This window comes from Salmo trutta, chromosome 34 (assembly GCF_901001165.1).
Source record: "Salmo trutta chromosome 34, fSalTru1.1, whole genome shotgun sequence".
Classification (NCBI taxonomy): Eukaryota; Metazoa; Chordata; class Actinopteri; order Salmoniformes; family Salmonidae; genus Salmo; species Salmo trutta.
This window is the reverse complement of record NC_042990.1, coordinates 19,275,210-19,347,298: the sequence shown is the minus strand read 5'-3', so window position 1 is coordinate 19,347,298 and position 72,089 is coordinate 19,275,210.

Sequence of the window (72,089 nt, the reverse complement as noted above, 5' to 3'; positions counted from 1 at the left end):
GGTAGGCCTTGAAATAAATCCACGGGTACACCTCCAATTGATTGAAATGATGTCAATTAGCCTATCAGAAGCTTTTAAAGCCATGACATCATTTTCTGGAATTTTCCAAGCTGTTTAAGGCAGAGTCAACTTAGTGTATGTAAACTTCTGACCCACTGGAATTGTGATACAGTGAATTATAAGTGAAAAAAATCTATCTGTAAACAATTGTTGGAAAATGTACTTGTGTCATGCACAAAGCAGATGCCCTAACCAACTTGCCAAAACTATAGTTTGTTAACAAGATATTTGTGGAGTGGTTGAAAAACAAGTTTTAATGACTCCAACCTAAGTGTATGTAAATTTCCGACTTCAACTGTATGTCTATGTCCTGGGAAATGTTCCAGTTACTTACAACCTCATGCTAATCGCATTAGCCTATGTTAGCTCAACCGTCCTGTGGAAGGGACACTGATTCCGAAGAAGTTGTCGTCTGAGACATTATATCTGATGATAGGATGACATAAATTGTATCTTTGAAAGTCTACACATTCTATTTATCAAATTCGTTGTGCAATTTAAATGTTTAAATATGAAACTATTTGTGAAAAGATTAAATGTAATTTTAACTTCTAAATGAGAGAATTGTTTTCATAAGTAAACTATGCTCATTCAGTGGCCACCCCCAAGTGAACAGACAGACATTGGTTGAGAACTATGAGGCACGCCCTTCTCTCCCCCAATACAAAAGCCCGTTGACGAGAGTCATCCTGAGTTCCCGACAATGTGAGGACTGCTGTCCAGACGTTTAAAAGGGCTAATTTCAACATGGAGGTGACAATCACCATGCTGGAAAGATGAATTTCGACTGGACCAGACAGAATTCAGTGCAAGCTGATTATGGCAAAATGGTATGAACTTTGAACTCTTATTCACTAATGAAGAAGTGGTACATCCTATAAGTCGAGTTATCAGCTGCAGATGTAAACGTACTTGGCCTAGGAAAGGACAGACAATCTCCTGAGAACAACAGGTGACTTCAATGTATCCGCTCTTCAACACTACGACCAGAAAGATTCTGCAAAGGACAAGGGCGATCTCTGCTGGGCAAATCAGTCTTCCATCTTCAACCCACCTATCGAAGTGCAGCTCAGTGTAAATATATATCTTGCATTTTACTTTTACGAATTGGCAGTTATTAGAATGCATAAGATTCTGTATTTACGGTAGCATAGCTTCTCATGGTCCAATAGAGACCCAACTTCCTTTGTCCCTCAGTCTTCCCACACTTTCATTCAAACCTAACCCCCTTTCTTTGTGTAAACCAGCCGTCATATCGGTTTCGTCTGCTAGGAACCTTTTCTTTAATGACATGATTAGTAATCGATGTATGATCCATTCTGTGTATATGTAATTCTGTGTGATTATTTAGGTATTTAGTACATAAATAATTAAGCCATTTTTTGTATTGCTGATTGAACTTGTTAGCTAGGGTTTGTGAAGATAACCAAGAATTTTACGACGTTCAGATAAGACAGAATAAAGTGACGATTAATAATTGACTGCTATTGATATAAAAGATCTTCAGATCTTTAAGAGTTTATTCGGAAGACAGCAGCTCTATAAACACTCTTCCGTGGTGCCCCAGGTTATTAGCGAGTTACTTGTTGCATGGTTTAATTCAATCACGTAATAAAATGTTCGGTAATAGATTTCATAAAATAGCCTGTCATATAATTTAATCAGTCAGAGACACGACACTATTCAGACGCCTGTTGAGGTGCGCAAGCAGTCTGGATGAAATGATTGAATAACATGTACAGTAAATGTTTACATGAGTAGGTGTGTCCACACTTTTGACTGGTACTGTATGTGTACATTTATTATACAATGCTCATTCAGAGAAAGATAGGATCTCATGATCAAAATACCAGTGTCTGATTAGAGCAAAACATTAAGTGAAACATTCATTTACATTCAAGTCATTCATCTTGAAATGTTTTATCGTTTTAGATTGGATGAGAAAATATTTGGGTCATATGCCAAGCTTGAAAGATCAATCAACATTGTTTGAATAAAACATACATTTTAAATTAAATCTTGACATTTTTTATCGTCTTCATTTGAATAAGTAATCTCAAAAATGTTTATCGTCTTTGTTTGACTGAGGAGATGTGTGCGTCATGTTCTGTAGCTCAAAAGATCAAGCAGCAGAGAAGCAATTTCAGGCAATGATTCACAGAGCCACATTCACTTTGGACTGGAACAAAAGATATATTTCACTTTGGTATTATTCTGACTACCTGTCATCACTTTACTGTTGCAGACATGTACAGCGAGAAATGAATTTAGAATTGATCACCAACGCTCTTTGTTTCTAGATTGATGTAACTGTAGGCCTAGGTGTTCTTCAGTGTTTGCTTGTATAGGGGCTCTATTCAATCCATGTCGCGGAAGTTCAGCGTTACAGCGTAATTGCTTTTAAATGTCAATGTTCCCGCGTATGCGGAGAATACATTCACAGTAAAAGCTGTATATATCGGCTCAATGGTAAATTACCTTAACATCTTTATTGCACAATCTGTAACAATTCAGCTATACAGATTGAATAAATGTTTGTCTTTATTTTGATCATCTCAGAGCCCAATCTATCATGAGAGACACCTTTATGTTGATGGTGGCACTTTTAGGAGACACATGGCAGTGGTTGGTGTTTGGCACATATAAGTGTTCCTTTGGTTCATATTGTTCCTGTGCCAATGGCTTACCCCCTTCAACCAATTCATAACAGTTGCTTTCTTCTTTGCTCATTTGCTAACAGGGGATGTGCCAATCGCTTTCCCCGTTTGCCCAGTTGGTAGAAAGTGACTATGCCAGTGGCTTCCCCCCTTCGACCAGTTGGTAACAGGCGACTGGCAAGTGACTCATTTGAAGTCTATTAAATCTCCCTCTGAAGCAGCCAAATGGGACGGTTTGAACCATACAGCTTCTTCAACAGGGCAAGAGCAGATGGAGCACATTATCTAGACCCCTGAGTCCTCACACTCTCCTGGATACAGCTACTAGAGGAGAACTGGATAGGTTTAGACAAAATAGGAAAGTATTCTTCTAACCATATGGTTGCCCTTGGCTTGGTTTGGTATCTTCCCTGCTTCAAAACAACAGGAGAAATGCTGCTTTTGACAACATAATAAAGTTTATCTCTTTCTTTCTTTTGTTGTCTTTGAATCTTTCTTTCTTCCTCCGTTTCCTCTTGGTTAGATGCTAGAAATAAACATGTTAATTCTTGAGGTCATTATTTCTACATTTCACAGCATGGTCCAGTGAAAATGCAGAACATGTTCAGTTTTACATCAGAAGATGTTATATAACACCAGGCTCAGGCTGACTGGCAGAAAACAGCAGCATCTACAGAAAGCTGTTATTCCACCTTTCCCCCGCTTGTAGGATCACAGTTGTTCCACTCCAGTGATGCTCAATAGAATCAGTCATACCTCAATTTCTGCCTTTCTTTCTTTTCTACCTTGCCATTGTAACATAACATTGTACCTTTTCTCCCTCCCTCACGTAACCTCCTCATTCTTCTGCCCGTTGTAGTGTAACATTGTATCTTTTCTGTTGAATCAGTGATACACCTCTCACCTCTCTTTCTCTTCTCTACTTGGCCGTCATTCTACTATGACTGTGGCTGACAAGCATGACATCCATTCTTTGATGTAAGGGACTCAACAGGATTTAATGACTGTTAGAGTTATGGTGGATGTGATATGAACAGCAGTGAAGACTGTAACAATCGTGTGTGTCTATATGTGTGACCACAGTAGTGATTGCTTTGCATGCTCATTAAGGAACATCCAACAAATGGTAGTAACTGTGGCAACCTCAGGATAATGGCAAGCTCTGTCAAACACACACACACACACACACACACACACACACACACACACACACACACACACACACACACACACACACACACACACACACACACACACTTCAGTGTGAAAGAATAACACATTTGTTGTGGCTTGATTCAGAGGGGTTTGGTTAAATGCGGAAGACACATTTCAGTTGAATGCATTCAGTTGCACAACTGACTAGGTATCCCCCTTTCCCTTTCCTTCATAACAGCTTTGCACTATACTGTATATCACCCTACAGATGCTCACAAATAACGGCTGGCTGTTGATAAGAGAAAGAGGTCAAGTAGGGAGGAATGGTTTTGACCTTAGATAATTGCAGTAAACAAGGGATGGCTTTTAGAATTACATAAAAAGGGAGTAGTTCTGCCAAACCAGGTTGAACAATTTTTGGGGGGAAGGGGGTGAAAGAAGCACGAAGTTCAGAGGAATGTGATGTATTTGTGGTTATGGATGGAGACAGTGTTATGAGGCAGGATGGGCTACAGTGTGTGTGTGTGTGTTTGCCTTCATCCATGTGTGCCGGTGTTTGTGTGTGTCCGTATGCCTGTGTGTGCTCTCATGTGTGTTTAAGTCATGAGAACTGACAGGACGTGAACAGAAGGGAGGCGAGAACTGAAAGAAAAAACAAACATATTGTTCCACCTCATCTCATTACTAGCCAAGTGTTCTTCTCCCTCCATGCTGCTCTCCTGATGCCTGGCAGAAGAAGGGGGAGAAGGAAGAAGGGAGAGAGAGAGAGAGAGGACGAGAGAGAGGGAAGGAGAGCTGGAGAGAGAGGGAGACAGTGAGGGAGTAAGAGAGGGACAGAGAGACACAGCGAGGGAGTAAGTGAGGGAGAGAGAGATGAAGGGAAGATGTAGGTTGTCTAACAGCAAAGAACCAAGAACAAAGCATGAATATCCAAGGTTAGCCTATAGCCTGGTCCGGAATCTGTTTGTGCTTTCTTGCCAACTCCTGTGGTCACTGGCATGACATTAAAAATCATAGGAGTTGGCAAAGCGGCACAAACTGGGACCAGGCTAACACAATGACGGGTTGCTGGACAGAATTATATAGTGTAGAAGTTCTCACATCATATGACATATCACTTTATTGGTGGAAAAAGGTCAAGATTATTCTGACTGTAATACCACTATTACTGTACACCCTTATGACTGTTTGTCCAGGCTTATGCTTCTACTCAAGCCATGGTCAGTTTCTTATCTTGCTGTTGATGACGACGAACATAGCTGCAATGATAGGGGAGTTATTTATATCCTTGGCCCATTCTGTATCACTCTGTCTGGCAGTCCAATCAGCAGCATTGACATCACCTTGTCTTTGAAGGCTATTGCCCACCTTCTATGGAAACTTGACATACCTTATATTGTCCAGAGGAATATCAAGTCAGAACTAGATAGAGGGAGATCGAATGTCAGCCGAAAAATATGAAAAACCACAAAGTGTAATGTGGAAATTGAAGAGATGACTCTCTGAGGTTCTGTCCATTTCAAAGATGGGATTGATCTTTTGAAAGGGATAGGTGTGTGCGTGTGGTGGGTGTGGGTTCATGTGTTAATCTGAAGTCTTTGAAGCTGACCCCATAACTACTCATAACCACAGACCCCATACCTATTCATAACCATCGACCCCATAACTACTCATAACCACAGACCCCATACCTATTCATAACCATCGACCCCATAACTACTCATAACCACAGACCCCATACCTATTCATAACCATCGACCCCATAACTACTCATAACCACAGACCCCATACCTATTCATAACCATCGACCCCATAACTACTCATAACCACAGACCCCATACCTATTCAGAACCATCGACCCCATAACTACTCATAACCACAGACTCCATACCTATTCATAACCATCGACCCCATAACTACTCATAACCACCAACCCCATACTTATTCATAACCACCGACCCCATAACTACTCATAACCACCGACCCCATAACTATTCATAACCACCAACCCCATAACTACTCATTCTATATAACCACAATAGATAGAAAAAAAAATTATAACAAAACTCAAATGGAAGGAGTTTGCATCTTGGCGCAGTCCAGGCAGTGCTGAAGGAGAACCTGGTTAACCCCTCATGTAACAAATATAAGAAATTCCCTTTTGTGTCCTAAATAGTATCCTATTCTATATTTAGAGCACTGCTTTTGACCAAAGCGCTAGTAGTATACTAAATATGTCACGGGTGTCGTAGGGTAGAGACCAAGACGCAGCAGGAAAATGTATACTCATCTTCTTTTATTAACGGACAAAGAAGGAAAACCAAAACAAACACGTATACAAAAACCACAACGACAAAGAACAGGCCGGTAAGGCACAAAGCTATACACAGCAACAATCTCCCACAAAATCCCATGAAAAACAAACTCCAACTTATAGGACCCTCAATCAGAGGCAACAATGACCAGCTGCCTCCAATTGAAGGTCCAACCCCAATTAACTAAACATAGAAATACAATAGACTAGATAGAACATAGAAAAATACTAACATAGAACATAGAATAACAAACCCCAAACCACATAAACCAAACACCCCTCTACCTAAATACATAGCCCAAACCACATGAAACAAACACCCCCTGCCACATCCTGACCAAACTATAATAACAAATAACCCCTATTACTGGTCAGGACGTGACAAAATAAGGAATAGTCTGCCATTTGGGACTAAGACAATGCTTTGGCTTTCATTTCTCAACAGGTCCAATCTGTCAGCAGCTCCACTGGGCAGTTTGAGGTACTCAACGTGTAATTGTGAGTAATGGAGGTGGCCTCAGGCAGAGTTAGAATGTGTGTGTGTATGTGTATGTATGTGTGACATTTCTGTCTGTCTCTCTGTCTTTCTTTTAAAAAATGTCCCGCCTGTCTGTCTGTCTGTCTGGCTGTCTGTCTGCCTGTCTGTTTGACGCACCTCAAGGCAACAGTGAGCTAATGTTTGTTTCTGTCACGCCTACTCCTGCTCCTGCTCCCCCTCCCTGGCACTCGAAGGCACCAGGCTCCCCAGCATTACGCATGCCTGCCACCATCAGTACACACACCTGCCTGTCCCCGTCACGCGCATCAGCGTATTATTGGACTCACCTGGACTCAATCACCGGTTTATTGCCTCCCCTATATCTGTCAGTTCCCCAGCTCCGTTCCCCGCTGCTACATTAATGTTAGTATGTCGTTGTTACCCGTGTGTTGACGCTGTTCCTGTCTTATTACCTGTCTGTTCCGCATTAAATGTTCAACTCCCTGTACCTCCCTGTTCAGCGTCGGTCCTTTCCGTTTCTTTCTTGAGGGAGGTTTTTCACCAACACTGTAGATGTCCATATACCACAATAGGTTGAGAGTAAGTATTGCATGCATTACAGATATAAAGTACAGAAATATAAACGTTTGGTATCATTTGACAGAAATCACAATTTCGACTGGACAGGGATGGATAGTCATATCACTACTAACCTGTTTGCGTTGATAGAAATCTACAGGGAACCATGTCTCATTCTCAAACACTTACTGATATTTTGTTATAGTAAATGTACAAACTTTCTAAACTTTACACTTCAACCCTCTGACAGAGCTGTTATTGGTGCTACAGTAATTTATTATTTCTTCGTCAATGTGTCTTTGGTTCTGGTAACGAAAGTCTCACCAGTTGTCTGTAAAAACAAAACAAAATGCCCATTCAAACCCCGATCGAGTCATCACCAAAGACTCGGCAGGCCTGGCAGCAGTCCGTTGGTCTCTATCTCTCTCTCTCTCTGTATCGCTGTATGGAGACCCTCCTTGAATTCAAACCCTGCAGGTGGCATGGATATAACCAAAGGGGAATCTCCTGGCTTGTCAAGCTGCTTTCTGGGCAGGACACTGTTTGTTACTACTGGCCACCTGTCTGTCTGCTTCAGTTCTGGCCCTGGAGGGTTTAACAGAAGGGTTAACACATAGAGGGGTTAACCAGGTTCAGTTAAAGATTAAAGGGGTGCCAAAACATAATGTAGCCATAGGCTGGTTTAGTTAAACAGAATAACGAAGGTATGCATTATAGCTATGTAATATGCATATGACAAACTACACCTAAGAGCCTTGTAGAAAAGTATACTTTTTGAGAAGCTTGTCCTGTTGTTGTGATGACATGAATCAATGTTTTGTCTGTGGAACAAGTTGCCGAGGCAGAGTCATCAATCAATAGTTCTTGTTTATTTCTGAAACTTTGCAAAGTGACGCAAGGCCATCATTATCAACCACATCATCATCTGATAGCCAACTCTTAGGCTTATATGACAACTTATGACAGCGAGAGAGAGAGAGAGAAGTCGCTACCACATTTCACTTCCCGCCTGGTTTCTGACTCACCCAGTCTAGACTGGTTCCTGATCAAATGTATGTATTATTTATTTATTAAACACACATATATTGATCTTCTAATTACCACATAGATGTCTTCACTATGTCTCAACAACACACACACACTCACACTAAATACGCAAATAAAACTGTTCCACCCGCATCATTACCTGGTTTAATTGGATGGGTTGACTCTATAAATATGTTATCTTTCAAATTAGAGAACAAAGAACTGGCATAATGATGAAATTAAATGTCACAAAGAAATGTAACAACAGCTCCTTGCAGACAGACTACACCATTTTTGACCTCCAGGGGGCCCCCCAGATAGCATGTGAACATGATTTAAGCAATGAAAAAAACAGAAATGTATTGAGTTAATAATGCCTCATACTAACATTGTCTCTTTTTTGCTTTCTTGAGTAAGGTAGCTCCAAAATGCAAAAAAAAAGATAAATGAAAAATGCAGGTGTTTCTGTCACACATTGATCTGTTTCACCTATCTTTGTACTTTGCCTTCTAGGCAGAGTTGCAAAGAAAAAGCCATATCTCAGACTGGCCAATAAAAAGAAAAGAACACAGACACTGGACAGAGGAACTCTGATTAGAAGGCCAGCATCCCGGAGTCGCCTCTTCACTGTTGACGTTGAGGCTGGTGTTTTGCGGGTACTATTTAATGAAGCTGCCAGTTGAGGACTTGTGAGGCGTCTGTTTCTCAAACTAGACACACTAATGTACTTGTCCTCTTGCTCAGCTGTGCACCGCTGCCTCCCACTTCTCTTTCTATTCTGGTTAGAGACAGTTTGCTCTGTTCTGTGAAGGAGTAGTACACAGCGTGTTCCATAAGGTGTATTTGTCTGTTTTTTAAACCTGATTCATCCGATAACGTTTTTGGTCTGATCATTCCGATTTCTGCTGCCTGCCACTATGAAACATCACATGGTGAGGACATTCGCTATCAAGCTATCAATGTGCATAATATCTAACAAGTAGGGCAAGGGTAGGGAAAAAATATGAAATGCTAACTTGGCTACCCGCTACAAGTTGACAGCAAACTTGGCTACCCGCTACAAGTTGAGGACACAGACACAAACACAGACAAACCCCTCAGCACGCTGCTCCTAATCTGTAGCTTTTTTTGCAATGATAAGATGCAGGGAGGTATTTTGACAAAATCTATTTAGGCATTGTAAAACACTTAAATTTTTTCCAATCACGACTATCATCCAATCTGACCATCAACTGTCAATTTACGGATACGAATACGAATATGAGTACGGCCATGTCGGCATACCCCTACCAGACAAACTTGTCTAAATTGATGGGTCATGTAATAATCTGGAGAAGAGGAGTCTTTTGTTTAGCTAGCTAAACAGTTAACCATAATCCTAACCTATACTACTAGCAATACAAATGGATTGCCATAGCTAGCCACTATGCATGAAATGCTGTAGTATGAATCTGCAGGTACCTAAAGCTAACAAACTAGGTTCAATGTTAGCTAGCTAGCTAATATTAGGCTATAACTAGATTTCTGAGATACACATAATAGTACAACACAGATCATACACATAACATAAGCTTGCGAGCAAGCAAGCTAACACTTGCTAGATAGCTAACAGTAAGCAAGCTAACGTTGGCTTGCTAGCTAACAGTAGGGCAGTGGCAGTCATGAAATTTTGTCAGACGGTTATTGTCATGCAAAAGACTGCCGGTCTCACTGTAATTGACCGTTAATTAACATTTAGCATCTCCAGTCCTCCAGACATACAGTGCATTCGGAAAGTATTCAGACCCCTTGACTTTTTCCACATTTTGTTACGAAATCAAAACATATATGGGCTGCATGGTGCAACTATAGGCTATTTATGATTTGAGAAAGGCCCCAGGCTGTACAGCGGTTCTCTCGTCAAGTGATCATATTTCCTTCACCCATCAGACTATTCTCAATTGTATTTGTCATTCAATTTGGAATGGCCCATTATCAAATGGGCAGGTGAAAAAAAGACATGTCATCTGTATGCACTCAAATAGAGAATGGAGGCCGCACGCTTTCCCGCCGGTCCATTTTGTAGGCTACTTCGGTTTTATAGCAGAGAATGTGCTTATTATGAGTAGCTGAAAAATGAATACAAGAACACTTAGTTCACTCCATGCATCAACCACTGTTTGAGGAGCTGCCTCAGTCTGTATGTCATGGGCTCTCCAACCTTGTTCGTGCAGCTACCCAGTCCTTAATTTGGGAAATCAAGTGAAATCTGTTCGAGAACATCGATAGTGTTCTCGCAACAAAGCATTTCACTAAACTGTTGACAGCCATTTGCGTGCCCAAGAAAGAGCTAGGGGAGGAGATGGAAACACATGGTGGTGAGATATTCTGTATAGCTAAATGTAATGTGTCAATTAATTATGAAAATGTAAAAAATTCCTTATTACTTTGCTATTCAAAATCAAATACAAATTCACTAATTGTAGGCGAACTGTAAGACAATCAATGAACCAACAACATCGCCTAGGGCTGTTCACACTCAAAGGCTAGACTAATTATGTACCGAAAACATCTTAAATCTGTTTTGTTTTATGTTTTTCGGCCATTACATATGCTGGTAGGGTATGTATTGTATAACTGCACAATCATCATTTCTATTCAGAATGTTTTCTTTTCGGTCTTGGGCTCATAAGCCGATGCAAGTCTAATATTGGTTTACGTATTTTTAATGAATCATCATCTTAGAAAGAACTGTCCATTTCGTCGTGTTAGGCTTTGAAACAACATCCACAACAACCAGGTTTTACACTGCTTCAACCTGCTGTCTAACTTTTTCCTTACAATTGATCATCACTGTGAGGTAGTACAATAGTTCTGCTGTTTTGATGATAAGTGATGTGATGTTTGATTGTATTTGCATTTATGTCAGAGTGGTTAGAGGGACAACAGATCCCTGACACCAGGCCATTAGGACCTGATTGGCTACTACCAAAGCAAGTTCCAGAGTGCTCAAAAAAGGAGATTATAGTGACTCCATGGTCATGTGGAATTTTACTGCAGTCACGACTCATGACTGACCTTGTGGTGGTAATACAATCACTGCAACAGCCCTAGCTAACAGTAAGCTTTAACTTGCAATGAAAATGACTTTCTGACAAAATTTGAAATGTACAATATCTGAAAATGTAACAAGACTTTTACCTGTGTACATGGTTGAACTGGACCCCCCTTGCTTTAACTCAGTTTGTAAAGCTTGTTTGGCACACGTTGTGTTAAGTCACTCCAGTTCACACTGACCGTGCGTAGAAAGTAGTCCATCACAACCTTTTCCCACTGATCGTTGTCTATGGCACCTGCTAAATTCAGGGCAGCAATGTTGTTGAGAGCTGTAGCAACACTTTTGTAGTTCTCCATGGCTAACATTATATTTTTCAAAAAAGCTGCAGTAGCAAGAATTATCTACGCATACTGAGCAGCTCATGTTATAGACAGAAGCATGCTACATGGCAGACCAATCCAAACTTATCTCTTGGCATGTCCAGCCCATCCATTATTTACATTTTAGTCATGTAGCAGATGCTCTTATCCAGAGCAACTTACAGTAGTGAATGCATACATTTCATACATTTCTCCGTACTGGTCCCCCGTGGGAATCAAACCCACAACCCTGGCATTGCAAACACCATGCTCTACCAACTGAGCCACACGGGACCACATTATCTGAGCCAATCATTACTAGTGGGAAGGTTCCTGCCTTTTTCCATGTCTAATCCAACTAGGCTCATAATTTAACAATTTTATTTGTATTTACAGATGGCATACACGTTTGTTATTAATGCACATGAAAGTTCACATGTTCCAGAAGGCATTTCTGCCCCCCAAAAATGTATTACATTCAAATGTCTCTCCTGTGAAGTAGTGACGTGCGACATACGCCTTGCTTCCTGAAACGGCTCACATATGACCTATGATTAATTACAATATGAGTGAAATAGTTTTCCTTCACAAAAATGTTCATTAAGTATGCTAAAAAACTGCTTTTCTGTATTAGAATGGTATGGTTGTACCCCAACAACAGAACGATGTGGGCATATACCGGTCATAAAAAATGTTAATATGAGTAGACTGCTGATTGGCCAGCTCATCCTCCTCAGGATGATGACATCATCCTCTATGAGGAAACAGCAATAGTTTTTTAAACGGTCTGTTTAAGATACAAGTTTGAGGTTTATTTTTTGTGTAGTTTGACCTCTTTTTCTCCCCAATTTTGTGATATCCAATTGGTAGTTACAAGCTTGTCCCATCACTGAAACACGACTTCTTGACACACTGCTCGCTTAACAAGGAAGCCAGCAGTACCAATGTGTCGGAGGAAACTCTAGAAACCAACACTCATCTGACTCCGAAAACTCTAGACCTGTATCCCTTCTTTCTTTTATTTACAAAACTCTTGAGCTTGCTGTCTCTGATCAACTTTCTTGTTATCTCTCTCAGACCGATCTTCTTGACTCTAACCAGTCAAGCTTCAAGACGGATCACTCAACCAAAGGCTCTCCGCACTGGCAAAGCTGACTCTCTCTCCTCTGTACTCATCCTTCTAGATCTATCTGCTGCCTTCAACACAGTAAACCATCACATCCTCCTCGCCACCCTCTCAGGGCTGGGCATCTTAGGCTCTGCATGCTCTTGAATTGGATCCTACCTGCCAGGCCGCTCCAACCATTTGACGTGGAGTGGATATGTGTCTGAACCCCGTACTCTCACTGCTGATGTCCCCCAGGGCTCGGTTCTAGGCCCTCTCCTCTTCTCTCTATACACCAAGTCACTTGGCTCCATCATATCATCACATGGTCCCTCCTATTATTGCTATAACTCCTTCCCCCTTTCTGAAACCCAGGTGGCGATACGTATACCTGCGTGCCTGGCAGGTATCTCAACTTGGATGTCGGCTCACCACCTCAAGCTCAACCTCGATAAGACGGAACTTCTCTTCCTCCCGGGAAAGGCCTGCCCCCTCAAACACCTCTCAATCACGGTTGATAACTCCACAGTGTCGTCCTCCCAGAGTGCCTTGAACCTTGGACAACACCCTGATGTTCTCTGCAAACATCAAAGCAGTGACCCACTCCTGCAGGGTTCATGCTCTACAACATCCATAGTATATGACCTTACCTCACACAGGAAGCTGGGCAGGTCCTAATCCTGGCACTTCTCCCGTCTGGACTACTGCAACTCACTGTGGCTGGACTCCCCACTTGTGCCATAAAACCCCTGCAACTTATACCAAATGCTGCAGCCTGCCTGTTTTTCAAACTTCCCAAGTTCTCTCATGTCACATCGCTCCTACTCCTACGCCTGATCACCGACAACGACAAAACAGCCTATAGGGAGGAAGTCAGAGACCTGGCCAGGTGGTGCCAGAATAATAACCTATCCCTCAACGTAACCAAGACTAAGGAGATTATTGTGGACTACTGGAAAAGAAGGACCGAGCACGCCCCCATTTTCATCGATGGGGCTGTAGTGGAGCAGGTTGAGAGCTTCAAGTTCCTTGGTGTCCACATCAACAACAAACTAGAATGGTCCAAACACACCAAGACAGTTGTGAAGAGGGCACGTCAAAGCCTATTCCCCCTCAGGAAACGAAAAAGATTTGGCATGGGTCTAACCAATATTTTGCACCTGTTGTATTCAGCGCATGTGACAAATAAACTTTGATTTGATTTGATCCACTGGCTTCCGGTTGAAGCTCGCATCCACTACAAGACCATGGTACTTACTTTCTATGCCTGTGATACGGGGTTGTCCCTCCAGGCTATCTTAAGATGAATGCACTAACTGTTAGTTGCTCTGGATAATAGTGTCTGCTAAATTACAAAAATGTTCATGTAAAATGTTTTTAAAAATACGGGGGAGGACCCATCCACTGTTCGTTCCCCCCCAATATCTACATCGCAATTTCTCCCTTGTGCTGTTGTAATCGATGGTGCTTCAGTGTCTATTCCCACTGTTTTTTACAACACAGCAGTGCCAGTGACAGTTTTGTGCAATATAGTGTCACCTCACTGTCTGGACACTTTGTCTCATAAACTGATCTCTACTGTAATTTGTCTTCTCCCTTTGGACATGTCATGTCATGTACCAGGAGATAATATTTCCCTTCATAAGACCATCCATGACATGTCGGTGACATACAGTGCCTAGTGAAAGTCAAAACATTTATTACATTTAAAAAAATTCCTGCCGATGTACACAACTTACTCCACATTTTACATGTGAAAGAAAAATTATAGTACACTTTTCAAATTTGATTGGAAAATAAATACAAATTATTCCTTTTTTAAATAATATTTGAAGGCAGCTTATAGTGAAGACAGTTTGAAGGGGTGTGTAGACTTTCATTAGCGACTGTACATGGGGGGATGAAGGGGAAAACCTAGCAGTAGACGGGAAAGAACAACAGTATGTCAGTGGAGGCTGGGGAGCTATAGGAGGACGGACTCATTGTAATGTCTGGAATGGAGTAGATGGAACGGCATCAAACATGTGGTTGCCATGTGTTTGGTACCATTCCATTCATTCCATTCCAGCCATTAAAATGAGCCTGACCTATAGCTCCTCCCAGCAGCCTCCTCTGGACTAAACTGCTTCGAGTCTTCAACCCAGTCTAGACTGTTACAGTTTTTTTACGATTGATTACACACTAAAATTTAACTTTTCCCACAATTAGCAAAACCTTACACTCAAGGAGCAAAACACATGGCTAGATTTGCACAACTGTAAGCACATTGTCAGCTTCACACTATTTACAAAACATTACACACAGTGATTTGCAAAACACTAAACACACTTGTATACATCAGACACAGAAGTATATCATGATGTCACTTCCTTGCAATTCCAAAGCACTGACTGTCAAATTACCACACCTATGAGCCAATCTGTTAAACACAGCCATCAGGTGCACAAACACATGATTGCTAAATTGTAGACACATCAATCAGGTTTAAGCACTATAAAAATGCAGCAGGTAGGTTCACCTGCCTTCAACCAAAATGGAAGGAGTCAGAAGAAGAGTGAGGGTGAGAGGAGGAGTTCACAGAGGAGGAGGAGGAGGAGGAGAAGGAGGTAGAGGTAGAGGTAGAGGCAGAGGTAGAGGTAGAGGCAGAGGCAGAGGCAGAGGTAGAGGTAGAGGCAGAGGCAGAGGCAGAGGCAGAGGTAGAGGCAGAGGCAGAGGTAGAGGCAGAGGTAGAGGTAGAGGCAGAGGCAGAGGCAGAGGTAGAGGCAGAGGCAGAGGTAGAGGCAGAGGTAGAGGTAGAGGCAGAGGCAGAGGTAGAGGCAGAGGCCGAGCCAGAGGTCGAGGAAGACCTGAAGCAGGAGGAGAACGTACACAAAGAAGAAGAGGACCAAACTTATCAAATTACATTTGTGCAACACTAGTGGACCATGTTGTGAACCACGGATGGACGCTGAGGGAGGCTGGCCAAATATTAGCAGATATACAGTGGCATCTGTCATAAGGACTTTTCGACAGGAAAACAGGTAAAAGAAGATCTGTCTACAGTTACAGTAATCAGCCGCTTATTGTATGCACCATATCAGCACTTGTGATACCCCTTCCTGTGACATTGTATAGTAAGTTACATGTATTATTTTCTACATAGGATTGAGGGTCGGGAACGACAAGGAGGAAGGGGGCCCATATTCACGCAAGAACAAAAGAGAGAGAGAGATAATAAACATTGTTTTGGCCAATAATGCTATCAGGCTCAGAGAACTACAAGCCAACATTATCGGTGACCATGCCATTTTCAATAATGTCCATCAGGTCTCTCAGTCAACACTGGCACGCATCCTGAAAAGAAATCAGGTTCAAATGAAACAACTTTATTGAGTGCCTTTTGAGCGGAATTCAGAGAGGGTCAAATGGCTGCGGCATGAGTATGTGGAGGTTTGTATTGTTCACTTTAGCACTGGGATGTTGCATACTGCACACATGACTTTTTTACATTGACTGTATACTAGACCTATCCTGAACTACACAATCTTGTCTTTCACTGTATTTCAGGGAGTTTTGCAGATGGATGCTGAGGAAATCCTGCATGAATTCATATATATTGATGAGGCAGGGTTCAACCTCACAAAAGCAAGGAGAGGCAGAAATATCATTGGCAACAGGGCTATAATCAATGTCCCAGGGCAACGTGGGGGTAACATCACCCTTTGCGCTGCCATTTCACAGCATGGGGTTCTCCTCCGTCATGCCAAAATGGGCCCTTACAACACACCTCACATTCTCGCATTTTTAGACCGATTGCACCACATCGTCACAGCAGGTAATGAAATGCACCAGATGCAAATACACTGTCATCTGGGACAATGTGTCATTCCACCGCTCTGCTTTGGTCCAGAACTGGTTTCAACACCATCCACAGTTGTCAGTACTATACCTTCCACCATACTCTCTGTTTCTAAAATTGTGCTTAAACAATTGAAAAAAACGGTAATAGCCACCCATTTTTTTTTATAAAATCAGTAAGCAGGAGCCACTTCCTACTCTTCCTTATATCATTTTTTAATTGCAATCATTAGTGCACCTGCATTTGGGAAGACTCAGGGCTGAAAGCCCCATTAGAACATCCAGCACCCTGAGACCAGAGGAAACATCACTACCGGACTGCTTCTCCTTTGTGTGTGTGTGTGTGTGTGTGTGTGTGTCTCTCTCTCTAAACACTGGACCCACCCACCATTGCCTTAATTACAGGGACCCCTTGTCCTTATCAAAGTAATGGCCTGTTCATTTGAACCCCTTCATCTTCTGTATTAGTGTGCATGTGTGTTTGTGTAATGGCCTGTTCATTTGAACCCCATAACCCCCTCATTTTCTCTCCCCACCATTCATCACTAATGGCTGTAGGCTTTAGGCTGCTGAATGATAGCTGTGGATTGTAATGATTTTTTAGAACAAAAAAACCCCAATGTTTTTAATTAAGTGAAACCTGGCTAATTATTGATAGTGGCACACAGAGCTGGGTTGCCGGGGCCAACTGTGTTAGGGAGGGGGTGGGGGGTGATAAAGGTCGAGCTGACATCACCTTTTGATCAAAAGCACCATTACCTTGCTTCCTTACTTTAGTTTAATGGTTTAATAGCCTTGAATGTCAAACTAAGACAAATTAAAGGGATACTTCAGGATTTTTGGAATTCCTACCCAGAGTCGAATTCATGGATACCATTTTTATGTCTCTGCGTGCAGTTTGAAGGAAGTGGAAAGTATTATATTGTTAGCTTAGTGCAATTGTTGGAAGACTGGCTAGTAGTTCCTGGAGACTTCCAGCAATTGTGCTAATCTAATGCTATGATACCTTCAACTTCCTTCAAACTGTACGCAGAGATATAAAATGGTATCCATGAGTTCATTCTTAATTCCCCAAATCCCGAAGTATCCCTTTAAGTTGGTTTAAATGTTTTCATAGTTGAAGTGGCATCCAAAGTTTAGGTTATGAAAACTGCGCTGCATGTTGTTGAAAGACAGTTTTTAAGTGTTTTGAATAAGATAATGATGATTTTCTGTCATGATTGAGACTGAAAGTTGACTGGAATAAATATTGTAAGCAAGAAAGTGAATGTCACGTCCTGACCAGTATAAGGGGTTATTTGTTATTTTAGTTTGGTCAGGACGTGGCAGGGGGTGTTTGTTTCATGTGGTTTGGGCTAGGTATTTAGGTAGAGGGGTATTTGTTTTATATGGTTCGGGGTGGGTTGGGTGTGTACTTAGAGGGGTGTTGTATTTATGTGTTCCGGGTTTTTGGTTTATGTTCTTGTTTTGTATTCTAGGTTGTCTATGTTGTGTATTTCTTTGTTTGCCTGGTGCGGCTCTCAATCAGGAACAACTGTACATCGTTGTTTCTGATTGAGAGTCATACTTAAGGAGCTTGTTTTTTCACCTGTCCCTTTGTGGGTAGTTATTTTTGCATTGCTGTTAGTATAGCCTGCAAAACTGTCATTCTGTCGCTTCTTTGTTTTCTTTTTTTTCGTGTTCACGTTTAAATAAAAATATGACGAGCACGCAACCCGCTGTGCCTTGGTCTAATCTCTATGACTACCGTGACAGAACTACCCACCAACCACGGACCAAGCAGCGGGGTAAGGAGCAGGAGGAAGAAGGATGGACATGGGCGGAGATGAGGATGAGCATTTCCAGGGCTATGGAGGAGTTAAGGGAACCTGAGAGGCAGCCCCAATAATTTTTTTGGGGAGGGGCACACGGGTATTTGGCTGGGCGAGGATTGAGCCCCAAGCCAAATCCCCGTGCCTTTATTAGGCGACATATGACTGGACAGGTCCCGTGCTTAGGGGTGGTGCGTACTGTGGCGAGGCCAGGTATTTTCAGGCCGGTGTGTGCAGTGCCAGCCCCCTGCATTTCCCAGGGGGAAGTGGGCACCCAGCCAGTATGAGCGGTGCCAGTTCTGCGCTCGAGACCGCCAGTGTGCCTCTACGGTCCAGTGTTTCCCGCTCCTCACACTAGCCTTGAAGTGCGTGTCTCGAGTCTGATACCTCCAGTACCAGCACATGGCTTCCAGTGCATCAGCCCAGTCCAGTATGTCCTGTTCCCGCTCCTCGCACTAGCCTTGAAGTGCGTATCTCCAGTCTGGTACCTCCACTACCAGCCCCACGCATCAGGCTTCCAGTGCGTCAGCCCAGTCTAACTCGGCCTGTTCCGGCTCCCCGCACTAGCCCTGAGGTGCGTGTCTCCAGGCTGGTACCTCCACTACCAGCCCCACGCATCAGGCTTCCAGTGTGTCAGCCCAGTCTCGAGCTTCTGAAGACAGTGCCCCGTCCAGAGTGTCCGGCGACAGTGCCCCGTCCAGAGTGTCCGGCGACAGTGCCCCGTCCAGAGTGTCCGGCGACAGTGCCCCGTCCAGAGTGTCCGGCGACAGTGCCCCGTCCAGAGTGTCCGGCGACAGTGCCCCTTCCAGAGTGTCCGGCGACAGTGCCCCTTCCAGAGTGTCCGGCGACAGTGCCCCTTCCAGAGTGTCCGGCGACAGTGCCCCTTCCAGAGTGTCCGGCGACAGTGCCCCGTCCAGAGTGTCCGGCGACAGTACCCCGTCCAGAGTATCCGGCGACAGTGTACAGTCTGGAGCTCTCAGAGTCAGCCTACAGTCTGGAGCTCCCAGAGGACAGTCCAGGGTCTGTAGTGACTGGCCTTCGGCAAAGGTATTCAGTGGGGGTGGACTGGTCAGGGAGGGGACTTAGACCTGAGCCACCTCCACTGTAGGAGGTTTGGGGAGGGGGGGTGTATGCACGAGTGCCGTCGGTGACGGCAGCCACCCTCCCTTCCCTCCCTTTAGTTTAGGGGTTTCTTTTGGGGTTGTTGTCAGGTGCATACGGGGTCTGCACCTTTGGGGGGTGGGGGGTACTGTCACGCCCTGACCAGTATAAGGGGTGTAGGTTATGAAAACTGCGCTGCATGTTGTTGAAAGACAGTTTTTAAGTGTTTTGAATAAGATAATGATGATTTTCTGTCATGCGTGAGACTGAAAGTTGCCTGGAATAAATGTTGGAAGCAAGAAAGGAAATGTCACGTCCTGACCAGTATAAGGGGTTATTTGTTATTTTAGTTTGGTCAGTATTTAGGTAGAGGGGTATTTGTTTTATATGGTTTGGGGTGTGTGTACTTAGAGGGGTGTTGTATTTATGTGTTCCGGGGTTTTTGGTTTATGTTCTTGTTTTGTATTCTAGGTTGTCTATGTTGTGTATTTCTTTGTTTGCCTGGTGTGGCTCTCAATCAGGAACAGCTGAACATTGTTGTTTCTGATTGAGAGTCATACTTAAGGAGCTTGGTTTTCACCTGTCCCTTTGTGGGTAGTTATTTTTGCATTGCTGTTAGTATAGCCTGCGAAACTGTCATTCTGTCGCTTCTTTGTTTTCTTGTTTTTTTTGTGTTCACGGTTAAATAAAAATATGATGAGCACGCAACCCGCTGTGCCTTGGTCTAATCTCTACGACTACCGTGACAGTGAATATGTGCTATTTATGGTTTTATCACATCTTTAAAGCCTAGTAAATATAAATGTAAATTGTAAATGTCTTCATGTCTGCAATGTCAGTTTGTTGTCAGACCCCAGGAAAGGAAAACTTGCTTTCATCATGGCATCAGCTAATGAAGATCCTAATAAAATCTAAATCAAATAAAACATATTCCAGGAGTTCTACCCTATATTTACTATACTTCTGAATATTTACTGTAAAAGTCTTATGTCACATCTTTCAACACAAATGATACATGGACAACATCTAAATCCTTCTCATCAAAAGTTAATGACTTAAAGGACAATACCACTCAAAAACAACATTTTGTTATTTGTTTTATTAGTCCGCTGTTGATACAGTCCCAAAATGTTTTGCATGTCAGCAATCAAGTTTTCAAGATATAAAACTTTCAAAGTACAGAAAGTGTCACAGGATGATCCGTTTTGCATTATGCTACAAAGAAGACCACGACTTTTAGAGCTCTCAGTTTCTCCTCTCACCAAGACACAGTGTCACCAGTGTCAGATCTCGTTCAAAAGAAGGATTGGCTTAGCAGGTACTAAAGTCCTATCAAACATAATATTACAGCCCTATATACTGTATATATGTCCTAGCCTACCTCTTTCAAGTAATACATTCAATGCAGTATTAGCCTTATATCTAGCTAATTAATGATGGGTTATACATAAGCTACTAACTTATAGCCTCTGTCCCTTGTGCAATGTGCACACACCTGTGCTCCTCTGGCCTCTCTTCTTAAAAAAACGCTCCTTAACTCTTGTAGGCTATAGCAGTTATGTGTTAAGACCTTCAACCATCGAATCCTCATGAAGAGAAGTGAAAGCCTTCTGCATCTAAATCTAGTCATATAATGAAGATAAGGACAAATAAACTTATTTCATTAGAAACTTATTTCATTTAACTGTCGAGTGAGGAAGGAATGAAGCACAAAGAAAGAGGAGATAATAACAGAGGAAATATTATGAAAGATATATATGCGTCAGCCTACTAATTATACAAATAGGCCTTAGTATTTTTCCAAATTAATAACTTTGTAGGCTGCATGTGATGATCAGAATTGTATGTTCTCTCTCTGCTTTATCCTGCTTTGAACGATGTGTGTAAATCCAGTCCATATAAAACAGTATAATACAATCCAGTATAGTAATACAGTTTACACTCAAAAATATCAGCCTATTGATAGGCTTTATAATGCTTTCAAATTACTGGTTTTGGCGGGAAATACCGGGTTACCCAGGAGAACACGCTTTCGTACACATCGATTCAGAGCATCTCAAACATGCTGAATGGGTGACATGTCTGGTGGGTATGCAGGCCAGAACTGGGACATTTTCAGCTTCCAGGAATTGTGTACAGATCCTTGCAACATGAGGCCATGCACTATCATGCTGAAACATGAGGTGATGGCGGCTGATGAATGTCACGACAATGGACCTCAGGATCTCGACATGGTATCTCTGTGCATTCAAATTACCATCGATAATATGCAATTGTGTTGGTTGTCCATAGCTTATGCCTGCCCTTACCATAACCCCAACGCATCCATGGAGCACTTTGTTCACAACGTTGACATTAGCAAACCCCTCGCCCATACGATGCCATACATGCTGTCTGCCATCTGCCTGGTATATTTGAAACCAGGAGTCATTCGTAAATAGAACATTTCTCCAGCGTGCCAGTCGCCATCGAAGGTGAGCATTTGCCCACTGAAGTCAGCTACAACACCGAACTGCAATCAGGTCAAGACACTGGTGAGGATAGCAAGCATGCAGATGAGCTTCCCGGAGACAGTTTCTGACAGTTTGTGCAGAAATTCCATCGTTTCACCAGCTGTCCGGGTGGCTGGTCTCAGACGATCCAGCAGGTGGTGAACCCAAATGTAGAGGTCCTGGGCTGGCGTGGATGCATGTAGTCTGCAGTTATGAGGCCAGTTGGACGTACTGCCAAATTCTCTAAAATGGTAGAGAAATGAATATTCAAATCTCTGGCAACAGCTCTGGTGGACATTGCTACAGTCAGAATGCCAATTGCACGCTCCCTCAAAATTTGAGACATCTGTGGCATTGTTTTGTGTGGCAAAACTGCACATTTTAGAGTGGCCTTTTATTGTCCCCAGCACAAGGTGCACCTGTGTAATGATCATGCTGTTAAATCAGCTTCCTGATATGCCACAACTGTCAGGTGGATGGATTATATTGGCAAAGGAGAAATGTTCACTAACAGGGATGTAAACAAATGTGTGCAAAACATTTGAGACTAATATGTTTTTTTGTGCGTATGGAAAATGTCTGGGATCTTTTATTTCAGCTCATGAAACATGGGACCAACACTTTACATGTTGTGATTATATTTTTGCCTTCAGAAAGTATTCACACCCCTTGCCATTTTCCACATTTTGTTGTGTTACTGCCTGAATTTGAAATCTATTAAATTGAGATAGTTTGTCACTGGCCTAAACACAATACCCCATGTCAAAGGGGAATTATGTTTTTCAAAATGCTTACAAATTACAAAAACATTTTAGCTGAAATGTCTGGAGTCAATACGTTTTCGAGCCCTATGTTATGGAAAGCCTAAATAAGTTCAGTAGTAAAACATTTGCTTAACAAGTCACATAATAAGTTGCAAGGAATCACTGTGTGTGCAATAATAGTGTTTGAATGACCCCACACGTACAATTATCTGTAAGGTCGCTCAATCGAGCAGTGAATTTTAAACACAGATTCAACCACAAAGACCAGGGAGATTTTCCAATGGCTCCCAAAGAAGGACATCTGTTGGTAGATGGGTAAACAAAAACTAAAAAAACAGACATTACATATCCTTCTGAGCATGGTGAAGTTATTAATTACACTTTGGATGGTGTATCAATACACCCAGTCACGACAAAGATGCAGGCGTCCCTCCTAACTCAGTTGCCAGAGAGGAAGGAAACCGCTCAGGGATTTCACCATGAGGCCAATGGTGACTTTAAAACAGTTACAGAGTTTAAAACTGAGGATGGATCAACAACATTGTGGTTACTCCACAATACTAACCTAATTGACAGAGTGAAAAGAAGGAGGCCTGTACAAAATAAAAAATATACTAAAACATGCACCCTGATTGCAACAAGGCACTGAAGTAACTGCAAAAAATGTGGCAAAATGTTTGTGGCAAATCCAATACAACACATGACGGAGTACCACTCTTCATATTTTCAAGCATAGTGGTGGCTGCATCATTTTATGGGTATGCTTGTAATCGTTAAGGACTGGGGAGTTTTTCAGGATAAAAAAAGAAACGGAATGGAGCTAAGCACAGGCAAAATCCTAGAGTAAAAAACTGGTTCAGTCTGCTTTCCACCAGACACTGGGAAACTAATTCACCTTTCAGCAGGACAATAACCTAAAACACAAGGCCAAATCTACACTGGAGTTGCTTACCAAGAAGTCTGTGAATGTTCTTGAGTGGCCGAGTTACAGTTATGACTTACATTTGCATGAAAATCTATGGGAAGACCTGAAAATGGTTGTCTACCAATAATCAACAACCAATTTGACAGCGTTTTAATCATTTTTTAAACATTAATGAGCAAATGTTGCAATATCCAGGTGTAGACAGCTCTTAGAGACTTACCCAGAAAGACTCACAGCTGTAATCACTGAAAAAGGTGCTTCTACCAAGTTTTGACTGAAGGGTGTGAATACTTACGTAAAATAAATATTTCTGTATTTCATTTTCCGCAAATTTGCAAGAATATCTAAAAACATGTTTTTACTTTGTCACTATGGGATATTGTGTGTAGATGGGTGAGAAAAAAACATATATTTAGTCCATTTTGAATTCAGGCTGTAACATAAAAAAAATTTGAATGTATGTACAGTACCAGTCAATTTTGGAAAAACCTACTCATTCAATTTTTTACATTTATTTTTTACTATGTTCTACATTGTAGAATAGTAGTGGAGACATCAACACTAGGAAATAACACATATGGAATTATGTAGCAACCAAAAAAGTGTTAAACAAATCAAAATCTTTCTTTAGATTTGAGATTCTTCAAAGTAGCCACCCTTTGCCTTGATGACAGCTTTGATTTGTTTAACCATTTTTTGGTTACTACTTGATTCCATATGTGTTATTTCATAGTTTTTATGTCTTCACTATGTTAGCAACTTGTGTTATTCTTCAATAACACAGACCCCAAAGCAAATAAGGGGGAGAAAAATAGGTTTATTTGAGAAGGAAAAATCAATATGTTATGCTGTGAGGTAGATGTTCAGATCTTCAGTCTCCCCTCTCTTCAGCTTTTCTCCACTTAACAATGGTACAGGATGGCATTTATAACCCCCTACCCTAGTCTGTGGTTGACCAATCAGAAGGCCTTGCAGTACATGTTGGCCAATGGCCAAAAAACAAGTATCCTGCTCCCGACCAATGAAAACGTGGCACATGTAGCTCTGAGTTCAGGGGTGACATTCCACAGATTCTAAACAGATATTAACTGAAAACCAACTCCTATTGATTGTTATCTCTAGTCTCTCGTCCTCTCATCCTCTGCGTTGTGTATTTATATTCAAAATATACAATGTAGAAAATAGTAAAACATTTAGAAAAATCCTTGAATGAGTACGTGTGTCCAAACTTTTGACTGGTACTGTATATAAAATACATTTTATGTTCTGAAAAACATGAATATTTAAAGAATAACATAATGGAAAGGTGAGACCACACAAAGAGAATAGGGAATGAAAAGTAGAGATGTAGAGACTTTAGTATAAATATCCAAGTAGTTATCATGTTGGGAAACAAACACCAGGGGGTGTTAACATACACTACAGACCATATTGGTTCTGCCTCATTACACTCTCCTCCCTCTCTCTGAAGTATCCTGCTCATTTACAAAGGAAAGGTCATTGCCTGTAGGGAAGTATGAGGGACTCACCATCTCTGAGAGCAGGAAGAGGAGGAGGAGGTGTAGGATAATGAGGAGGATAATGTAATGGGGGCATTGTATCTCTTCTGGGCTATGACTAATACATACAGGGAATATGAGGACACCATATCAGCAAATCCCTGTAGTCGATATTGAAAATATACATTTTTCTCAATAACAATGGCGATTTCACATGTAGAACCTTCCAGGGAAGAGTATGGTAATGTAGTGCTGGTGCTGCTGGAGTGTTTCAGCTTGGCTTTCAGTAATACAGCACATACAGAGAACCTTTACTTCAAAACATCCGTAGCCTACATACAGAAGTGATGCCATGGTCCATAAGCAGTACCTGTTGCTTACAGAGGTGACATGATGGGTTTGTAGCCCTGGGTCAATAGCAGTACTATTAAAACCACTCTTTATTAGTTCCATGTTAGATCTGTCTTTTCTATTACTACAAATTCATTGAACTTGCATCACTAAATCATAATTAATGGTTGTAAAGTTTAGACAGTATTGTGATTGACAGTCTGATCTCACAATGCATCCAAACTAGGATACCAGATAAACTGTCATCATTAAACAGCATAATAAACAGAGGAGTAAACAGAGCCATAACAGAGAAACAGTAGAATAAGTCAGCACCACAACAATGAAGGTTCAGTAACAGCTGCTGCTGCACAGTGTACTACCTGGATCTAGCTTCTCTTCTAAACTCAATCATCACCCCTAAACGGTCTTCTGATTTCATAACAGGTAGACAGACACAGCCATAATACTGGAGCAGGAACAGCTGTAGGGCTGTAGAATACAGATCGATGGGAGTTTTTCCCTGACGAGACTGTTTTTTTGAAGTGTTATCCCCAGTGCCTGGAGAGGAGTGTTTGGTAAAGCTGAGGAGAATTAATATCAGGGTTTATTTCTTTATTTCTGGATAGCTGGATGGTTGTCCTGGTAATTAGATGTTTCTGCTGACAAGGTTTGCAATCTACACACATGCAGACATGGATGCACGCAGACACACAAACACACACACACACACACGCAGACACGCAGACACGCAGACACGCAGACACGCGAACAGGGGCTACAAATCCAGTAAGTTGACAGGTCAGTCAGGGAGAATCCACAGTGTCAAAGCAGGTCAGTCTCAGACAGCAGCTGCCTCTCTCTCTCATTCTCCCCTTCTCTCCTCTCTCTCTCTCCTTCCTTTTCCCAGACACAGCTAGCTCTCTCCAGTGTAATGAAAGCAGAGCAACACCCTGTGACATTTCATTGAGGAAAAGGTCTCTGTGCCCTTCATCTCTACAATGGCTTTTAATTACCCTTCCTATAATAACCCTTCCTGATGAGTTGAATTATAAACCTGAGGGCAGGAAGACCTTTTACCTACAGATGATGGATGTTAATTTGACCTATATTGTCACAGGAAATGAATCATGCAGCAACAGGATTTGAACGTTTAGTCCATAATGTTGCTCTCTACTAATGTCACATAAATAAGATTAGCCCCTACTCAGCCTGGTCAAACCATGCTCTAACCCATAGATTCAGAACTAGATTCAGCCGTGGGCATCACTGGGGCCAAGCTCCCTGCCATCCAGGACCTCCATACCAGGCAGTATCAGAAGAAGGCCCACAAAATTGTCAAATACTCTAGCCACCCAAGCCATAGACTGTTCTCTCTGCTACACCATGGCAAGAGGTACCAGTGCACTAAGTCTAGAACCAACAGGACCCTGAACAACTTCTACCCCAAGCCATAAGACTGCTAAACAAGACGGCTAAAGAGCTAATGAAATGGCTACCCAGATTACCTGTATTGAGCCTTTTTTGCACACTTGCACTGACTATGAACACACACTGGAGTCTAGCCACACACTCTCACATACTTATACTGACACCCCAACACACACATACACACACACACACACACACACACTACATATGCCCACACATACATACTGACGCCACACTAACACACAGACACACACTTTCACACTCACCACATATGCTGCTGCTACTGTCTATTATCTATCCTGTTGCCTAGTCACTTTACCCCTACCTATATATACAGTAGCTACCTCAAATACCTCGTACCGCTGCATATTTACTAACCATTGTACTTTTACTCGTTATTCTTATTCATTATTCACTACGTATTTATTCCTCGTGTCACTATATCTATTTATTATTATACTTTTTTTATTTTTTTAACTGCATTTTTAGGAAAGGACCCGTAAGTTAGCATGCGTCATAAGGTGGGTGTATCTGGTAATCAATTACGCACGGGTGAAAACAGCACCCGTCGAAACCAGCCATAACGTACTGAATGAACATAGAAACAATCATCCACAAATACATGGGGGAAACAGAGGGTTAAATACATGAACATGTAATTGGGGAATGAAACCAGGTGTGTAGAAAACAAAGACAAAACAAATGGAAAATGAAAGGTGGATCGGAGATGGTTAGGATACCGGTGACGTCGACCGCCGAACGCAGCCGGAACAAGGAGTGGGACCGACTTCAATGGAAGTTGTGACAGTATCCCCCCTTGACGCGCAGCTCCTGCAGCTCGCTGACACCGGCCTCAGGGATGACCCGGAGGCATGGGACTCCTCCACTAACCTCTCCCCCTTCCAGTGTGTACTGGGGTACCAGCCGGTTCTGGCGCCTTGGCATCAGAGCCAAATCGAGGCTCCTGCGGTGGACGACTGGTTTAGGCGTGCTGAGGAGAGATGGGACGCCGCGGCAGTCTCCTCAGCTCGCCTAAACCAGTCGTCCACCGCAGGAGCCTCGATTTGGCTCTGATGCCAAGTAGCACTGGAAGGGGGAGAGGTTAGTGGAGGAGTGGCGGAGTGGCGGAGCGAGTTCTGGGCCATCTCTGCCCAGGGCACGAACGCCGCCCACTCCCCCGGCCGGTCCTGGCAATAAGACCGCAGAAACCTACCCACATCCTGGTTCACTCTCTCCACCTGCCTGTTACTCTCGGAGTGAAACCCCGAGGTAAGGCTGACCGAGACCCCCAGACATTCCATTAACGCCCTCCAGACCCTTGAAGTGAACTAGGGACCTCGATCAGATACTATGTTCCCAGGCAACCCGTAGTGCCAGAAGACGTGTGTAAACAGGGCCTCCGCAGTTTGTAGGGCCGTAGGGAGACCGGGCAAAAGGAGGAGACGGCAGGACTTAGAAAACCGATCCACAACGACCAGGATTGTGGTGTTACCCTGTGATGGAGGAAGATCCGTTAGGAAATCCACCGAAAGGTGCGACCACGGCCGTTGTGGAGCGGGTAAGGGTTGTAACTTCCCTCTGGGCAGGTGCCTAGGAACATTGCACTGGGTGCACACCGAGCAGGAGGAAACATATACCCTCACGATCTTAGCCAAAGTGGAACACCAGTACTTCCCACTAAGACAGCGCACTGTCCGACTGATGCCCTGATGACCAGAGGAGGGTGACGTGTGGGCCCAATAGATAAAACGGTCGCAGACAGCAGACGGAACGTACAAACGCACAGCTGGACATTGGAGGGGAGTGGGCTCTGTACGTAACGCCCGCTTAATGTCTGCGTCCAGCTCCTACACTACCGGTGCCACCAGGCAAGAGGTCTGGGGGTGTGAGAATGGGGGTGTGATCCATGGGCCACTCCTCTGTGTCATACATCCGGGACAGTGCGTCTGCCTTAGTGTTCTGGGAACCTGGTCTGTAGGATAGGGTGAAAACAAAACGGGTAAAAAACATGGTCCACCTTGCCTGGCGAGGGTTCAGTCTCCTCGCCGCCCGGATGTACTCCAGATTGCGGTGGTCAGTCCAGATGAGAAAAGGGTGTTTAGCCCCCTCAAGCCAATGTTTCCACGCCTTCAAAGCCTTGACGACAGCCAACAGCTCCCGGTCCCCCACGTTATAGTTCCGCTCTGCCGGGTTGAGCTTCTTCAAAAAGAAGGTACAGGGGCGAAGCTTTGGTGGCGTACCCGAGCGCTGAGAGAGCACGACTCCTATCCCAGCCTCAGACGCGTCCACCTCCACTATGCACGCAAAGGGGGATCCGGATTAGCCAGCACGGGAGCCGAGGTAAACAGAGCCCTCAGGTGACCAAAAGCCCTGTCTGCCTCAGCCGACCACAGCAAACGCACCGGTCCCCCCTTCAGCAGTGAGGTAATGAGAGACGTTACCTGACCAAAGCCCCGGATAAACCACCGGTAGTAGTTGGCAAACCCTAGAAACCGCTGCACTTCCTTTACCGTGGTGGGAGTAGGCCAATTACGCACGGCTGAAATGCGGTCCCTCTCCATCCCTGAAGTGGAAATGCGGTACCCTAGGAAGGAGACGGACTGTTGGAAGAACAGACATTTCTCAGCCTTGACATACAGCTCATGCTCCAACAGTCGACCAAGCACCCTGCACACCAGGGACACATGCTCGGCGAGAGTGTAGCGGAGTATATCAGGATGTCATCAATATACACCACTACACACTGCCTGTGCAGGTCCCTGAAAATCTTGTCTACAAAGGCCTGGAAGACTGATGGAGCATTCATCAACCTGTACGGCATGGCGAGGTACTCATAGTGCCCTGAGGTGGTACTGAAAGCCGTCTTCCACTCGTCTCCCTCCCGGATACGCACCAGGTAGTAAGCGCTCCTCAGATCCAATTTGGTGAAGAAGCGCGCCCCCTGCATTGACTCAATCGCACTGGCTATCAGAGGTACAGTGAGGGAAAAAAGCATTTCATCCCTTGCTGATTTTGTACATTTGCCCACTGACAAAGAAATGATCAGTCTATAATTTTAATGGTAGGTTTATTTGAACAGTGAGAGACAGAATAACAAATAAAAAATCCAGAAAAATGCATGTCAAAAATTTTATAAAATGATTTGCATTTTAATGAGGGAATTAAGTATTTGACCCCCTCTCAATCAGAAAGATTTCTGGCTCCCAGGTGTCTTTTATACAGGTAACGAGCTGAGAGTGATCTGGTTGATACCTCGATAGTCAATACACGGGCGCAGACCTCCATCCATCTTCTTCACAAAAAAGAAACTCGAGGAGGCAGGTGAAGTGGAGGGCCGAATGTACCCCTGCCCCAGGGATTCTGAGACATATGCTTCCATAGCCGCCGTCTCCTCCTGTAACAGGGGATACACGTGACTCCTGGGAAGTGCTGCGTCTACCAGGAGATTTATCGCACAATCCCCCCATCGATGGGGTGGTAATTGAGTCGCCCTCTTCTTACAGAAGGCGAGAGCCAAATCGGCATATTCAGAGGGGATGCGCACGGTGGAGACCTGGTCTGGACTTTCCACCTTAGTCGCACTAATGGACAGCCCTAAACACATCCCCGAGCACTTTCTTGACCACCCCGTGAGAGCCCTCTGTTGCCACAAAATAGTGGGGTCATGACAGGCCAAGCAGGGTAGGCCCAGCACCATGGGAAACACAGGAGAATCAAGAAGGAAGAGACTGATTCTCTCCTTGTGACCCTCCTGCATCACCATGCCCAGTGGAGCAGTGGCCTCCCTAATTAGCCCTGACCCTAATGGTCGACTATCTAGGGCGTGAACTGGAAGGGCATATCCCCTGGAACAATAGGGATCCCTAAACTATGGGCAAATGATCTGTCAATAAAGTTCCCAGCTGCGCCTGAATCTACGAGCGCCTTATGCTGGGAATGCGGGAAAATGAATATACAAAAACATGTGTGCAACAGAGGGCTCTGGGTGAGCCTGGTGCCGACTCACCTGGGGTGACACGAGAGTGCCCTGCCTGCTGCCTCGACTCCCAGAGGAACCTCCCCAGCACCGACCGGCAGTGTGCCCTCTGCGGCCACAGATTGTGCATGGACCGGCCCCTCCTCCGGTCGCCCTAAGTGCAGCACCTCCCAGCTCCATGGGCGTAGGAGCGGTGGTGCTGGGGGAGGGAATCGGCAGACCCTGATCTGGACGTCCGTAGGTAGCCAGCAGGTTATCCAACCGGATGGACAGGTCCACCAGCTGGTCAAAGGTGAGAGTGGTGTCCTTGCAGGCCAACTCCCAACGGACGTCCTCGTGCAAACTACAACGATAGTGATCGATCAGGGCCTTGTCGTTCCATCCCGTTCTGGCAGACAGGGTCCGAAAGTCCAAAGCGAACTCCTGTGCGCTCCTCCTCCCTTGCCTAAAGTGGACGAGACGTTTACCTGCCACTCTACCCTCAGACGGCTGGTCGAAAACTGCCCGGAAGCGGTGGGTGAAATCCTCGAATTTGTCCAACACTGCTTCTCCTTCCCCCCATACGGCGTTGGCCCACTCCAGGGCTTTCACTGAGAGGCAGGAGACGAGGGCGGACATGCTCTCACGGCCTGAAGGAGCCGGGTGGACGGTTGCAAGGTAGAGCTCCAGCTGGAGTAGGAACCCCTGACATCTCGCAGCCGTCCCATCATACTCCCTCGGAAGAGCGAGCCGAATCTCACTGGTCCCGGCTGAAGGAGGGGTGAGTAGTGGTGCCCTTAGTGGTGCTGGTGGAGGCACAGGAGGAACTCCTCTTCTCTCCCAGTGATCCATATTCTGCAGGAAGCGATCCATGGCGGTGCTGAGATGTTGTAGCATGGCCGCATGCTGCTGGACGCGCTCCTCAACCCGGGGGTGTCTGCTCCTGCTGATTCCTTATGGTTGTGGTGCGTGATTCTGTCATAAGGTAGGTGTAGCTGGTGCATGAAGTCAGGCGCAGGAGAGCAGAATGAGTGAGCAACGTACTTTACTCAAAATAAAGGCACAAGGTAACAATACACTTGACCAAAAATAAACGGTAATCATTTATGCACGGGTGAAAACAGCACCCGTCGAAACCAGCCATAACGTACCGCATGAACATAGAAACAATCACGCACAAAAACATGGGGGAAACAGAGGGTTAAATACATGAACATGTAATTGGGGAATGAAACCAGGTGTGTAGAAAACAAAGACAAAACAAATGGAAAAAGAAAGGTGGATCGGCGATGGCTAGGATACCGGTGACGTCGACCGCCGAATGCCGTCCGAACAAGGAGAGGGACTGACTTCGGCGGAAGTCGTGACAGCATGTCACTGTTAGTCTACACCTGTTGATTACAGAGCATGTGACAATTTTTTTTTTATTTGATTGATTTAATTTAACAGTATTTAAAAAATAAATAATAATAATAACCTTGTGAGGTCCCCAAAAAATCACTCGCAGGTCGGTTTTGGCCCACGAGCCTCCTATTGCCAACCCCTGCCATATAGGTTGATATGGATCAGGCTCAGCATGGTCGGTCTATCCACTAATGCAACATACATAACATACAACATACAGACAGCACTAGAGTTGTTCCTATACTAAGCCTGGTCCAATCCTGCTCTATCCTATAGGAGTTGGGCTTTCACATTACCAGTTTTGATATACTCGGAAGTATCATGGCAAGGAAACCAGACAGGAATCAGACAACATTTCCTGAGGAAAATGGTCGTCACCTTGGAAACAAAAAGTCTTATATTGTCAGAAAGTGTCACGTGTTGATTTTCCAAGCTATAGTTCACAATATTTTACTTAAAGCAGGTTCTTAGAGGACCAGATAGTTAAGTCTGCTTCGTAATCTCTTTTATAACATGTTTTTGGCTCCACTGTTGCCCACCAATGTGGATGTGGGCGGGCTCTTTCTGTTGTCTTCTGTAGTCCACAATCAGCTCCTTTGTTTTGTTGACATTGAGGAAGAGGTTATTTTCCTGGCACCACTGTCGTGATGCTGGTATCGTGACAATCCTACTATAGAAGTTGATATGGTAGCACAACACAGAACAGCACAGCACAGTAGTTCCCTATACTAATGCACAATCATTACTTTTGAACCCACTATGAGTGGTCCATTACCAACATGGCCCCAGCTGGTGTTCCAACTCAAGCTGTGCAAGATGTGAGAGCCTGGGCCCTTGTGAAAGGCCAAAATGTATAAGAAGGAATACTGTCTTCAGGGTTAGTAGCTGTGGGTTTGCTTACTTTCTCTTCTAAGAAAGTTTGACCCTATCTGGTGTTCTAACTCAAGCTGTGAGAGCCTCTGCCCTTCATTATTGTGAATGACTACAATGTATAAAACATATAGAGGCTTCAGAGTTAGTAGAACTGTTGCTGTGGGTTTGTTAACTTCTCCTGGTGCTCAGAAAGTCTCCAGTGAACATACTGTACCTCGATATGGCTTACATTTTATTGTATGTTCAGGCAGTAAGAAAGTTGAGGACTTTGGCAGTTTGAGATTCATGTAGTGATACACACACACATTTACATTTTTGCAGACACTTTTATCCAGAGCAACCTACAGAAGCAATTAGGGTTGCGTGTTTTGCTCAAGGGCACATTGACAGATTTTCACCTAGTGGACTCTGGGATTCAAACAAGCGACCTTTCGGCTACTGGCCCAACACACTCAACCGCCAGGCTACCTGCTGCACTCTCCCGCAAGCACACGTACATATTCACACGCACACACACACACTTCACGCAGAGCTCCCAGCTATGAAGGTCCCTCTTCAGAATGCCAAAATTAAAGTTGTGTATTGTGTTGATGCAGTCTCAGCCTTAAAGCTTCTCTGCTGTGAGTTCTGTCTACTTTGCTTGTCTGCTGTCATTGTTAGCCTTACAAACAGCAACTGCAGCACATTGTGAAGTACGACCCTGCCAGCCTCAATGCACCACCGACCTTGTTTCAAGGTTTGTTTTGGTTTGGTTCTCTAAAGTGAAAGACAGCTTTGTTTGCCTTATATGATCTAGAATGTCTTTTGAGAGTTGGACAGAAATAGGCTGTATTTCAACTGATTGGTCCTGTGGTGTCTGAATTGAGCATGCTGTAGTTATCCTGTCTCTGGTCTTTGGTTACTGGACAGTGATAAGAAGGAACATTTGGCCTGCTCTGCAGAAGCAGTCTGAGACCTAAGGGTAACACACATAAAGAACACAAATGACAATGCAAAATGCCCTTGGAGTTGGGAAGAGGAATTACAAGAGAGACACCAGATTTGACCATGAACCCAATGTCCTCGCTGCCAAACATAGTTTATGAGTCCTGTGGGCCATTCATCAACCTACAGTCATGTCCTGTTTATGGAACAGCTAATTAAAAGGTGTGAAGTGTCCAGTAATAAACAACCCTGTTCAATCTCCAGTCAGTCATATAGAATAACAATAGACAAACGCCTCCATCTGTCGGTCTGGGGGTGTGTCCTAAATGGCACCTTATTCCCTACATAGTGCACTACTAGGGGAATAGGGTGCCATATGTTTGGCTGTTTTCGCAGCATAATACAGTATTTCGAATTTGTCCTTTTGGGGTTCAGGAAAAAGGTCTGCTAAATCCTAAATTCTAACTCCTGTTTGTATAAACTGGTAGAATAGCTAGCCATACAGAGTCTGTGGTGGTAGCTGAAGGGTGTTTTTAAGCGTAATGCAGTTGATAGATTCTTCTAAGACATTGCTTTTAATTAGAGAAAGAATTAACCAGGCGTAGGGTTCCCAATCAACATTAGTCATTGACGCACTAAGTGCCAGGGCATACTTAAAACAAGGAAGGGGGCTGCACCCCATTATTATGTAGGAGAGTGATGTTTTCTAACAGCTACATCTATTTTGGGGGGCATCCCCTGACAATGTACACTGTTCACACATCAACTCTTTCTAAGGGCCATGACATGTCTTCATTAGCACAGGACTCAGTGATTAGATATATGTGTCCCATTAAAGGGCCATTTCGGATGCATCCACGGATTTGATAACAGGTTTTATTCTGCTGTATTTTCAGTACCCCCTGGTCATAAACCTTGCTGGTCTTATTGGTCTGTAATGGCACATCTACGGGAAGCAAATACAAACACTACCCATTCAACATCCACAGCAGAATCATGCAATGCAGTAGTGGCAGACAGCCAACAGCTAGGAGATGAAAAGAACATTTTAACAATCTTACTGACATTAAAACACTCTGTGTCAAAAGTAAGCTGGAGAATATAATACATTTTAAATAAATCAAATCCAATCTAGCGTGGTTTCAAGACAACATGGTCTATGCTCGGGATATTAGTAAGATAATAAAAAAATAATAACCCCCCCATCTAAATCCATCGGTTTAAGCTAGAGATTTCTGCATTGGCTGCATCTAAATCCATCGGTTTAAGCTAGAGATTTCTGCATTGGCTGCATCTCAATCCATTGCCTCCGTCTATGTCAGCCTTCAGTATTCAGCCTTCAATCCATCGCCTCCGTCTATGTCAGCATTGTTTGTCAGACGATCAGACATCCAGAAAATCGGTCTGTAACGTCCGAATGCTTTGGCCTACAAAGATGACCACTCTAGACTACTACATTCTCTCAGGCCAGGGGCGCTGTATGAATTTATAGTTGGATCAGAAACACCATTATAATCATTGGCCAATATTAAGTATTAAGAATTAAGTCCAAATACCTGTCTCTATCCATGGCTAATTTAAGAAAGGGACAATTATAAGGACACAAGGCGAGACCCAAATGTAGACACAGGAAGCAGATGGTTGAGCTCTGATATTTATTAATCCAAGGGGTTGGCAAAAGGTAGGTTGGGGACAGGTAAGAGTTCATAAACCGGGAGGACTAGAACCAAAAGAGACTGGGAAAAAATAGGATCAAGGAAAAACGCTGGTTGACTTGGCAAACAAGACGAACTGACACAGAAGGAACAGGAAACACAGGAAACACAGGAATATATACAGGAATAATAATAAACTATGCATAGTAATAAACAGTGAGTAGCATCAAGGACAAAACAAATGGAGGGGAAGGGGAGCCTTTTGTTCCTAGACTTGATGCTCCGGTACTGCTTGCCGTGCGGTAGCAGAGAAAACAGTCTATGACTAGGGTGGCTGGAGTCTCTGACAATTTTATGGGCTTTCTTCTGATGCCGCCTTTTATATAGGTCCTGGATGGCAGGAAGCTTGGCCGCAGTGATATACTGGGCTGTACGCACAAACCTCTGTAGCGCCTCACGGTCTGATGCCGAGCAGTTGCCATACCAGGCGGTGATGCAACTGGTCAGGATGCTCTCGATGGTGCAGCCACTCCTCAATGCCATTGGATGAATCCCGGAACATATTCCAGTCTGTGCTAGCAAAACAGGCCTGTAGCGTAGCATCCGCGTCATCTGACCACTACAGTATTGAGCAAGTCACTGGTACTTCCTGCTTTAGTTTTTGCTTGTAAGCAGGAATCAGGAGACTACAATTATGGTCAGATTTGCCAAATGGAGGGCAGGGGAGAGCTTTGTATGCATCTCCGTGTGTGGAGTAGTAAAGGTAGTCTAAAAAAAAATTTCCTCTGGTTGCACATGTGACATGCTGGTAAAAATGTGTTAAAACTGATTTAAGTTTGCCTGCATTAAAGTCCCCAGGCACAAGAAGTGTCCCAGACCTGCTGTTTTCAACTCTCTAGAGTCAGCAGGAGTGGTAGATACTCTGAATGATTGGCTATGAAAAGCCAATTTACTCCTGAGGTGCTGACCTGTTGCATACTCGACAACCACTGTGATTATTATTATTTGACCCTGCTGGTCATCTATGAACATTTGAACATCTTGGCCATGTTCTGTTATAATCTCCACCCGGCACAGCCAGAAGAGGACTGGCCAACCCTCATAGCCTGGATCCTCTCTAGGTTTTTTCCTAGGTTCTGGTCTTTCTAGGGAGTTTTTCCTAGCCACCGTGTTTCTACACCTGCATTGCTTGCTGTTTGGGATTTTAGGCTGGGTTTCTGTACAGCACTTTGTGACATCAGCTGATGTAAGAAGGGCTTTAAAAATAAATTTGATTGATTGATTGATAAGCATTTTCTTGTTTGCCTATGGCCTTATAGAGTTGGTTGAGTGTGGTCTTAGTGCCAGCATTGGTCTGTGGTGGTAAATAGACGGCTACGAATAATGTAGATGAGAACTCTCTTGGTAGATAGTGTGGTCTACAGCTTATCATAAGGTACTCTATCTCAGGCGAGCAATACCTCGAGACTTCTTTCATATTAGACATCACGCACCAGCTGTTACTGACAATTAGACTCACACCCCCACCCCTTGTCTGTTCTGCCTGTGCATGGAAAATTCTTCCAGCTCTATATGATCTGTGTTGTTGTTCAGCCACAACTCGGTGAAACATAAGATATTACAGTTTTTAATGTCACATTAGTAGAATAATCTTAATCGTAGGTCATCAATTTTATTTTCCAATGATTGCACGTTAGACAGTAGGACGGATGGCAATAGGAGTTTGCTCGCTTGACTACGGATTCTCAGAAGGCAGCCCGATCTGCGCCCCCTTTTCCTCCACCTTTTCTTCAAGCAATTGACGTGGATGTGGGCAAGCTCCCGGGAAAGCAGTATATCCTTCTCGTCAGACACATTAAAGGAAAAATCTTCTTCCAGTTCGCGGTGAGTGGTCACTGTTCTGATGTCCAGAAGTTATTTTCGGTCATAAGAGACAGTAGCAGCAACATTACGTACAACATAAGTAAAAAAAAAAGTTACAAACAATGCAAAAAAACTAACAAAATAGCACAGTTGGTTAGGAGCACGTAAAACGTCAGCCATCCTCTTCGGCGCCATCTTAAAAACACCATTCCAACACCATTTCAACATTTAATTTCAACATTATCAACTCGCCGACTGCTCAGTCTAATACAGTGACAACTAAAATATACCAAAAACAATTTGTGTGAGTGCGTGTGTGTGGGCATACAAGTAGAAAAAAACATGTTGACTCGCCAATGACATCCTCATCTCTTTCATGTTGCCGAAGTGGTCTATCTCTCTGTCATACAGTACACACTTTTCGTTTTTGTTGTCCTTGGCTACCTGACTAAAATGCTTGCTAGCTATCCTAACTTTCTTTCATGGGAAACAATGCGCCAGGCCAGCTAGTTAACATTAGTCTACTACAAATAGCTAGATACATTAAACTTTCATACTTTCAGGCCAAGGACAAAATGTATGATTTTATGGTTGGTTCAGAATCGCCTTTATAATCATTGGCCAGTATGGAGAATTAAGTAAAACATCTAGTCCAAATCCCTGTCTCCATCCATGGCAAATTCAAGAAAGGGACCATTTTTGCTAGCTAGTCACTGGAGGAAAACAACACTTTTTTTTTTTAATGTTTGAAAACGTTTTGTTTTTGATGTGATTGATGTGATGCCAAATCCAAACTGGCTTCCCTTGGCACTATTATTTGAATTGTTTGATGCGCCAGGACCATTCACAATTGAAATCACTCAGTTAAGCACAATGCTTATTTGACTATTCTTCTTTTTTTTATTATCAAGGCAGGCCAAATGCTTGCTGGCTTCCCTTGCATTCATTGCTACGGCAGTAACAATATCATACTCTTTTTGACCAGACAGCATCAGATAGATGGGCTACAGCCTCTTGCGAATTATGAATTATGAAACAGAGAGAGACAAGAAAATAAACAATTGTAAATGTTTTTTATTTGTCAATTTTTCTGATGAAGCCTTGCTTCCCTTGGCTCCATGAATACACACCACTGCACTCACTTGACCTTCCAACCCCTTCTAATGTGATATACGGAGCACCCTGCATTGGGCAGGTAGAATACGTTACCGGATCCCACACACACACATACTGAAGCCCCTGGGCCCAGGCATGTAGGGGGCCCAAGAGGCAACAAAAAATACAATATATATCTATATAAAGGAAATACATCATGTATATATTATATATACAGTATATAGTTTATAAGTATGATATATTTCATATTTTTTACTGGACCACCAACCACAGGAAGACTCAGGAGCCCACTCTCAATGAGTGTAGACAGCCTGCTGCTGCTGATCTGCTAATCATCAGATGGGGGGAGGAGAGGAGGAAGTGGGCCCTGGTGGGTTACTGGGGTGCCCTGTATTCTTTGGGCAACTGATAAAAAAAATATACACTACCGTTCAAAAGTTTGGGGTCACTTAGAAATGTCCTTGTTTTTTAAAGAAAAGCACATTTTTTGTCCATTATGTCACGGGTGTCATAATGTAGAGACCAAAGCGCAGCGGGTTGCGTGCTCATAATTATATTTATTATAGCGAACACGGAAAAAACAATAAACAAAGAACGACAGCTAACAGATTTGCAGGCTAAACAACAGCAGTGCAAATACAACTACCCACAATCAACCAGGTGACAACAAGCTCCCTAAATATGACTCTCAATCAGGAACAACGATGTACAGCTGTTCCTGATCGAGAGCCACACAGACCAACAAAGAAATACACAAACTAGAAAAACCTAGAATACCAAAACAAGAACATACACCAAAAACCCCGGAACACATAAATAAAACACCCTCTACATACACATAACCCCGAACCACATAAAACAAATACCCTCTGCCACGTCCTGACCAAACTACAATAACAAATAATCCCTATTACTGGTCAGGACGTGACACATTAAAATAACATCAAATTGATCAGGAATATAGTGTAGACATTGTTCATGTTGTAAATGACTATTGTAGCTGAAAATGGCAGATTTTTTTATGGAATATCTACATAGGTGTACAGAGGCCCATATCAGCAACGATCACTCCTGTGTTCCAGTGGCAGTGTTAGCTAATCCAAGTTTATAATTTTAAAAGGCTAATTGATCATTAGAAAACCCCTTTGCAATTATGTTACAGCTGAAAACTGTTGTTCTGATTAAAGAAGCAATAAAACTGGCCTTCTTAGAATAGTTGAGTATCTGGAGCATCAGCATTTGTGGGTTCGATTACAGGCTCAAAATGGCCAGAAACAAAGAACTTTCTACTCAAATCAAATCAAATCAAATTTATTTATATAGCCCTTCGTACATCAGCTGAAATCTCAAAGTGCTGTACAGAAACCCAGCCTAAAACCCCAAACAGCAAGCAATGCATGTGAAAGAAGCACGGTGGCTGGGAAAAACTCCCTAGGAAAAACTCCTGAGAAAGGCCAAAAACCTAGGAAGAAACCTAGAGAGGAACCAGGCTATGAGGGGTGGCCAGTCCTCTTCTGGCTGTGCCGGGTGGATATTATAACAGAACATGGTCAAGATGTTAAAATGTTCGTAAATGACCAGCATGTTCAAATAATAATAATCATAGTAATTGTCCGGTGAACAGGTCAGGGTTCCGTAGCCGCAGGCAGAACAGTTGAAACTGGAGCAGCAGCATGGCCAGGTGGACTGGGGACAGCAAGGAGTCATCATGCCAGGTAGTCCTGAGGCATGGTCCTAGGGCTCAGGTCCTCTGAGAGAAGGAAAGAAAGAGAGAAAGAGAGAATTAGAGAGAGCATATTTACATTCACACAGGACACCGGATAAGACAAGAGAATACTCCAGATGTAACAGACTGACCCTAGCCCCCCGACACATAAACTACTGCAGCATAAATACTGGAGGCTGAGACAGGAGGGATCAGAAGACACTGCTGAAACTACTGAAACTACTGAAACTCATCAGTCTATTCTTGCTCTGATAAATGAAGGCTATTCCATGCGAGAAATTGCCAAGAAACTGAAGATCTCGTACAACGCTGTGTACTACTCCCTTCACAGAACAGCGCAAACTGGCTCTAACCACAATAGAAAGAGGAGTGGGAGATCCCGGTGCACAACTGAGCAAGAAGACAGGTACATTAGAGTGTCTAGTTTGAGAAAGAGACGCCTCACAAGTCCTCAACTGGCAGCTTCATTAAATTTCACCTGCAAAACACCAGTCTCAACGTCAACAGTGAAGAGGCGACTCCAGGATGCTTGCCTTATAGGCAGAGTTGCAAAGAATAAGCCATATGTCAGACTGGCCAATAAAAATAAAAGATTAAGATGGGCAAAATAACACAGACACTGGACAGAGGAAGATTGGAAAAAAGTTTTATGGACAGACAAATCTAAGTTTGAGGTGTTCGGATCACAAAGAAGAATATTCGTGAGATGCAGAAAAAATGAAAAGATGCTGGAGGAGTGCTTGACGCCATCTGTCAAGCATGGTGGAGGGAATGTGATAGTCTGGGGGTGCTTTGGTGTTGGTAAAGTGGGAGATTTGTACAGGGTAAAAGGGATCTTGAAGAAGGAAGGCTATCACTCCATTTTGCATCGCATGCCATACCCTGTGGACAGCACTTAATTGGAACCAATTTCCTCCTACAACAGAACAATGACCCAAAGCACAGCTCCAAGCTATGCAATAACTATTTAGGGAAGAAGCAGTCAGATAGTATTCTGTCTATAATAGAGTGGCCAGTACAGTCACCGGATCTCAACCCTATTGAGCTGTTGTGGGAGCATCTTGACCATATGATACGTAAGAAGTGCCCATCAAGCCATTCCAACTTGTGGGAGGTGTTTCAGGAAGCATTGGGTGAAATCTCTTCAGATTACCTCAACAAATTGACAACTAGAATGCCAAAGGTCTGGAAGGCTGTAATTTCTGCAAATAGAGGATTATTTGACAAAAGCAAAGTTTGAAGGACACAATTATTATTTAAACTAAAAAACACTATTTATAACCTTGTCAACATCTTGACTATATTTCGTATTCAATTTGCAACTCATTTCATGTATGTTTTCATGCAAAACAAGGACATTTCTAAGTGACCCCAAACTTTTGAATGGTAGTGTATATATACTGTATAAACTGCATAATAAATGAATGTGACTGGTCTATTGTGTGAGTCAGGGGCTGGGCCCAAGCACAAATATATATATAAAAATAATGAATTTTTATATTTTTTTATCCAAACACATGAGCCTGCTCTCAATGTTTAAAATACACCAGAGAGTATAATTTGACACATACAGGTATCTGCAAAAATTAAGGAAACACCAACATATGGAGCCAACAGATAGAGCAGCCGCGCCTCAAGCTCCTAGGCAACTTTGCAGTATTTTATTTTTTTATGTGTTATTTCTTACAGTATTAGCCCAGATTTGTTTTGTGTTATTACATACAGCCGGGAGGAACTTTTGGATATCAGAGCAGAGGAAACTCTCCAGCATTACCAGCATTGCGACCAGGAATACAACTTTCCAGAATCGGATCCTTTGTTCGTACCCCCCAGGACAATTGACCTGATTCCAGAGGCTGATCCAATACACCGCCGGCAGAGAAGAGGTATTCAGAGTGGACTTCTAGTCCGATTCAGGAGGCGCGCACACCCACCCACCGCTTCTGAGTATATTACTCGCTAATGTTCAGTCTCTGGATAATAAAGTTGATGAGCTCAGGGCGCGGATTTCCTTCCAGAGAGACATCAGGTATTATAACATGCTCTGTTTCACGGAAACAGGGCTCTCTCGGGTTATACTGTTTGAGTCCATACAGCCAGTTGGGTTCTCAGTTCATTGGGCAAACAGGAATAAACATCTCTCCGGGAAGAAGAAGGTTGGGAGTGTATGTTTCATGATTAACTACTTATGGTGTGATTTTGATAACTTACAGGAACTCAAGTCCTTTTGTTCACCCGACCTAGAATCCCTCACAATCAAATGCCGACTGTATTACCTCACAAGAGAATTCTCTTCGGTTATTGTCACAGCCGTGTATATTCCCCCACAAGCCGATACCACGACAGCCCTCAAAGAACTTCAATGGACTTTATGCAAACTGGACACCATATATCCTGAGGCCGCATTTATTGTAGCTGAGGATTTTAACAATGCAAATTTGAGGAGAACGCTACTGAAGTTCAATCAACACATTGACTGTAGTACTCACACTGCTAAAAAACTCAACCACTGCTTCCCTGACTTACAGGATGCCTACAAGGCCCTTCTCCGCCCTCCCTTCCTATAGACTGAAACTCAAACAGGAAGTACCAGTGCTAAAGGCTATTCAATGCTGGTCCGACAAATCAGAATCCACTCTTCAAGATTGTTTTGATTACGCGGACTGGGATATGTCCCGGGTAGCCTCCGAGAATAACTTTGACGAATACACTGATATTGTGACTGAGTTTATCAGGAAGTGTATAGGAGAGGTTGTACCCACTGTGACTATTAAAGCCTACCCTAACCAGAAACCATGGATAGATGGTAGCATTCACGCAAAACTGAAAGTGCGAACCACCGTATTTAACCATGACAAGGTGACTGGGAATAATAGGCTGACCACACCGCTCGTGCCGCGTGAGCGAGCATTGCAAAATAATTTTAGGAATCTATGTTATTCAATTATTGCACCCACACCGCTCGCGCCGCAAACGAGCGTCTGCATTACCAAGGGCTAAAATAGAAGTCATTCCTATTTCTGACGCTGCAAATCCTGCCTCTCCCATCTCCTCATTGGTTTATAGAAGCAGGTACCCACGTGCCATCTCCTCATTGGTTATACCCACGTGAGTGATTGAAAGATGTACTTTGTTGCCGGTCGGTGTAGTAATACTATGAAAGTTTAGATGCCAATCACCATATAAGTTAAACGATGAAAAAGCCTGGAAGGAGGAGAGATGACTAGAAACGATTCGGTTGACCATTTTTATGTGTGGATTAATTGCCAGAGTAGAGGACCTTGTGCATTTCAGGTAAAATAACAACCTAATGTTTATATCCCAGGACAAATTAGCTAAAAACAGCAAGCTAGCTAAATAGGACAAATTAGCTAGCAAGTGCAAGCTAACTAGCTAAATTGCCAGAAATGTTTAATGCTTTTCAACCTGTTCCCAAATTAATGTCATTGGTTGAGAGTATGTTTTGATATTTTAACCTGCGTGTCGTGATCGCGTTTGGTGTAGGGGGACAAAATAAATGTATGCACGATGGCGCACGATGGTGCACGCGCACAGCCGGTTTGGGTTCCGTGTAAGGTAATCAAACAGGCAGAACGTCAGTATGCTGACAAAGTGGAGTCACAATTCAACGGTTCAGACGAGACGTATGTGGCAGGGTCTACAGAAAATCACGGACTACAAAGGGAAAACCAGCCACGTCGCGGACACCTACGTCTTTTTTCCGGACAAGCTAAACACCTTCTTTGCCCGCTTTGAGGATAAAAGAGTGACACCATCACGGCCCGCTACCAAGGACTGTGGGCTCTCCTTCTCCATGGCCGATGTGAGTAAGACATTTAAGTGTGCTAACCCTCGCAAGGCTGCCGGCCCAGACCTCAGAGCATGCGCAGACAAGCTGACTGGAGTGTTTACGGACATATTCAATATCTCCCTATCCCAGTCTGCTGTCCCCACATGCTTCAAGATGTCCATCATTGTTCCTGTACCCAAGAAAGCAAATGTAACTGAACTAAATCGCCCTGTAGCACTCACTTCTGTCATCATGAAGTGCTTTGAGAGACTAATCAAGGATCATAGCAACTTTATGATCCTTGACTAGGTGACAGTGCATGTCAGGGCGAAAACCTAGCCATGTGGTTGAAGGATTTGTCTGTAGAGCTCCGAGACAAAATTGTGTCGAGGCACAGATCTGGGGAAGGGTACCAAAAAATGTCTGCTGCACTGAAGATCCCCAAGAACACAGTGGGCTCCATCATTCTTAAATGGAAGAAGTTTGGAACCACCAAGACTCTTCCTAGATCTGGCTGTCCAGCCAAACTGAGCAATCAAGGAGAAGAGCCTTGATCAGGGAGGTGATTAAGAACCCGATTGTCACTCGGACAGAGCTCTAGAGTTCCTCTGTGGAGATGGGAGAAACTTCCAGAAGGACATCTCTTCAGCATTCCACCAATCAGACTTTTGTGGTAGATTGGCCAAACGGAAGCCACTCCTCAGTAAAAGACACATGACGACCTGCTTGGAATTTGCCAAAAGACATCTTAATACTCTCAGACTATGAGAAACAATATTCTCTGGTCTGATGAAACCAAGATTGAACCCTTTGGCCTGAATGCCAAGCAACCTGGCACCATGTCACGTCCTGACCAATATTTAGGTATTATTTGTATTATATTTGGTCAGGACGTGGCAGAGGTATATTTGTTTTGTATTGTGGGGTTTTGTGTGTGGTGTAGTGGGGTGTGTTAGTTTTGGTATAGGTTCTAGGTTTGTTTTTCTATGTGTAGTTTTGGGTGCTGGACTCTCAATTGGAGGCAGCTGTTTCTAGTTGCCTCTGATTGGGAGTCCTATAAGTAGGTGTGTGTTTGTTTGGTAGGTTGTGGGTAGTTGTATTTTGCACTGCGTTTATTCTGCCTGTAAAACTGTCACTAGTCTTTATTCGTTTTCTTGTTTTTTTCTCCGTGTTCACATTCATTCAATAAATTAAGATGATGAGCACTAACTCCTCTGCGTATTGGTCCACGTTCTCCGACGAGGATTTCGCTATATCGTCTGACGACAAAGATTTCTGTGACACACCATCCCTACGGTGAAGTATGGGGGTGGCAACATCATACTGTGGGCATGTTTTTCAGCGGCAGGGACTGACTGAGAGACTAGTTAGGATTGAGGCAAAGATGAACTGAGCAAAGTACAGAGAGATCCTTGATGAAAACCTGCTCCAGAGCGTTCAGGACCTCAGACTGGATCAAAGGTTCACCTTCCAACAGGACAACGACCCTAAGCACACAGCCAAGGCAATGCAGGACTGGCTTCGGGATAAGCCTCTGAATGTCCTTGAGTGGCCCAACAAAAGCCCAGACTTGAACCCCAGAGACCTGAAAATAGCTGTGCAGCAATGCTTCCCATCCAACCTGACAGAGCTTGAGAGGATCTGCAGAGAAGAATGGGAGAAACTCCCCAAATACAGGTCTGCCAAGCTTGTAGCGTCATACGTAAGAAGACTCAATGCTGTAATCGATGTCAAAGGTGTTCCAACAAAGTACTGAGTAAAGGGTCTAAATACTTCAGTTTTTTATTTGTAATAAATTTGCAAAAATCTATCAAATCCTGTTTTTCCTTTGTCATTATAGGGTACTGTGTATTGGTTTAATGAGGAAAAATAACAAATTATTTCATTTTAGAACAGGGCTGTAACGTAATAAAATATGAAAAAGTCAAGTGGTCTTTATACTTTCTGAAGGCAATGCATATTGTATATTGCCTCCTAATATTGTTCAATCTGTGTCGCTTCATTGGCCTGGGCTATTCTTTGTTTGAATTCAAGACCAGATTGATCTGTTTGTCAGTGTCAAAGTAGCTACTCATTTTGGTAATTTGTGTGGTATTAAAAACTATTTATCTAATGTCTTCAGTCATGCAAATTATGTAGAATTGCATGAAATACATTTTTAAAAGGCAGATTTTGTATGAAAATCCTAAAAACGTCTCCGCTCAACTGTAGCATGTGCCACATGGCAAACGTTAATATGGCTTTATTATAAAGGGGCTTTTTCTTCAACAGTAAATGTACCACTCATGGAATTGCATCTTTCCCGGCTCACAAACACAAACAGCCTGGTATTGCTCCTGTAGCTGTATAGCCCTGTGCTGACACTGCCTGATAATGGCCACATATGAAAGGCTGAATGGGAATTAGAAATGGGAAATGACCCCATCTTTATGCTGTGGTAATTCAGCAGGGCCACGATCTTCGCTGCGCAAAGTAAAAAGCCATTTACTGTAATGAGCCCTTCACCGTTTTCGTCAGAGATGATGGTGAGGAAATGATTACAAAATATTTAAACAGGAACTATTCTAAGGAGTTGGCAGATCACACCACCTCACTGTGAAACAAATCCAACAAATAAATATGCATTTGATTGTGAAGGATGTGGGGGGAGAAACATCTGATTTTGAATGACTTTCGGCAGACTAGGTGCTGCAGTATTGAATTCTAAGATTGTATATAAGTGTGTCTCTCCTGAAAGTAAACTGAATTAAAGTTGTGAGTTTTTATATCTCCTGTTCCCACCTAGATGACACGACAACACAGAGGCAATCATTTCAGTGTGTGTTCGTGCGTACATGCGTGCTTGTGTGTGTGAGAGAGAGAAACTGCATATGTGAGAAAAATATTTGGAAATTACATTTAAGTCTTTGCTAGATTTTTAATATGATTCTTTACAACTTCGTGATTTTTTATTTGTATGCAATATGTGTCATATTGCATACTTATAACAAATCACAAAGTACAGTAGGACACCTTCAATAAACACTTGTATGTGTACCTAAAATAAAAACTGAAACACGTACAGCTAGTTAAGAAGAATCTCATTAGAGCCTTACAATAAAGGGACTTCATTATTTATCGACCAACATCGATGAGTTTGCAGCTTGCCAAGCCCAGGCTATAAAAGCACTGCCGCAGGGCCACATTTGAAGACAGAATAAGAAAAAAATCCATTATCTGAAACACTGCTACAGTCTTACATTCATTATAAAAAATGTATTCCACACTGATGATAGCTAGGGATGTACAAATAACTCATAAATAATGGTTCTAGCAATACTACCACTACTAATATCACTACTAACACTGCCACTACTGATACTACTACTACTTCTAATACTACCACTACTAATATCACTACTAACACTACCACTACTGATACTACTACTACTTCTAATACTACCACTACTAATATCACTACTAACACTACCACTACTGATACTACTACTACTTCTAATACTACATCACTACTAATATCACTACTAATAGTACCACTACTAATAGTACCACTACTAATACTACAACACTACTGATACTACCACTACTAACACTACCACTACTAACACTACCACCAATATCACCACCAGCAAGACATCACTACTAATACTAACACTACTAATACTACATCACTACCTATACTACCACTACTAATACTACCACTACTAACACTACCACTACAAATATTACATCACTACTAATATCACAACACTACTGATACTACCACTACTAATACTACCACCAATATCACTACCAACAATACACCACTTCTAAATCTAACACTACATCACTACTAATACTACCAATACCAATATCACTACTAATACTACATCACTACTGAGACTAAAACTACTTATACTACCACTACTAATAGCCCTACTAATACTACGTCACTGCTAATACTGCCATTACAAACACTGCATCACTACTGATATCACTACTAATACTACATCACTACTAAAATTACCACTACTAATACTACATCACTACTGATACCACCACACTACTGATATTACATCACTTTTGACACCACTACTACTAATACTATATCACTACTGATATTACATTACTACTGATACTACGTCACTACTAATACTACAATACTACAACTACTAATACTACATATCTACTGATACTACCACTACTAATACTACCAATTCTAATATCCCTACTAATACTACATCACTGCTAATACTACCACTACACTGCTCATACCTCACTAGTGGTTAGAGCGTTGGATTGGTAACCAAAAGGTTGCAAGTTTGAATCCGCAAGCTGATAAGGTACAAATCTGTCGTTCTGCCCCTGAACAAGGCAGTTAACCCAACGTTCCTAGGTCGTCATTGAAAATAAGAATTTGTTCTTAACTGACTTGCCTAGTTAAATAAAGGTTAAATAAAAATAAAATACTACCACGAATAGTACAATCACTACTAATGCTACCATTACTACTAATACTACATCACTACTAATACTACCATTACTAATATGACTACATTACTACTAATGCTACCATTACTAATATGACTACATCACTACTAATACAACATCATTACTAATACTACCATTACTAATATAACTACATCACTACTAATACTACCATTACTACCATTACTAATATGACTACATCACTACTAATACTACCATTACTACCATTACTACTAATACTACATCACTACTAATACTACCATTACTAATATGACTACATCACTACTAATACTACATCGCTACTAATACTACCATTACTAATATGACGACATCACTACTAATACTACATCACTACTAATACTACCATTACTAATATGACGACCATTACTAACATGACTACATCACTACTAATACTACCATTACTACTAATACTGCATCACTACTAATACTACCATTACTACTAATACTACATCACTACTAATACTACCATTACTAATATGACTACACCACTACTAATACTACCATTACTACCAATACTACCATTACTACTAATACTACATCACTACTAATACTACCATTACTACCAATACTACCATTACTACTAATACTACATCACTACTAATACTACATCACTACTAATACTACCATTACTACTAATACAACCATTACTACTAATACTACATCACTACTAATACTACCATTACTAATGTGACTACATCACTACTAAACAGCAGTAGGTTCTGTGAGCTACCACATACGGTGCTGTGATTTATGGGGACAATTTGTCTCAAACGAGAAGTAACACAATCTCTCTCACAGACATGAAGGGACACACACCACATACTGTACACTGCATAGATCAACACCTGTACATTGCATAGATCAACACCTGTACATTGCATAGATCAACACCTGCACATTGCATAGATCAACACCTGTATATTGCATAGATCAACACCTGTACATTGCATAGATCGACACCTGTACATTGCATAGATCAACACCTGTACATTGCATAGATCAACACCTGTACATTTCATAGATCAACACCTGTACATTGCATAGATCGACACCTGTACATTGCATAGATCGCACAAAATGAGAGTTGATTTCCATTCATTGCATGTCTCCACTGTAGCATTACAATATGCAAGTTCAGTTTTTACATTGGTATTACTGGATGCAAACACAGAGATACATATCATAACATTGGCCTTTATAAGTCTAGTCTTTTATAGGCTTAACATCAATGATGTGGTCCCAAGCAGCTATGACACGTAGAGAAGGACCATATAGAGGTATTGTCAAATCCCCTCCCCTGCCACCCTAGCTGATCCCTTTAGCAGTGCGCTTGTAGGCAACGTGCCTTTGATTGAATCCCAGTCTACCTTTTGTATGCTGTGTTACTCCCTTCACTGCAGTGACTCATAACACAACAGACACACACTAAGGCCGGGATTCAAACAAAGGCGCGTTGCCTACAAGCACACCGCTAAAGGTTATTTACGTTTGAGCTGCCATTCCCATCGTTTACTGTGAATGCGATCTCCGCAAACAGGGTGTCCAGTGCGTTGCTCTATAACACACATTGGATGAAATACCGGCCTAACTTTTGTATGTGGTGTTACTACCTCCCTTGGCACTAAGCTTTTATAAATGTCTGTTTGACCGCCAAGGCTGTTACAATGGTTGAGATTTACGATGCATGATCTCAACCCTTCTCCGTACTATGGCTGACCCTATACTACCTCTTCAGACCCCCCAAGCCTGCTCTCTTTACTTCACTACAATGATTTCGGGTCAGGATGCATGGACATACACTGTTGTTTGTACACATTTCGGAAAGTTGTAGAGCAATGATTTTTTCCACTGTAGAAGTGTTGAAAGTGGGCACTCTGCTAGTCTGCTTATCATCAAGTGGTTAATTTTCAATCAAAATACCATCATATTCCCTATATAGTGAACTACTTTAAGGCTCTGATCAAAAGTAGTGCACTATCTTGGAAATAGGGTGTCATTTGAGACGCGGGCTGAGGCTGAGACCTGATCAGATGGTATCTGTGCTTTATTGACACAGGCTTCCATGTGCTGTTGACATTGAATAATAAAAACCTCTTAAATGTAATTAAATGTTATCAAAAATGTAATCTTTGTAATCTCCCAAATTAATTATTTATCATGAGATGGGCCATAAACAATAACTAGCAATACTGTATACTCCAAGAAAGGTTAAAATCTCACCTTTCTGGTAAAAATACTTTGCTGAGGTGTAGTGACTTTTGAGGACACAAGCTCAAGTACACAGTACAAATATGAAAAAAAATTGAAAATATGAAATGTTATTATGATGTATTTCCTATTCAACAAAATTGTATGAATACGGCTTCAAATTACATTTTTTCTAAATATAGCATAATACATTGTTAGGTTCTGAACAAACAGAGTAAAACCTCAAGGACGACTAGAAAAATCTCAAACCAAGTTTATTCAACACACTGGGTGCTTCAGCTGCAAAACACAACATACAAGTCACACACGCACATATTTATACCTTCTGACTAGGCGGAGTCATCTCCATGCATATCTAAGATAATCAAACCTCCTTTGGTATTAGCCAGAAACACAGTAGGTTCCTCTTACTGGTATTGTCATGGCCCTGCCTGACTCTGGGACCCTCATGGGCATGGAAGTGAGCATGTACAGTACATGGAGAGTAGCCTACACTACTCACTCCATCCTCCAGAATCAGTAGCGAAGGAGCTGCCTCTGGAATCAAACATGGTACCCATCCATTGCCAGGCTCAGAAGGGAACAGGAATGTTAATGAGATGTGGGCATGTTGCCCATGGAGGCAACAGCTGAAGCAATTTGATGAATTCTCTGTTCCTCACTGGGATTTCTCCTCCTCCACTGAAATAGTCATAATCATTCCACAGTCCGCATTGATTTGTGTTGCAGCCTTCAGGTAGGGAGGGATAGAAAAGCTGTCGGTCAGATCTGTGGATGCATGTGTGTAAATGAGAGAGAGAAGAAGAGTTAAGACAGGGGCTGGAGGGCGAAGTATGTGTTTGAGGGGGAGGGTGTGTGTGTGTGTGTGTGTTTGTGTGTGTGTAACAAGCCATTGTAAAGCATATTTCGGACACTATATACTCTGTTCAATGAATTAGTTATTTTCGCTGCATAACAGAAATCAATGTGATCCACTTTCAAAAGCACCTCAACCTACAGTAGCACGTGGTAAATCACGCCTAAACTCTACACTGTCAGAATTACAGTGCATTTCAAGGCCATTCTGTGTACTAAGACCATTGTATTTTTAATAGAGAAACCGGCCCATCTTCTGTTCGTGCACCCCATAAAACATTGTGACAGAGCCCTTTTACTATGCAGGGAACGGTGCCATTTTAGGAACTACATATCAGTATGGATTGAAAGAGGAATAACGGATTGAATAATGTCAGAATACAATTTGAACATGTCACACGTGTTCATGAGCCCAAGATGGCTGAATTCAAACTTGAAAGATATTCAGGAGAAAGAACAAAAAGGAAATGTATTCAAGGAAGAAAATGTGGGAAGAGGACTATTACAGAATGCTGTCATCCATTGTCTATCTGCATAAAAGGCTAATGTGTTCTGGGAGATGGGAGTGTAGTGAGTGAGCCTGAACTAGGTCATGTAGGAAGTTATGTCACTTAAAAACGTCAGAGTCCCCTTTAACCTTTAGCAGACCTTTAACCTGTTGCAGTCTAGCAGTCTAACATAGATGTATATCACAGTTGACAGCTACAGTATGCAGGAAGCAGGAGGGGGGGGGGTGAGAGTGAGTGAGACAGAGGCTTCCGTTTTAGCCACAAGGCTTGTGACGCTGCTATCACCACTAACATGGTTCTGTGGTGTGTGTGTGTGTGTGTGACGAGCGTGCCTGTCATTGGCCTCAGTTTGTAACACGTGGTTGCAGAGGGGATTCATCCTGCCACAGAAATAGAATTCCAGAACAGTTCCCATTCACATTGCCATGGTCTGAGGGGGAGCCCTGGCTAGTGACTGTGATGGTAACAGTCTTTGGCATGATGTACTGTTATGCCCCTGAGTGTCTAAGTAGTGTGGCACAAAACAAATCTGATTTGAAATGTAACTGTAAGTCTTCCCAAGCTCTATCAGACACCGTCTGTGTTTTCGCTCATTGTCTCTCTGGGGTTAAGTATCAGAAGCTCTGAATACCTATGAAATAAGGAAAAGCAAATAAAACAGATGCCAGTTTCATGACTATGCAGCCAGCTGTTGAAAGATCATCTAAATTGTCTGAATAGAGAATTACCTGTTCAGAGGGGCCTCCTCCTTAATATTATCCATAGTAAGAAAAGGCCTATCCTAAGCTGATGTTGTTTTAGGAAGGAGAATGAGACTCATCAACTTTTCTTCAGTCAGACAAGTATTTTGATTCTTCCAGACATCAATGACCTTCAACTTGGGGGAGGATGGTGGAGACGAGGGAGGAAGGAGGCTGGGGGAGGTGGGGATGACGCAGGTAGTGGGAGGCAGGGGAGATGGAAGAGATGGTGGGGGAGAGGGAGGCCGGGAGAGACGGGGAAACTGGAAAGAAAGACTGGCAGATGCCAGTCTTAAGAGAGGTGGCAGTAGACTAGACCAGAAGACAGCCTGGTGCCCTGCCTTGCAGCCAGACACTCAAATTGCTACAGAGAGGGGGAGAGTTTGCCTCAGGTCAGATAGAAAACTCTTTAACTTAAAAACAATATTTGACCTTAAGTGAAATGGTAAGTTGGCGAGGAGTCATATTCTTTAGATACGATACATATTACAAACATATACTGTACCTAGACAAAGTGAGTAATGTCAAGTGACTGTAGTTGTTACTGTTGGTTGTGAAAATGTTTGGGATTCCACTGCTCCTCATGAAAGCTGTGCACATTCAGTGGAGACATTGTAGAATTGTATGTGAGACATTATAGAATCGCCATTGAGATGTGTTGGCATACAGTTGTCAATCTGAGTGCTTTCATCTTCAGAATTTAAACAATGAAGATGTTGGCACAGAAGCCAATATGAATTTCTGTATAATCAACGTCCTTTACTGTCTGTTTTTGTCCCCCATATTTTAAAACCCATTCACAGTCACAATAAGTCACAATAACAAAATCTGAATGCATATAATCCAAGTCCATTTGAATGATCCATATTATTGTGCATTGCTCCATTCCCAGTGTGTTCAAATGGAAGGGAATGATTTCATCCTGGATGTATCCTGTTTGATGTCTTTTATATGAGTTCCCTGTCTGCTGCTACAGTACTGCTGCCAAGCAGCTCTCACAGAGGCTTTAGTTGAAGCATTAACACTTTGGCAACGGAACTCGCTTTAACAACTTGTTTCATGTGAATTATGGGCAGGTAATAGGTGTCAGTCTGGACCAGCTGTCTGCCACTCAGGTGGCAGATGGATATGAGAGAGAAAGGGGAAAGGGAGGATCACATTCTGGGTGGAAATACAGAGAAAAAAACAGGATATGGAGAATGTCCTAAGTGGAAATGGAGGTGCCATGTCACCTCTAGGAGCTCGTTAGAGAGGTAGTAATGTTTCCATCTTGGTTTTACATCTATCTGTGAGGACGTCCAGTCGGTTTGGGCAGAGTGATTTCAGTTCACACTGGTTCCTACAAGTGTGAGTAGGTGCAGTTTTCACGCTGAATCGAGAATAGCGTAGAGTACACACAGAAATGCTCTCTCTCAAACAGTCATGCGCACACACGAATACAGAGTGACACTACTACGCACTCTCTCACCCTTTCAGAGTAAGACACAAAGAGAGACTTCAGTGAAAGAGAAAAGACTCAATAGAAAATCCTTAACTCTTGCTTTTGCCCTTGACACCCATGGGATAATACAATGTTAGAGAAAGACACCCATTCTTTATCTAGATTTAAGTTTTAATGTCACATGCGCAAGTACAGTGAAATGTCTTTCTTGCAAACTCAAAAAGAGTGATGTTCTCCTACCTGAACACAGAGGAGATATTTTCCATAATCACAATATGAATATGTTTATATCTGTGTCATTGCACTTCTAGTGATGCAGTACACAATACATGGAAAATACATGTCATGTATTTTAGAGCATAAGCTGAATCCAAAGATCCAGCTGTAAATTTGACTCAGTTTATCCACTAAGATAGTTCAACCTGTCCAGTTACAGTCAATGCACTAACTGTATATGTTCGCAGAATGTATGAGGAATGTACTGCAAAGACTGCTGAGAACTTTAACAACCCAAAAACTCAATTGTGTTTTTCAAAGATTTGGCATCATTAAATGTTCCACTTTTTGTGGCTCGGACGGTATTAAGTCCAATGATCCAGGTCAAAGAATGAACCTTTTCAGTACTATTAGTTTTGGTACTCTCTATATTGACCAGAGCCTTATAGGCCGTGGTCAAAAATAGTGCACTACAGTACTGTATATAGGGAATAGGGAGCAATTTGGTACACATCCAAAGACCATTAATCCGTGTAATGGGTGACATTGTCGTTGGATAGCAGAGCAAGGGTGATATCTACAAAATGATTGTGGTACGGATTTGAATTCCCTCAATGTTTGGTGGAGGAAATGCTGAGTAAATCAAAGTTCGGGATGTCTGGCTGACAGTCTGAATGGATTGAAACTGTGATTTAAAAAAGCCTATGTCTATTTACTACTTCTGCTGCTAAAAGGTTGACCCTTAGAAATGTAATGGCGTCCCTAAAATCAATATGGTATTGCCATGGATACCAAGGGAACGCAGTAGATAATACATACTCTAGGTGCCTCGTGTTAACTGAGGCTGTATGTCATATACAGTATTAACAAAAAAGCATTAACCACAGAATTGTATTGCATAAAATGTTATGGGGGTCAATATTTTTTTAGAAGGACCGATTCATTGTAAATGTCACAGAAAATAGCATTTATTTGATGAGCGCCATTTCCAGGTTAGAAACACATAACTCTTTGTTGTTGTAATTTCATATACATGTTATCTACTGTAAGGCTATACTTTAATAATGTAGTAGCCTCATGTTTTTAAGCATGTTAAATCATTGGAGTAAAAAACAACAACATTTGAATGGTTGATAAAAGTGAAAAAATATAATTTATGTTTGTTTTTAAATTTTGTCCAATGTCTGCTCAAGCGTAAATTACCTTTAAATGTCAACTGCTATGCATTTGTCGACAACAACACGCCTTGGATTGAATCCAAGATGTAGTGCATTATGAAGGGATTAGGGTGCCACTTCAGACATATAATGGGGTTTTCACGCCCTCCTGAGGCCCTCCAGATTTCACATCATTACCTCTCTCTCTCTCTCAAAGCATTTATCCTGCATTGATCTAGTCATCATTGTCAAGCTCAGAGCCGGAATACATCAAGCACTGAATCTTATGCATCTCTGAGAACATACTGTATACAGTATTAAGTCATTAAACTACTGGAAAATCCATCTCCCTCAACTAACTTGGCTATAAACATGAAATCGAGTAAAATGTCCACATAGTAAATTACAAATATATTACAAATATATTACACAAAAATATAAATATAATGCCTATTTTTGAAATCCAATGAAGAGAGTTAAGACAGCCCAATGTCATACAAAAAAGCAAGACATAATCATGCATATTTTTAACATACACTACAAACCAAATGTGATTTTCCTCACAAGCACCATACAATCAACTCTGGATCTGTCTTAACGTGTTTTGCTGAATATTGTCCTTCGAGCATAACAGACTTAGCACAGGGTTCCAGATAACGGATAGGCGGTAAGCTAACCCAGCGACAACCCTCTGTAATTATAGTCCGGCAACAACAGCTCAACAGACCTACACTGACAGCTGGAGGAGGACAGGGGAGGACAAGCGTGGATGAAATAGGGGGAGAGAGGGAGGAAAGGACATACACACAAAAGTATGTGGACACCCAATCCTCCAGAGTTCGATGGCGGCGAGCTTTACACCACTACCTGACACTTGGCATTGCGCATGGTGATCTTAATTCTTATGGGCAGGTGGGGCGGTAGCGTCCCACCTGGCCAACATCCGGTGAAATTGCAGAGCACGAAATTCAAAAATACCAAATTCAAATATCTAACATTCTTGAAAATATATGTGTTATACATCAAAATAAAGCTTAACTTCTTGTTAATCCAGCCGCTGTGTCAGATTTCAAAAAGGCTTTACAGCGAAAGCAAACCATGTGATTATCTGAGGACAGCGCACCGTATACAAACACATGAAAATAATATTTCAACTAGAAAGGTGCGCCACAAAAGTCAGAAATAGCAATATAATTAATGCCTTAACATTGCAGATCTTGTTCTGTTGGCACTCCAAAATGTTCCAGAAACATCACAAATGGTCCTTTTGTTCGATAAGGTCCTTCTTTATGTCCCAAAATGTCTATTTATTTTGCGCGTTTGATTCAGAAATACACCTGTTTCAACTCGCCCAACATGCCTACAAAGTATCTAATAAGTTACCTATAAACTTGGTCCAAACATTTCAAACAACGTTCCTAATCCAACCTCAACGTAAAACGTAAATAATCGATCAAATTTAAGACGGAATAAACTGTTTCTAATACCTGATAAAAAGAACGTGAAGCGCGCTCCAGTTCACGTGCACCAAAACAGTAGAGTCCACCTGGAGTGACACTTACAATGAATAGGACTACTTCTTCATTTCTCAAAAGAAAAACATCGAACAATTTCTAAAGACTGTTGACATCTAGTGGAAGCCATAGGAACTGCAACCACATTCCTAATAATACGGGTATCCCATAGAAACCAATTGGAAAATCCTATGACCTCTATTTTTTTCTCCCCTGGATGGTTTGTCCTCGGGGTTTCGCCTGCCATATCAGTTCTGTTATACTCACAGACATTATTGTAACAGTTTTAAAAACTTTAGAGTGTTTTCTATCCAAATCTACCAATTATATGCATATCTTAGCTTCTGGGCCTAAGTAACAGGCAGTTTACTTTGGGCACATTTTTCATCCAGAGATGAAAATACTGCCCCCTACCCAAGAGAGTTTTTTAGCTTGTGTGCGGCTGCTCGGCCATGGAAACCCATTTCATGAATCTCCAGATGAACAGTTCTTGTGCTGAAGTTGCTTCCAGAGGCAGTTTGGAACTCAGTAGTGAGTGTTGCGACCGAGGACAGACAATTTTTAAACGCTACGCAGTTCAGCACTCGGCAGTCCGATTCTGTGACCTTGTGTGGCCTACCACTTCACGGCTGAGCTGTTGTTGCTCCTAGATGTTTCCACTTCAAGATAACAGCATTTACAGAAACGGTGAGAGACTTGTTTCTGGAAAGGTGGATTTTTAAAAGTAGAAGCTCGAATCATAGGGTCCAGTGAGTAGCTAGGCAAGCTGGAGACACGGGGATTCAGACAGCTAGCAGGCCGAGGTTAGCAGGCTAGCAGAACCTTAGGTGACGTTGCGAAGGAAGAGTCTGTTGAAGCCCCCTTGGACAGTTCGGCGGCAGATAGATTGAAGTAACATTGCTTTAGAAGCAGCACTGAGCTGAACTCATTTATGTCATGTCTCAATAACAAGCCACTGTAAAGCATATTTCGGACACTAACTTCAGCTAAATCATTTTTTTTTCTTGTTGCATAACAGACATCAATGTGATCCACTTTCAAAAGCACCTCAACCCACTAGCACCAGGTAAAATCACACCAAAAGACTACACAGTCACAACTAGAGTGCATTTCAAGCCCATTCTCTATCTACCAAGACCCTGCTAGCGGTCTTTACTATAAAAGCCGGCCTACGTAGACCCTGTTAAAAAAGGAGAGAGAGAGAGAAGAGAAAGAGAGAGAGAAAGAGGGAGGAGTAGAAGGACAGACTGGTGATGTTAAGTTTGTCTGCCTCCTGTTTACTCACACACACTGGTGATTTACCGCTTAAATCATAACATTTCTGCTTTGTGTGTAGAAGCTCATGGGAGAAGGCAACACATTTCACAAAATGCCCTGCTTTCTGTATAATAATTTCTTTCTGTTTCATCGAAAGGCACAAGGATTCATTCAGTCAGTTTGTCACCTTTATTGAAATAGTTTTTGAAATAGTCTTCAGCGGCGGTCTGCAGCCCAGAGTCTTCAGCGGCGGTCTGTAGCCCAGAGTCTTCAGCGGCGGCCTTCAGCCCAGTCTACAGCGGGCCGACCGCTGCGGGCCGACCGTTCCAAAGCCTCCTGCGATGATCCACAGTCTGGTTCCTCCGGCGACACAGAAGCGGGGGGATCAGCGGGCGGTGAGGGTGCTACGCTCCGAACCAGAGCCTCCGTCAAGTACAGATGCCCACCCGGACCCTCCCCTATAGGTTCAGGTTTGCGGCTGGGAGTCCTGTCCAGGTAATTTGTCTCATACCATTATTCTGTAAGTAAATCCAGGACACTCCATTTACATTTGCTATCAAATCAAATCAAATTGTATTTGTCACATGCGCCAAATACAACAGGTGTAAACCTTACCGTGAAATGCCTACTTACAAGCCCTTAACCAACAATACAGTTCAAGAAACAGAGTTAAGAAAATATTTACTAAATACATTTTCTTTTAAGTAACACAATAAAATAACAAGAACGAGGCTATATTTTCAAGGGGTACCGGTACCGAGTCAATGTGCGGGGATACAGGTTATTTTAAGTAATTTGTACATGTAGGTAGGGGTAAAGTGACTATGCATAGATAATAAACAGTGAGTAGCAGCAGTGTAAAAACAAGGGGGGGAGCCTTTTGGTCCTAGACTTGACGCTCTGGTACTGCTTGCCGTGTGGTACCAGAGAGAACAGTCTATGACTTGGGTGACTGGAGTCTTTGACCATTTTTTGGGCCTTCCTCTGACTCTGCCTATTATATCCTGGATGGCAGGACGCTTGGCCCGAGTGATATACCGGGCCGTATGCACTACCCTCCTTACAGTCAGATGCCGAGGAGTTGCCATATCAGGCGGTGATGCAACGGGTCAGGATGCTCTCGATGGTGCAGCTGTAGGACTTTTTGAGGATCTGGGGAACTATGCCAAATCTTTTCAGTCTCCTGTGGGGGAAAAGGTGTTGTCGGGGCCTCTTCACGACTGTCTTGGTGTGTTTGGACCATGATAGTTTGTTGGTGATATGGACATCAAGGAACTTGAAATTCTCGACCCGCTCAACTACAGCCCTTTCGATGTTAATTGGGGCCTGTTCGGCCCTCGTTTTCCTGTAATCCACGATCAGCTCCTTTGTCTTGCTCACATTGAGGGAGAGGTTGTTGTCCTGGCACCACACTGCCAGGTCTCTGGCCTCCTCCCTATAGGCTGTCTCATCGTTGTCGGTGATCAGGCCAACAACTGTTTTGTCGTCAGCAAACTTAATAATGGTGTTGGAGTCATGCTTGGCCACGCAGTTGTGGGTGAACAGGGAGTACAGGAGGGGACTAAGCATGCACCCCTGAGAGGCCCCAATGTTGAGGATTAGCATGACAGATGTGTTGTTGCCTTACCTTATGTATGGTTACATAAGACAGCTGGTTACTTAAGGCAAAAACAAAAGTAGGGTGGTTGGTCATGGTGGATGCGTGGGTGAATATCTAGCAACTCAAAGGTTGCAAGTTCAAATTTCATCACGGAAAACTTTAGCATTTTAGCTAATTATCAACTTTTCAACTACTTACTACTTTTTAGCTACTTTTGCAACTACCTGCCACTGAAGCAGGGTTGGTCCTGATCGGTCCCTTGATGGGAGACCAGATGCTGCTGGAAGTAGTGTTGTACAGTGCCTTCAGAAAGAATTCAGACGCCTTGACAATTTCCAAATGTTGTTACATTATAGCCTTATTCTAAAACGGATTAAATCAAATAAAATCCTCAGTAATCTACGCACAATACCCCACAAAGATAAAGCAAAAAGTTGTTTTCAGATATTTTAGCAAATGTATTAAAGAATAAAAAGACAAAATACCTTATATACATAAGTATTCAGAACCTTTGCTATGAGACTCAAAATTGAGCTCAGGTGCATCCTGTTTCCATTGATCATTCTTGAGATGTTTCTACAACTTGTTTGGAATCCCCCTGTGGTAAATGCAATTGATTGGACATGATTTGGAAAGAGACACAACTGTCTATAAAAGGTCACACAGTTGACAGTGCATGTCAGAGCAAAAAAACAAGGCACAGATCTGGAGAAGGGTAACAAAAACATGTCTGCAGCATTGAAGGTCCCCAAGAACACAGTGGCCTCCATCATTCTTAAGTGGAGGAAGTTTGGAACCACCAAGACTCTTCCTAGAGCTGGCTGCCGGCCAAACTGAGAAGGACCTTGGTCAGGAAGGTGATCAAGATCCCGATGATCACCCTGACAGAGCTCTGGAGGTCCTCTCTGCAATATTCCACCAATCAGGCCTTTATAGTAGAGTTATCATGGCACAAGTTGAGACCCAGATGCAGACACAGGAGGCAGATGGTTGGAGTCTTACAATGTTTATTAATCCAAAAAGGGGTACACAATGGTTGTGTACAGGCAAAAGGTCAAAACCAGTTCAGAGTCCAATAGGTACCGAAGGGCAGGCAGATTCAAGGTCAGGACAGGCAGGATGATCAGGCAGGCGGGAGAGTAGTCCAGAGTCAGGCAGTGGTCAAAACTGGGAAGACAAGCAAAGGAGAATAGAAAAGGAGTACGGGGAAAAACACGCTGGTTGACTTGAGTAAACATACAAGACAAACTGGCACAGAGAGACATGAAACACATGGATAAATACACTGGGGAAATTAAGCGACACCTGGAGGGAGTGGAGACAATCACAGAGACAGGTGAAACAGATCAGGGCATGACAAGAGTGGCCAGATGGAAGCCACCCCTCAGTTAAAGGCACATGAGTTGCATCTAAAGACTCTCAGACCATGAGAAACAAGATTCTCTGGTCTGATGAAACCAAGATTGGCCTGAATGCCAAGCATCACGTATCGAGAAAACCTGGAACCATCACTACATCACTTCAGAAGCATGGTGGTGGCAGTATCATGCTGTGGGGATGTTTTTCAGAGGCAGGGGCAGGGAAACTAGTCAGGATCGAGGCAAAGATGAACAGAGAAAAGTACAGAGAGTTCCTTGATGAAAACCTGCTCCATAACGGTCAGGACCTGAGACTGGGGTGAAGGTTCACCTTCCAAAAGGACAACAACCCTAAGCACATGGCCAAAACAAAGCAGGACTGGCTTTGGGACAAGTCTCTGAATGTCCTTAAGTGGCCTAGCCAGAGCCCGGACTTGAACTCAATCAAACATCTCCGGAGAGACCTGAAAAAAGCTGTGCAGCAATTATCCCCATCCGCTTGAGAGGATCTGCAGAGAAGAATGGGACAAACTCCCCAAATAGAGGTGTGCCAAGCTTGTAGCGTCATACCCAAGAAGACTCAAGGCTGTAGTCTCTGCCAAAGGTGCTTCAACAAAGTACTGAGTAAAGGGTCTGAATGCTTACATAAATGTGACTTCAGTTTATTTTTATTATAAATTAGAAGACATTTCTAAAAACCTTTTTCTTTGTGTCATTATGGTGTATTGTGTGTAGGTTTTAGAATAACGCTGTAATGTAACAAAATAAAACTGGCTCTCATGAGGACCACCACAGGAAAGGAAGACCCAGAGTTACCTCTGCTGCAGAGTATATGTTCATTAGAGTTACCAGCATCAGAAATTGCAGCCTAAATAAATGCTTCACAGAGTTCAAGTAACAGACACATCTCAACATCAAATGTACAGAGGAGACTCCATGAATCAGGCCTTCATGGTCGAATTGCTGCAAAGAAACCACTACTAAAAGACACCAATAAGATGAAGCGACTTGCTTGGGCTAAGAAACATGAGCAATGGACATTAGACAGGTGCGCTTAATTAGAATGGTGTGCTTAAAAGGGCCTATCATTTATTTTTCAACAGTAAAATTACCCAAAACACTGGCCTCCTGAGTTGCGCAGTGGTCTAAGGCACTGCATCGCAGGGCTAGCTGTGCCACTAGAGATTTTGGGTTCGAGTCCAGGCTCTGTCGCAGCCGGCCGCAGATGAAGGAGGGAGGCCCATGGGGCGGCGCACAATTGGCCCAGCGTCGTCCGGGTTAGGGAGGGTTTGGCCGGCAGGGATATCCTTGTCTCATCGTGCACTATTGACTCCTGTGGCGGGCCGGGCACAGTGCACGCTGACACGGTCGCCAGGTGTACGGTGTTTCCTCCGACACATTGGTGCGGCTGGCTTCCGGGTTGGATGGGCATTGTGTCAAGAAGCAGTTTCGGTTGTGTTTCGGAGGACGCACGGCTCTCAACCTTCGCCTCTCCCGAGTCCGTACGGGAGTTGCAGCGATGAGACAAGACTGTAACGACTACCAATTGGATACCACAAAATTGAGGAGAAAAAAGGGGTGAAAAAATATATATCTTAAATTAAAAAATTAAAAAATTAAAATAATTTAAAAAATGACCCAAAACATACGTCCATGCTGTGGCTATTTGACCAAGAAGGAGAGTAATGGAGTGCTGCCTCCACATTCACCTGACCTCAACCCAATTGAGATAGTTTGGGATGAGTTGGACCGCAGCCAACAAGTGCTCATTACATGTGGGAACTCCTTTAAGACTGTTGGTAAAGCATTCCTCATGAAGCTGGTTGAGAAAATGCCAAGCGTGTGCAAAGCTGTCATCAAGGCAAAGGGTGGTTACTTTGAGGAATCTAAAATCTAAAATCTGTTTAACACTTTTTTGGTTAATACATGATTCCATATGTGCTACTTCATAGTTTTGATGTCTTCACTATTATTGTACAATGTAGAAAGTAGTAAAAATAAAGAAAAACCCTTGAATGAGTAGGTGTGTACAAACTTTAAACTGGTATCGAACATGCATATAAACTTATCTTTTCTTTCTTTTAATTTGTGTGCATTGTTTTGTATTGGTCAGTATTACTGCCCTGTTGGAGTTAGAAACATAATCATTTCGCTGCACCTGCGATAACATCTGCAAAATATGTGTACAATAACATTTTATTAGATTAATTGTGGACAAACACAGTACAATGTTGGTCAGAGGGGATGATCAGAAGAAGACTCAAGGTAATACCTGTAATTACATTATTACTACATTATTCTACAAACACTCACAGATAAAACCTTCATCCCCAACACAATCCAGGCCATAATTGGCTGGCCTGCCTGTCTTGGGGTCGTCCGTCAGGGGACTGTTTGATGGTTTCAATGAGCCTGACATATGAATCGGAACCAGTCATTATGTATTTAAGTCATGTCTTTACGGTAATTTGTATGCCTTATTTTCTGAATGCTATAAATTAGTCATGATTGTTGGTCTTTAAGTGGGCTATTAAACCATGCAAACAGCAGTGAGGAGCAACGGGGGTCAAACTCTCTCTCGTTTTCTAGTACTTTCTCTCTGTCACCCCCCCCCCCCCTCCCGATTTGAGCCAGTTTCAAATGATAACCCTTTGAGAATAACTGTTCCAGATGTAAGATGTGCATCACTTCACAGTTGCAACTTTTTTCACTTGGAAAAATATTCTCTTCTATTTTATTCTGTTATATTGCAGAATGATTTTTACTTTAACATAGGTATGTCTTGACTGTGGTAAGGGCTCAGGAAATAAATAAGTGTCTTGTCTGCTAAATTAACAAATCAAGGCTTTGCCATTTCATAGCAATATGGTTCTACAAGCAAGCACCACTGAAGATTGTGTTCCACGATATAATAACTAGTTCATATTACGGTTTAAATAAATTCATCTTAAATTGATTTTTTTTCATTGGCTGAATATGTATGGGCAATTCAGCAATTAGGATTTGTTATCTGTAATGGATATGCTAAATTAGGCATTGTTGCACACTGTTGGCATCGATAAATATTATTTTCAAGTGCGGGCCTTGTGTTGTTTTTTTTCATTCGAGTATTTGAGTAAAAATAAATATTTCAATAGCCCATCCCTACTGTCTGCTTCAACACCTCCACACACTGCAACAGGGTACTAGGAGATCTTTGCTGTCAAGAAACATCCCCTAGTCCCCTGTACACTCGGCACTAGGTCTGATCCCCTGTCAATGCATGCATCTTCTTTTCAGTTTGCTTATGACTAATGTCTCTGCAGTAGTCTTCTCCAGTCTACTCAGCTGTGCCCTTTACATTTCCTAAATAGTCTGTTTCGTGTTCGTGACTTTTATGCTTTGGTTTTAGAAAAATCGTATTTCTCTGGAGTCTCTGGTAAAGCAAAGTTCTCACAGCACAAACAGGAAGACTACACACACTGCTAAAGACCTAAAGGTCTGTGGGGTGAGAAAGAGCTTCTACCGACATCGAAGACCTAAGGGTTGAAAGAACAATGTTAAAATAACCACACTCGGGAACATTGCCCCGTGACGAGTTCTCCCTTTTTTTGCTGACAAACATTATCTTTGATATCCAGTGCCTGCTCAAAGGCATTGGATATGCTTTTATTTACACTCCCCTACACTCTTAGAAAAAAGGTGCTATCTAGAACCTAAAACAGTTCTTTGGCTGTCCCCATCGGAGAACCCTTTTTGTTTGCTGGTAGAACCCTTTCGGTTCCAGGTAAAAACCCTTTCGGGTTCCATGTAAAACCCTTTCCATAGACAGTTCTACAATAAATCAAAAAGTATTCTACCTGGAACCTGTCGTGGAAAATGACATAATTAGTCATGCTATCCAGTGTTTTACTGCTTAAAGAATAGTCTCTTGTTATATGCTAGTGTAACCTGATACAAACTTGTCTTGGTGTGACTTAGTCACAAGATATAGCTATAGCTAAGATCCGTTTAGGTGCGACCGCAGCATGTGAGACATCACATGGGTTTACTATCTGCAGGAAGTCAGCTGTGTGGAACCTTGTAGGAAGGATAGTGTGAATTGTGACATAACGCAATTATATGGTTGAGCCCTCAACCTCAGGCTATCTTAATCTGCACAGACAAACCAATCGCCTTTTACACTATGTTCCACCTCTGTTTCCACACATCTGCTGAACTGCCACGTAGACAAAAGAGGTTGTACTTTTTCTATAAAAGCAGAGACCTGACTATGTTTGCTAGGCTTTCAACTCTGAACCATTCTTGGTGATGCTTCCTTTCTGCAAATCTTATAAAATTGTTGTTTGAAAGAATCTGCAGTCTTTCTTCCAAACCAAAAGGGTTCTCCTATGTGGGGACAGCCAAATAACCTTTTTGGAAGATTTATTTTTCAAAGAGATTATGATTTATTTGGACAGTGAAGCTAAAACGTTTAATTTATCTGTATCGCCAGCATTTTGGATTTAAGACGTGTCATGACGTGACAGTGCAGAATTTCACTTTTTATTTGAGGGTATTTTCATGCATATCTGTTTTATTGTTTAGAAGTCAAAGCACTTTATGTATTTAGTACCCCCATTTGAAGGTGTCAAGAGACAGTTAGTGGCACAAAACATATATGATATTTATGCATCTCTAACTTTCTCACTCACCATTATTAACTATTTATTGATGATTATCCATAATCATGGTAGAATCCACATTAATTTAGAAGTATTCGGAAACATATTCTTATTTACATTAAATGTGACTCCAAAATGACACAATACATTATTTACCATTCATTTCTATTATGCACAACATAATCCAAAACACAACCAAAGCAAACTGCAAATGCAACCAACAAGTTTGTAGAGTCACAAGCGTGCTAGTAATATGGGACCAAATACTAAATGTTTGACTACCATAAAGTTAATTTGTCCAAATACTTTAAATGGGGGGGACTAGATACATAAAGGGCTTTTGTTTCTAAACGGTAAAACAGATACGAATGAAAATACCCTCAAATAATAAGTGACATTCCTTACTTTCACCTTATACAAAACATTTGATCTCAAATCCAAAATGCTGGAGTACGTTCTATATGTTCTATTTCTTCTCATACTTTGGTTTATACAGTTTATATACAGTTGAGCTGGGAGGAGATAGGAGAGTAGACCTTGGAGCCGTAGTGAGAAACACTTCATCAGTCATCACTCAACGTTGTCAGCAGTGCAATGATATGAGCTGTATTCTGTTAATCTATTCCATGATAGTATCTATCAGCTCCTCTAGTTTTTTCTATTGATGTTGTTGTTGTGTTTGTCTCAAGGTATTATGCAGGTCTGTGCAGTGACCTCCCGCTCTCATAGAGACTTATTGCTGTCTCACAGCACTTATTGTTCAGGGGAAAAGCACACGCTGTGTGTGTGTGTGTGTGTGCTTGCGTGTGGGTGCGTCTCTGTGTGCATGTGTGTGCGTGTGAACTCCACATTAGTCTCCACGGTTGGTAGCCTTGAATTTGAAAATTAAATAATTAAGGCTGTAGTAGCAAACATCCCAGAGCTAGTGTATAACTCACAGTGTCCAATCGGTGAGCAGTATGACTCACAATGTCCAATCAGTGAGCAGTCCCCTGGATCTGTGCATGAAGGCGTTATTGGTACTGGTGAACCCCCCCCCCCCCCACTTCAGAAAGTATTCACACCCATTTACTTTTTACACATTTTGTTGTGTTACAGCCTGAATTTGAAATGGAAGTGTGTGTCATTTGCCTACACACAGTAGCCCATAATGTCAAACTGGAATTATGTTTTTGAAAATTTCACAGATTTTACAGATGAAGATCGTCATCTTTTTGCAATCTCAAATGTCTCAGTGACACAATGAATGGTCGTTTTGTTTGATAAATTCCTTCTTTATATCCCAAAATGTCAATTTATTTGGCGCGTTTGATTCAGAAATACACCGGTTCCAACTCGCCCAACATGACTACAAAGTATCTAATAAGTTACCTGTAAACTTGGTCCAAACATTTCAAACAACGTTCCTAATCCAACCTCACGTATCCTAAAACATAAATAATCGATACGATTTAAGACGGGATAAATAGTTTCCAATAACGAAGAAAAATAACACGGAGCGTGCTCCTGTTCATGCGTAACAAAAGACTAGAGACCTGAGTGACACATGAAAAGAAGAGGACTACGTCTTCATTTCTCAAAAGAAAAACATTGAACAATTTCTAAAGACTGTTGACATCTAGTGGAAGCCACAGGAACTGCCATCTGGGCCCTAGTAAATCAGGTTTCCCATAGAAAAGTGTTGGAAAACATTGGGGAAAAAATGGAAAACATGGAAAACAAATTTTTCCCTGGATGGATGGTGCTCGGGGTTTCGCCTGCCAAATCAGTTCTGTTATACTCACAGACATTATTCTAACAGTTTTAGAAACTTCAGAGTGTTTTCTATCCAAATCACTAATTATATGCATATTCTAGCTTCTGGACCTGAATAACAGGCCGTTTACTTTGGGTACGCTTTTCATCGGGATGTGAAAATACTGCCCCCTATCCCTAACAATTAAAGAGACTTTTGGACCTAGACTATGCAATTCTGGTACCGGTTGCCGTGCAGTAGCAGAGAGAATAGTCTATGACTTGGGTGACTGGTGTCTTTGACAATTTTTTGGGCCTTCCTCTGACACCGATTAGTATATACAGTAACGTTCGAAAGTTTGCGGTCACTTAGAAAAGTCATTGTTTTTGAAAGAAAAGCACATTTTCTGTCCATTAAAATAACATCAAATTGATCAGAAATACAGTGTAGACATTGTTCATGTTGTAAATGACCACATAGGTGTACAGAGGCCCATTATCAGCAACCATCACTCCTGTGTTCCAGTGGCACATTGTGTTAGCTAATCCAAGATTATAATTTTAAAAGGCTAATTGATCATTAGAAAACCCTTTTGCAATTATGTTAGCACAGCTGAAAACCATTGGTCTGATTAAAGAAGCAATACATCTGGCCTTCTTTAGACTAGTTGAGTATCTAGAGCATCAGCATTTGTGGGTTCAACTACAGGCTCAAAATGGCCAGAAACAAATAACTTTCTTCTGAAACTCATCAGCCAATTCTTGTTCTGAGAAATGGCTATTCCATGCAAGAAATTGCCAAGAAACTGAAGATCTCGTACAATGCTGTGTACTACTCCCTTCACAGAACAGCGCGAACTGGCCATAACCAGAATTGAAAGAGGAGTGGGAGGCCCCGGTGCACAACTGAGCAAGAGGGCAAGTACATTGGAGTGTCTAGTTTGAGAAACAGATGCCTCACAAGTCCTCAACTGGTAGCTTCATAAAATAGTACCCGCAAAACACCAGTCTCAACGTCAACAGTGAAGAGGCTACTCCGGGATGCGGGCCTTCAAGGCAGAGTTCCTCTGTCCAGTGTCTGTGTTCCTTTGCCCATCTTAATATTTTATTTTTATTGGCCAGTCTGAGATATGGCTTTTTCTTTGCAACTCTGACTAGAAGGCCAGTATCCCGGAGTAGCCGCTTCACTGTTGACGTTGAGACTGTTGTTTTGCGGGTACTATTTTATGAAGCTGCCAGTTGAGGACTTGTGAGGTGTCTGTTTGTGTCTCTTTGAATGTTTAATTTCACTGAAACACTTTGATACAAATCAGAATTCACTGCAATACCTTTTGCAAATACATACATCTCTCATTCCCAAACCACTACTAAAGAGTATTGTCTTGATGTAGTGCCAGAGAGGCCAGTGCTAGTAAACTGCCTGTTTAAAGCTCCACTCCATAATTGAGCTGTCTGTCATGAATTGAAATGAACACAAACAGCTGTAAATATTATTACTATCTTTTGCCCCCTCAGGAACCTGATCAATTTGACTCTCTCTAATAGCCAGTGAGATACTGGGTTTTAATGCATTTATGTATTTTGTGAAGTGCACCTGTCCCACCTGCAGCAAAGCACCTCACAACATGATGCTGCCCCCCCATGCTTCACTTTGGGATGTGTTTTTCGGCTTGCAAGCCTCCCCCTTTTTCCTCAAAACATAATGATGGTCAGTATGGCCAAACAGTTCTATTTTTGTTTCATCAGACCACAGGACATTTCTCCAAAATGTACGATCTTTGTCCCCATGTGCAGTTGCAAACCGTAGTCTGGATTTTTTATGGCGGTTTTGGAGCAGTGGCTTCTTCCTTGCTGAGCAGCCTTTCAGGTTATGTAGATATAGGACTTGGCTGATTTCTTTTGATTTTCCCACGACGTCAAGCAAAGAGGCACTGAGTTTGAAGGTAGGCCTTGAAATACATCCACAGGTACACCTCCAATTGACTCAAATGATGTCAATTAGCCTATCAGAAGCTTCTAAAGCCATGACATCATTTTCTGGACTTTTCCAAGCTGTTTAAAGGCACAGTCAACTTAGTGTATGTTAACTTCTGACCCACTGGAATTGTGATACAGTGAATTATAAGTGAAATAATCTGTCTGTAAACAATTGTTGGAAAAATTATGACTTGCCAAAACAATAGTTTATTAACAAGAAATTTGTGTAGTGGTTGAAAGACGAGTTTTAATGACTCCAACCTAAGTGTATTTAAACTTCCGACTTAAAATGTAGATGGAGTCATGAGGAAGGAAAATGATGTGGATATATTGAAGCAACAGCTCAACACATCAGTCAGGAAGTTAAAGCTTGGTCGCAAATGGGTCTTCCAAATGGACAATGACCCCAAGCATACTTCCAAAGTTGTGACAAAATTGCTTAAGGACAACAAAGTCAATGTATTGGAGTGGCCATCACAAAGCCCTGACCTCAATCCTATAGAAAATGTCTTTAAAAAAAAAAAAAAAAAAGCGTGTGCGAGCAAGGAGGCCTACAAATCTGACTCAGTTACACCAGTTCTGTCAGGAGGAATGGGCCAAAATTCACCCAACTTATTGTGGGAAGCTTGTGGAAGGCTACCCGAAACATTTGACCCAAGTAAAAAAATGTAAAGGCAATGCTACTAAATACTAATTGAGTGCATGTAAACTTCTGACCCACTGGGAATGTGATGAAAGAAATAAAAGCTGAAATAAATCATTCTCTCGACTATTATTCTGACGTTTCACATTCTTAAATAAAATGGTGATCCTAACTGACCTAAGACAGGGAATTTTTATTAGGATTAAATGTTTGGAATTGTGAAAAACTGAGTTCAAATGTACGTGGCTAAGGTGTATGTAAACTTCTGACTTAAACTGTAGCTATAGCATATCTGAGAGGTTTTGATGTGATCCATAGGTAATCCAGGTGGTGTTACCTTATAGAGCTGTAATCATGTTAGTTTCCTTTTTATCACCTGTGGCCACCTGCCAGCTGCTCCAGCCTGGCCAGGCTATCTGGTACTTACTGTCAGACACAGTTAGAGAAAACCTTGTTTTGTAGAGTTATACTTTGGCTATTTCGAGAAAGTGTGTGAACCACAGCTGGAGTCAGAGCTGAAGTCCTTGTGAGTCCACAGACCCAAGCCCAGACCCAAACCCAGACCAGAGAGAAGAAACCTGAGTTGGACAAATGCCAAGGAAAAGCCAAATTAAGGTAAAAATAGCCATCTGGCTGCCTGTTACTGTTGTTCATAGAAAGAAATAACCCTGTTCCTTTTATGCTAATTCAAGCAAGCATAAGTCAAGACCGGTCTGATCCTGATGAAGACCCAAATTCTTAAGACAGACACAGTAATACTATATCAAGTGTAACTTGCAATTTTTTTTTACCGGTTTCAATTAAATTAAAATAACTTTATTATTCTATGAGAGAGAAGGGTGATGGATTGAAATAACGGTCAGAGAGTTTTGTGCATGCAAGGTAGAGAGGTATTTTAAGCAGGGGTGAGGTGGGAGAGCCAGAGTTAGGGTATAGGCAGAGCTAGGGTTAAAGCTAGGGGAGACCCACAGGAGCAACCAGGGTCAAACGCCCCACCCAAGAGCATGTCGACAGTTCTCCCACCAAGTCAAATCGGGGACCCGCACCAGCGACCTATAGGCCAACTGGCCCAAGCTCCTAACCGCCAAGCCACCAACCATCCAAGACCCCCCCACAGTTCCCCGAGAGCTGCCCCTAAACCATCTGAGACCCCCAAAACCCCTCCTCACCCCACCAAGCCACTGTCCCCCAATGCACCAACAAAATGAACAAAAGAGAAAAACAACAGAAAAAAAGACATCAAGGACAACCAAAATCAAAACAGCAAGGCCACTGTATGCGTTTGAGTGCGTATACGGTTTGGCAAAATTGTCGTGTGTCTGTATCTGTACGCACATACAAGTACCTGCGTGGCATCAGCCACAGGCAAACAGGGAAGGGATGTACAGCTTCTTCCCCCCCTGTCATTTTTTTTATTTAATTTTTTTACTTTATTTTCTACTTTTATCTTTGGCTGTCATTCTTCCCCCCACCCAGCAACTCCACT